This window comes from Oncorhynchus clarkii, chromosome 6, assembly GCF_045791955.1.
Source record: "Oncorhynchus clarkii lewisi isolate Uvic-CL-2024 chromosome 6, UVic_Ocla_1.0, whole genome shotgun sequence".
Classification (NCBI taxonomy): Eukaryota; Metazoa; Chordata; class Actinopteri; order Salmoniformes; family Salmonidae; genus Oncorhynchus; species Oncorhynchus clarkii.
Window position 1 is genome coordinate 24,183,841 of NC_092152.1, and position 72,089 is coordinate 24,255,929.

The following is a 72,089-nucleotide window of genomic DNA, read 5'->3' on the forward strand; positions in this document are numbered from 1 at the left end:
GACAGCTCCACAAGCTGTTCCTCCAGGTCTGGCGGGGAAGCAGGAGGACTGGGGTGTATCTGTTTTAGTATTCACCCCAGTGCCTGCATGCATGCATACCCAACCCCCATCTTTCTCACACATCACCAATATTTATCAGCCAGTGACAGAAAATGACCATAAAGCAAAATTTACTGCATAACGATGCTCAGAGCACAGGGCAGCCCGGAGAAGAGGGGAACAGAAGAGCGAAAGGACGAGGACATGGTGGTAACGATAGACAGTAAAGAACGAGAGGAGAGAGAAGGTCAAACAAACTACCCCGTTGAGGGCACATTTATTTTCCACATGAAACAAACAAACATGCAACAAAATCATCCCAATCCAATAGAGACTGGTTCAGATTCAGAGCCCTTTAATCAATGTCTCTAATCTTGCCTTTATTTTTTGTCATTCATTTAATTTTACACTTCAAATCTCCATTTCTCTTTGTGTTTAATTGAATGTTTTATATGTAATATGTTGCTTCTGATGAGAAATTAAATGTGAATGTTAAACCATAACCACATTGTTCTCTGACATTTTATCTGTAAAAAAATAGGCATTGAAAATGCAGATGATGACCTGGTGACCTTTTATGTGAAACAGAGAGAGAGGAGTAGCAAAGTGCTATTTCATGCTCTCTCCATCATCAAACCCTCTTCAGAGATCAAAACACACAGATAAACAGTGGAGTATGGAGCAATCCACCATGCCAGTCCACACAGGACACAGCTCGATGACATCTCTAATGACTTCATAACATTTTTCACCGAGAACATTTTTGCCTTGTCAGCAGACTTGTTGACGTCTTGAGTAACATGCACTTCTATGACATGTTTTTTTTTATTTCAGCCCCCAAATGTCTACTGTTTGAATATTTTAGAAGCTTAAACCAAGCATTTTCACACACCACACACACACACACACACACACACACACACACACACACACACACACACACAAACACACACCAATTTGTTGCAGGCATATCTGTGTACACAGATAAGTGCAATATGATGTTGGATGTTTTCAATATGATTGTGACACCTCATGAGAAAGGATCCCACACCTAATCAATATATGCTATGGAGAATGGAATGGAATGTTTCTTTAATTACTGTAATATAACAATGTTGCACACTATGAATGCTCAATTTAAACCAATCAATCTTTTAAAAAATACATCAAAAATATATGTGTTCTCCGATATGGAGCATTTGAGCTATACCTTTGGATCACTGTCTCCTTTGGTCACAAATGGACACGCCTTACAGAATGTTGAACATCCATTCTTCTGTCCCCAACACCTCCTGATCCCTCCTGCTACACATAAGGTACAAATTGGTCGCATATATAATTGCATAAACTCTATTCCTCTGTCCAAAACTAGACCATTAAATGTCTGCTCACAATAAAGCTCCCCATGTACAGACCACTGAAAGTATACGGACTGTATGTGCACACCTGAAAAGCTGAGGAGGCCTAGACAATGAAATATTTGATTAATATTACAGGTACATATGTAAGCATTTGGAGACTGGAAATCTGAGCATGATCTGGTCTTGAAATATTAACTGAAAACATTTTCCCTGTACAACTCAATGAGTCTCACTTAAAATGGAAAATTCCCTGATAAGACTGAAATCATTTCTTTCATGTTTTTCCCTATTACGAGGGTGACAAAAACCTTAACATGTGTCAACTTGCAAAAGGATAAAGAAGAAATGAAAAGACCAAATGGCTCTTGTTTTTCATTCTCACCCGTTTGAGGTACTGACAGTATCCTCCTAGTGGTTCTCTTAGGTTATACAAGGTAAATAACAGAATTAGAATTAGAATTCTATGGTCAATGACCCATCTGGGGTATAGGGTCGACGTCATGCTGCTAAACTCCCCCCAGCCAATAATAAAGAGGAACTGCTGTACTTACTGAATCCCTCAGGGGCTCCACTTCACAGAATCTACATTAACAACAGCAGCAAACGCTAAGACTACTGCTAATACAGTATAAGACGCTCATAACCTAGCATACACATTTCAACAGTCCCTGACCTACTGGCAAATCACATATGCCAGATGTGATCTACTCATTTGACATGTTTCTGTGTGTATATAGATGTGTGGGCGGGTAGATGTGAATGTTTATTTTCTTGTAAGAGTATAAAAATAAATTAAACTTATTCCATATGACTCAAATTGAGCATACATGTACATTTAAAAGGTAGATCACATTTGCAAATGTATAGATATATACTGTATATATATTTGAAGCAATACAAGACACGTTTATAAACATGAAAATAAAAAACAGCAGCTATAGTAGCCAATACATTTAAAGACATCTTCCAAAAACGAAAGGATTAATTAAAGAAAACTGCTGCCTCAAAGTGCTACGGAAGACTATGATTCGTCCAAGATATTCAAAAGCATTTTAAAGGATCAAACCCTGTGAAATGGGTGGCGCACCATAAAAACCTCAACAAGAATCTCTTCTGGATTATACCAACATCTCCACTCATTAATATGGATCAGTTAATATCAACAAGGAGCATACCATTTTAACAAACATCTACCTGGTCGGTTAGATGCTTATGTATGAACCTATATCAGGTTTCACTTCCAAAGGCATCCTCTCTGGTTGGCACACCATTAGAATAGACATTTACTGTGAGACGGCTGGGTCCTCAGATCCTCTGACTGGCTCTCTGTCAGGTGGTGCATTTGAACAATCAATAGACTCATTGGCCAATGGCGCAAAGCCCTGTGAAACAGCCCTGTGTAGCCAATCAGACATGTCCTCTCTCCCTTTCTGAGAATCACATAGCCATGACCGTCCACTCAGATCTACAGACAGCTTTGGTGTGGAAAACCACCAAGCTAAAACTAGCAATAGGCCTCACTTTTAAAAGACTCTCACTAGCAACCACATCTGCATGTCATAAGTTCAACTGTGTAGATTTGGTGTGAATTAGACTAATGCAATTCTGATCTGGAATTGCAACCATGCTTTTCAAATTATATAAGTAAATTCTGCATATTAAAATTCTCCTGAAGATTTCCACACAAACACCAACTACAACTTGATAAATCACTTCCCTATTCTTTCAAAAATGCACATCTGAAAAAAGTTGAATAAATGTGGCCAGACATGTAGAGCCTTTGGAGCCCTAGCCAACTGTTTAGCAAAAGTTGCAGTTATGCGGTCAACATTCAATGCAAACTCTGGGCCATATGTTTCGGTGGTGAACATTAACAGACATCTCCTCCAATGCCATGATGTTAGTAAGGAAGAGGAGGTTCAATATCCTGTCTCAGAGGAATCAATGACTGTTGATGTGCATCAATGTCTAAACCCCACAATAGCCAGTACACAATGAGATCAGTTTTAAATCCTGTCTTTACATTCCTTTAACCTATCAGGTTGAAATTTTGGCAAAAACACACCTGCTCAAGGCATGGACAAAGAGACATCAGTCGGAAAAGTTTTACACTTATGTTTAGGTAAATGCAAATAACAGTATAACACAATCATAATGTTATCGTGTCATTATTATGTCATTTGCTATATATTAGTTTGCCCACATACAGAACATGAGGGTCTGTAGGTCTGTTCTGGGTGTGGGGAGCAAAAGACTGCTATCTGGTCTGCATGTTGCCTCCTCATTCAGAGGCCCTGTCAGATATGGATATGGGAGGTGGTCCTCTGGGGCCTCTCTGTCCCCCCCTCTCAGTCCTTCAGGTTGTCCTGTCCCACCCCTTGGGCTGACAGCTCTGTCAGAACGTTGTCCAGGTAGTTGGGGTCTGGGTAGCCGTGCCCCGTCAGGTTGGAGCCAAACTCTGTCTTGTGGTGGATCTCATTCCACACCACTGTGTCTGACTCTCCCGTGGTGCTGGACATGCCGATGGTGAAGATGAGGCGGCGGTCCCACGCCATGATCAGGAGCTTCAGGACCTGGGGACAGACAGATGAGAGCCCAGGTAGATGACATACAGCAGCTCAGAGTGCACTGTAATCACCATCTCTCTTTCTAGTTCATTCAAGGGGGGTATGGAAGGGAATTGGGATACAGTATCTAGTCAGTTCCACAACTAAATGCATTCATCCGAAATGTGTCTTCCGCATTTAACCCAATCCCTCTGAATCAGAGAGGTGCCGGGGGCTGCATTAATGGACGTCCACATCATCGGCGGTCGGGGAGTAGTTGTTGTTGCCTCATTCAACAACGCAGATTTTTACACCTTGTCGGCTCTGGGATTCAAACCAGCGACCTTTCGGTTACTGGCCCAATGCTCTTAACCGCTAGGCTACCTGCCTACTACATCATGTATTTTGAAGAACTGTTCTTCCCATATACAGATAGATAATACTGTAAGTCTTACCCTCCTGCCTTTGTTATTGTCTGGGAGGTAGCAGTGCCGGGGGAACCCCCTAGCGCTGAACTTCTTCCCTGGGTTGGGATGCTCTGTGGTCTGGTGAAAAGGACAGAAACAGTCACAACCCCTCTCTTTCTCTTTTAATTAACATTCAGTCCAGAGGGAAATGTCAAATGTGCCCCCGGGACGAGCTTGTATATTCGTAGTCTGACTACTCTGGTGGCTTTATTTGCACTCTTTTAAAGCATTCATTTTGGGGGAAATGGCTGCCCCTCCCAAATGAACCCTTTCCCCCTTTCATCAAGAAACATGTTCTTTATAAAAGCTGTAAAACAACCAATTAACTGTCATGCTGTGTGATGCAGGTCTTATGTGTTGACATGCCACACCATACTCATTGTACTCCACTCTACTTCAGAATGTACTGTATCATTACTATATCATGACTTTCTTAGACAGAATACAGCTGTCAGTGTAGATGTGTTAAAAGGGGGGAGTGAGGAGTGTGAGTGGTGTGCAGGGGCACTGTGAGTGGGCCGTGGCATGTTGTTCTGATGCAGTGTGGATGACAGGGGACAGACAGCCCCAGCCTCTCTCTCCCCTGCACAGGGATGCTCAGCCTGCTCTTCTGGTAGAAAGGTCACTTTATTGACTCTATTAAAGCTCAGCTCTGCAGAAAGGATGAAATATGCAGCCCTCTCCTCTCCCTGCAAAGAGAGGAGGTGAATCGTTCTCTCTTTCTCTTCATGAGGATGCAGTCACACGGCTTAGGGACACTTCAACCCCCTGAGCAACACGAAACACGTTATCAAACACCCTCTGAAGCCTCCTCATGTCAGCCACAGCAGTGTTATAGCACCGTAGATGGAAGAGAATAGACTTAAGAAGGAAAGCCAGTGGATGAGTGGACTGTGTGAGTGTGGAGGATATGAGGGCGGTGACCTGTAGGCCAGCAGGAATGTCATAGACGATGCGGATGGTCTTGGCCTCTGGGTAGCCGGGCAGGCAGTGGGGGATGACATGGTACTCCATCTTCCCAGGGGGCTGTGTGCCTGTCTTCTCCCCATAGATAGCCTTACAAGTGGGGCACTGCAGACTGCCATCCTGGATAGGGACAGATTCAATGTTCAATATTCATAACTAATCTAATCAAACAAATGTAATCTAATCTAGAGTTGGTTTCATGACAGCGATCCTTCTTCTGTCCTTAATTGACTTTTAAAATGACCATGCACTGTGTTTAGCAGAGTAAGACCTGCTTCCGATTAGTTTGATATCAATCTAATCTAATTGTTATCATAGCATACCCCATCACATCAAATGGGGGGTGTAATTTCACCCACTACTTTACAATTTCACCCACTACTATACAATATAATATTATGATACCATAACAAGCGCTGGCACGTATGCGCCTTCTCACCTTGTTGCCATTGTTGTACATGGCAACCAGGCACAGCAGATGGTACATGTGCCCACATTTGCCAAGTTTGCCCACCACCTCTGGCTTTATGCCCTTGACACCCTCGTAGCCTGATGACATCACCAGCCTCTCTCTGCAGATGGTGCAGTCCTGGGAAGGGAAGGTGAGTGGGCACCAGTTAGATCATAAGAGCTACTGCATGTTACTGTAGGGTTGGGATGCATAGCAATAATACACTGTATAATGATTACAAACTGTATTAAAACTGTGTAAGTGTGTGTCATCCAGGACTCTCCTTACCTCATCAGGGGCTACTTTCACTTTCTCTGTGTATCGCCGCACCACATCCTCTGGGTTTTTCCCTTGCAATCAAACACAACATTGAAGGCATGTGGTTGAAAGGAACAAAAAACACTTACTCACACACAATCATTACTCGCAGACAGATGTCCTTTGTCCTTTGAAGACCCAAAGATGACTAGATGGATCTGCATAAGGAGACCTCTATTTGACCAATAGGTAAACCCAGTGACTGGTCTGGGTCTAAAGTACCATAGCCCTGCTTGATTGTGATGAGACCAGTCCAAGAAGAGAGTGTGGGTGAATAAATACAGTGTGTGATGTTGAAGAGGAGGTCACCTTCAAAGTGACACAGAACAATGAGCCATCACCCACACACTAGGCTAATCTCAGAGTGAAACCAAGCTAGCATAGCTGACAGGAAGAGAGAGAAAGAGACAGAAAAACGAGAGCGACAATGTGAGAAATCGATGGAGAGGGTGAGAGAGAGAGAGAGAGAGAGAGAGAGATTGGAGAAGGTTTGAGTTAGGGGAGAGTGGGGTAAGTTGAGACATCTTTTACATTCAGTATCACTACGTCAAGGAAAATATAGTATTCTTTCAGGATGTTGTGTATCTCTGGAAGTAATCACAATTCATGTAAACAACAGTTTTGCAAACATAGCTTGGCACAATTTACCCTAAGTATGGAGTAAGTTGAGCATAGGTTGGGTAAGTGGGTGATGATGTCCTGTTACAGTGGGTGATGGTGCTGGTAGGTCAAAGTTGAATTCATGGAATGGGGGTGTGGTATATTGTATATCTTAAATGTATACCCACATTATTTTCAGATATAGATCAATCTGTTCAATATCACTTCCCCTTCCATTTCTTGACCAGTTGTTGTTTCAATGTGACCATCCGTAGGCAAGTTCTCTGCATTTGAGGCTACTATAAGCCTATGAAACGGTCTGTGAAATGATTGATATGTTTAGCATCTCAGACTCAATGTGATCAGATGAGACCTTGTGTTCCTCTGCTACTCTATCATAGCCTCACTTTCACACAGGTACATTCTCATTTTCTTTTTTTCCTTCAGTGTCATTCAGTCTATTTTATCATCCCTTGCTGCAGCTCGAATTGGACTTCTTCCCTTCTCTCACTTCCTTGGCTGCTCTCTCAAGAACCTCAAGGGGGGCCATACTCCTGCTTTATGTTTGTATACACGGGGAATGATGATGTCAGCTTTGTAACAATAATAATGCACTATCTTGAGTTCATATGCATGACACATATCAAAAATACTATGCATATTATGCATAGAATTGACTAAATGTGATCATTATTTGTATGGGGTATCATAGCCATTGGCTCAACTTACCCCAAGGCAGTGGTGGAAAAAGTACCCAATAGTCATACTTGACTAAAAGTAAAAGATACCTTAATATAAAATGACTCAAGTAAAGGTGAAATCACCCAGTAAAATCCTATTTGAGTAAAAGTCTAAAAGTATATCGTTTTAAATATACTTAAGTATCAAAAGTAAATGTAATTGCTAAAATATATAAAATATAAAATATATATAAAATTCCTTATATTAAGCAAACCAGATGGCACAATTTTCTTATTTAAAAAAAAAAAGTTACAGGTAGGCAGGGGCATGCTCCAACACCGCGACATAATTTACAAAGGAAGCATGTGTTTAGTGAGTCCACCAGATCAGAGGCAGTAGGGATGGCCAGGAATGTTCTCTTGATAAGTGTGTGAATTAGACCATTTTCCTGTCCTGCTGAGCATTCAAAATGTAACGAGTACTTTTGGGTGTCAGGGTAAAAGTATGGAGTAGAAAGTACATAATTTTCGACTCTGTCAATCACCGTATTCTTATTGGCAGACTCAATAGCCTTGGTTTTTCTAATGACTGCCTCGCCTGGTTCACCAACTACTTTGCAGACAGAGTTCAGTGTGTCAAATCGGAGGGCATGTTGTCTGGACCTTTGGCAGTCTCTATGGGGGTACCACAGGGTTCAATTCTTGGGCCGACTCTTTTCTCTGTATATATCAATGATGTCGCTCTTGCTGCGGGCGATTCCCTGATCCACCTCTACGCAGACGACATCATTCTGTATACTTCTGGCCCTTCCTTGGACACTGTGCTATCTAACCTCCAAACGAGCTTCAATGCCATACAACACTCCTTCCGTGGCCTCCAACTGCTCTTAAACGCTACTAAAACCAAATGCATGCTTTTCAACTGTTCGCTGCCTGCACCCGCACGCACGACTAGCATCACCAACCTGGATGGTTCCGACCTAGAATATGTGGACATCTAAAAGTACCCAGGTGTCTGGCTAGACTGTAAACTCTCCTTCCAGACTCATATCAAACATCTCCAATCTAAAATCAAATCTAGTCGGCTTTCTATTCCGCAACAAAGCCTCTCACGCCGCCAAACTTACCCTAGTAAAACTGACTATCCTACCGATCCTCAACTTCGGCGATGTCATCTACAAAATAGCTTCCAATACTTTACTCAGCAAACTGGATGCAGTCTATCACAGTGCCATCCGTTTTGTTACCAAATCACCTTATACCACCCACCACTGCGACCTGTATGCTCTAGTCGGCTGGCCCTCGCTACATATTCGTCGCCAGACCCACTGGCTCCAGGTCATCTATAAGTCTGTGCTAGGTAAAGCTCCACCTTATCTCAGTTCACTGGTCACTGTAACAACACCCACCTGTAGTACACATTCCAGCAGGTATATCTCACTGATCATCCCCAAAGCCAACACCTAATTTGGCCGCCTTTCCTTCCAGTTATCTGCTGCCAGTGACTGGAACGAATTGCAAAAATCACTGAAGTTGGAGACTTTGATTTCCCTCACCAACTTTAAACATCAGCTATATGAGCAGCTAACCGATCGCTGCAGCTGTACATAGTCCATCTGTAAATAGCCCACCCAATCTACCTACCTCATCCCCATACTGTTTTTATTTACTTTGCTGCTCTTTTGCACACCAGTATCTCTACTTGTACATAATCATCTGCTCATGTATCACTCCAGTGTTAATCTGCTAAATTGTAATTATTCGCTCCTATGGCCTATTTATTGCCTACCTCCTCATGCCTCTTGCACACACTGTATATAGACTTAATTTTTTCTACTGTGTCATTGACTTGTTTATTGTGTTATTGGCTTGTTTATTGTTTATTCCATGTGTAAATCTGTGTTGTTGCATGTGTCACACTGCTTGGCTTTATCTTGGCCAGGTCGCAGTTGTAAATGAGAACTTGTTCTCAACTAGCCTACCTGGTTAAATAAAGGTGAAATAAAAAATAAAGGTCACCATTATGAAAACTTAGGACAATAAAGAGGCCTTTCTACTGACTGAAAAACACCAAAAGAAAGATGCCCAGGGTCCCTGCTCATCTGCGTGAACGTGCCTTAGGCATGCTGCAAGGAGGCATGAGGACTGCAGATGTGGCCAGGGCAATATATTGCAATGTCCTTACTAAGACAATGCTACAGGGAGACAGGACGGACAGCTGATCGTCCTCGCAGTGACAGAAAATGTGTAACAACACTTGCACAGGATCGGTACGTCCAAACATCACATCTGTGGGACAGGTACAGGATGGCAAGAACAGCTGCCTGAGTTACACCAGGAACGCACAATCCCTCCATCAGTGCTCAGACTGTCCGAAATAGGCTGAGAGAGGCTGGACTGAGGGCTTGTAGGCCTGTTGTAAGGCAGGTCCTCACCAGACATCACCGGCAACAACGTCGCCTATTGGCACAAACCCACTGTAGCTGGACAAGACAGGACTGGCAAAAAGTTATCTTCACTGACGAGTCGCTGTTTTGTCTCACATGGGGTGATGGTTGGATAAGCGTTCATCGCCGAAGGAATGAGTGTTACACCGAGGCCTGTACTCTGGAGCGGGATCGATTTGGAGATGGAGGGTCCGTCATGGTCTGGGGCAGTGTGTCACTGCATCATCGGACTGAGCTTGTTGTCATTGCAGGCAATCTCAACACTGTGCGTTACAGGGAAGTCCTCCTCCTCCCTCATGTGGTACCCTTCCTGCAGGCTCATCCTGACATGACCCACCAGCATGACAATGCCACCAGACATACTGCTCGTTCTGTGTGTGATTTCCTGCAAGACAGGAATGTCAGTGTTCTGCCATGGCCAGCGAAGAGCCCGGATCTGAATCCCATTGAGCACATCTAGGACCTGTTGGATCGGAGGGTGAGGGCTAGAGCCATTCCCCCCAGAAATGTCTGGGAACTTGCAGGTGCCTTGGTGGAAGAGTGGGGTAACATCTCACAGCAAGAACTGGCAAATCTGGTGCAGTCCATGAGGAGGAGATGCACTGCAGTACTTAATGCAGCTGGTACTGACTGTTACACCAGATACTGACTGTTACTTTTGATTTTGACCCCCTTTGTTCAGGGACACATTATTCCATTTCTGTTAGTCACATGTCTGTGGAACATGTTCAGTTTATGTCTCAGTTGTTGAATCTTGTTATGTTCATACAAATGTTTACACATGTTAAGTTTGCTGAAAATAAACGCAGTTGACAGTGAGAGGAAGTTCCTCCCTGAGTTTAGTACTTTCAATTATTTTTACTTAAGTACTTTACACCACTGCCCCAAGGTAAACATTTTGACTATATTAGCCCACACAGCTACAAGGATGCCTTGCTCCATGTGGGCTATGCTGCACCAACGCAGGAACAATTGGCTGCGACCCATTAATCAATCTTTGTTGTCATCCCATCCCAATTCCACCGCCTGGGTCTAAGGCCGGGAACGGAAGGATAGAGGGAAGAGAGGAATGGAATAGAGGTGGGGTCTGGGTAAACAGAGTCATGCAGGGCTGGAAAACCCACAGCCTCACTGACCAATTAGGACAAAAACTTGCCCGGGGTCGCCTGGAATTTCCACAGCGTCAAATAGACTTTGGCCTAGCGCCAAAGCTAAAGCCACACATCTCACCACTAGATCATCATCAACCCATCTCACTACAATCGCTTCCTCCTAATTATAGTTGTGGACAAAGCTCTGTTCATTTCAATGTGGTGGGTGTGACTGTTAGCCCTCCCTTTCCCTTCTTATCCACAGAAGATATTTACTTTACATCTCAATGTCTCAATAGCATCTGTCTCACGCTCCATGACAGACCCTTCTCCCCTCCAGTGGTCCTAAGAGTCCTCCCTGTCATACATACAGACCTCTCCTGAGGTGCTTCTTCTTGGTCTTCCGGCGGATGCCGTTGACCCCAGGCACAGGCTTCATGTCACTCTTGCTTATGGGCGGCGGGTGCAGAATGGGTTTAGGGGCCCTGGTCAGACACACAGGCAGGCCAGCCGCACACATCAGGATACCGGTAATACCTGGCATAGACACACATGCATACAATAAAGAAAAGAGTCATGTTGGTTTACTATTATGAGTAAGAATGGATGCGAAAGTTAAAGCACTCAATTAAATGCAGCCTCCGGAAAAAAATAGTTATTTCTAATTGCAAAAGAGGAGAACAATTACCTGCAATTGCTGGGTGAACTGGTCCAGAGACAGTAAGGTTCTTAACAGGGAGGGGAGGGACCCTACAGAGAGAAAAACATCCAATATGAAATCAAGTTTTCAAAAGAGTAAAAATAATGACACTACAGTTAGTTCACACTTTTTAAGAACCGCACATTCTCAGTTAGAACGGCCACACTTACACAGATGTGGAATATGATGCCATTGTGTGAATAGTCCATGGTCACGTGTACTACACTAGCTATACCACAAACACAGTCGGAACAGCTTGACTTATCTACTGACTGTTGAACCAGGGCATGATTCAGAACACACACTCCACACAGAGGACGAAGACGGTTGTTTACTCTCAGAGACATCTAAAATAGAAAGCGATAGAAAGCTGTGCACAAAGCATGTGGGTCATGAGGAGCCTGTGTGAGTGTGTGTTGGTAAGTCCCTTTTGAGAAAACATGACCTCAGCTCCAGTCTGGTAATAGAGGGCACTCCCACACAGGGCAGACCAGGCTGCAGAGAAAGGTCACCTGTCAGAGGAGATAGGGTAAGAGACCGCAGACTGAGCTTCTGTTGCTGTTGCTGCTGCTGCTTCTGCTACTCTATGTGAAGAAAAAGAACAACTGATCTGCAGTGATGGAGAGGACCACATAGAAGAAAAGGCAGCCATTTTGATGTCAACACAGCCAAAACAGTTGAGTGCTTAGACAACGGTAGCAAAGAAAAGACAGCAACTTTGTATGACTGAATTATTACACTGTATTCATTTACATAGTATTTCAATACATGCAAGAAGCATGTCACTTAATTACAGTAGAAAGATTTCCCAAAGGTGTTACATTATACATGTAACATTAATACCATTGATCTAGGAGATCCCTTCCCCCATCTCTCTCTCTGTCTCTTTCTCCTCTCTCTCTCTCCAGCACCTCCCTTATAAAATCCCTAACGAGATGCTGCTTTGATATGAGTAGAGTCCTGTGATCCTTTGCAAGGGGATCCTTTCAATGAACTCTGGAGAAATAAAAGGCCCACGTGACCTGGACACTCTGGGTCTGACCTGCCTTATCTCCACTCACTCTCAGGGGAACTATTGTAGTGCTACGCAGGGCCAAGCCACAGAGTAGTAGAGTAGAGATTTGAAGCGTGAAGGCCAGGGTAATGACCTAAACTAAAGCATTGATGTATACTACCATTCAAAAGTTTGGGGTCACGTAGAAATGTCCTTGTTTTTGAAAGAAAAGCAATTTTTTTGTCAAATGTGATCAGAAATACAGTGTAGCCATTGTTAATGTTGTAAATGACAATTGTAGCTAGAAAATGACCCATTATCAGCAACCATCACTCATGTGTTCCAATGGCACGTTGTGTTAGATAATCCAAGTTTATCATTTTAAAGGCTAATTGATCATTAGAAAACCCTTTTGCAATTATGTTAGCACAGCTGAAAACTGTTGTTCTGATTAAAGAAGCAATGCAGCTGGCCTTCTTTAGACTAGTTGAGTATCAGGAGCATGAGCATTTGTGGGTTCGATTACAGGCTCAAAATGGCCAGAAACAAAGCACTTTCTTCTGAAACCTGTCAGTCTATTCTTGTTCAGAGAAATTAAGGCTTTTCCACGCGAGAAATTGCCAAGAAACTGAAGATCTTGTACAATGCTGTGTACTACTCCCTTCACAGAACAGCGCAAACTGACTCTAACCAGAATAGGAAAAGGAGTGGGAGGCCCCGGTGCACAACTGACCAAGAGGAAAAGTATGTTAGAGTGTCTAGTTTGAGAAACAGACGCCTCACAAGTCTTCAACTGGCAGCTTCATTAAATAGTACACGCAAAACACCAGTCTCAACGTCAACAGTGAAGAGGCGACTCCGGGATGCTGGCCTTCTAGGCAGAGTTCCTCTGTTCAGTGTCTGTGTTCTTTTGCCTATCTTAATCTTTTATTTTTATTGGCCAGGCTGAGATATGGCTTTTTCTTTGCAACTCTGCCTAGAAGACCAGCATCCCGGAGTCACCTCTTCATTGGTGACATTGAGACTGGTGTTTTGCGGGTGCTATTTAAGGAAGCTGCCAGTTGAGGACTTTTGAGGCGTCTGTTTCTCAAAGTAGACACTCTAATGTACTTGTCCTCTTGCTCAGTTGCGCACCGGGGCCTCCCACTCCACTTTCTATTCTGATTAGAGCCTGTTTGCACTGTTCTGTGAAGGGAGTAGTACACAGCATTGTACAATATCTTCAGTTTCTTGGCAATTTCTCTCATGGAATAGCCTTCATTTCTCTGAACAAGAATAGACAGACAAGTTTCAGAAGAAAGTGCTTTGTTTCTGGCCATTTTGAGCCTGTAGTCGAACCCACAAATGCTGATGCTCCAGATACTCAACTAGTCTAAAGAATGCCAGTTGCATTGCTTCTTTAATCAAACAACAGTTTTCAGCTGTGCTAACATAATTGCAAAAGGGTTTTCTGATGAAAAATTAGCCTTTAAAATGATACACTTGGATTAGCTAACACAACGTGCCATTGGAACACAGGAGTGATGGTTGCTGATAATGGGTCTCTGTACGCCTATGTAGATATTCCATTAAAAATCTGCTGTTTCCAGCTACAATAGTCATTTAAAACATTAACAATGGCTACACTGTATTTCTGATCAATTTGATGTTATTTTAACGGACAATAAATGAGCTTTTCTTTCAAAAACAAGGATATTTCTAAATAACCCCAAACTTTTGAACAGTAGTGTATGTCAGACAGCTGTGTGCATGTGTGTTCCATGTATGCTTGAAAGACATATATAATTCAGGCGTTTCATGGAGGGTGTTGTTTGTGATTAAACAACTCATTCCCACCAGAAGAGAGCAACATCCAACAAGAGCCCTTAGCGCTCTCACACGCACGTGGAAGTGCTACAGCATTTGTAAACATTACATGTTAACACCATGAGATCATTCAACCATATAACCTCTTGCTGAGCAAAAACACCCAACAGCATTCCTTTCTACATTTTATTTCAAAATATGGGAAGCTAGTAACTCCAACTTTAATCTTTTAACAAGACCCTTGAGTTCTTCTGGGGCCAGTGACCTGGTCCTTCCTGCAGCTGCAGCTGGGGCTCATGCGTTTGGGCCACTGCTGACCTACATCCTCCCTCCACCCCTTCACCAGGGCCATGGTCACGAGTCTACAGCTGCTAACCTAAAGGCCTCACACCTGCTCCTAAGATCTACTGAACATTTAGTTGTATTTACATCTATTACTAAGGCTGCTGGTCAGATTTCACCAGGAGGAAGTACCTTACAAATGTACAGTAAAGGTACACATGTTCACTGAACACGTATGCGTGTAGGCTACAGTATTGTAGGAGTGTTGTCGTATTCCATGAGTTAGTAAGGACCCATTAACCTTTTTATCGCCTTGGTTCCATCAACCCTTGGCACTCTCTTCATTCTCTGCTCTCTCTTGTCCTCACCTCTCTCCCAGACTGACTTTCCAGCCTGACTTGAGCAGGACTTAATTAAACTGAGAGCAATGTGATTTCCTCCCGATAGAGAACAAATTAGGCCCCATTAGAAAAATGCTGACGGAGCCCTTATATCTCCTCATCTGTTTATCATGCACCAGGAAGACGGGGAGAAGAGGAGAAAACTACAAAAATGCTTCATTTTATATTGATGTGATGGAGGACTGGGAGAGGCAGGCAGGCCCTGCCCAGGGAAAGAGAACAGCAGGAGTAATGCACCTCACAAAGCACCCAAAACAGACAAATAAGCAATAATGACACAGAGCATCTATACAATATCATCGGTTTGGTCTGGATGGGCCTTCATTTATTCCGTTATTTATCCTTTAATTCTATCTAATGGAGACAGGGCTGAGGGCTCCAGTGGAGAGCAAAGCAGTGCAGTGGTAGGGCTGTGTAATCCCTGCTGCTTCCCCTGCCCTGTTCTCACCAGATAGCTAGCTCTCCAGTCTGAACAGTCCAACACCGTTAATCAATTAACAGAAGGAGACATGAGCACCAAAACAAATCCTACTCACGCAAACTCTTCAAGTGTCTCTGCAACTCTGTGCTCTGTACACTGCAGATAGACAGAGAACCAGAGGCCTTGTTCATTAGGAACTATCCCTCAAACACTTAATAAGGTGATATGCTCCTTATTATACTAACCACTAGGCTACCAGGGGTGGCAGATAGCCTAGCGGTTAGAGCGCCTACATAGGCGTAGAGGCCCAGATCAAATCCCGGAGCCGACAAGGTAAAAATCTGTTGATCTGCCTCTAAACAAGGCAGTTAACCCACTGTTCCTAGGCTGTCATTGAAAATAATAATTTGTTCTTAACTGACTTGCCTAGTTAAATAAAGGTAAAATTGTAAAAATTCCACTCTAGTTTCTTCCTATTTGGAAGAATAAGTTACTAGTTGTAGGGTTGTTTTTATACGTTGCTTTTATACATGTTATGACATTTCTTATTTAGGTGCAGAAGATCAAGCGTAAAGGCCAATTGGAAAGCGAATTGCAGGTGGCAACCACTGGAAACTCAATATGAAAAGCAAATGTCAGATGTCAAGACAGACCAGTAGGGGGTGCTCTTTACTCCCCCTCTGATATTCACGATGAAGTCACAACAACCACAATGTTCGAGGAGAGTGAAACTAAGCCTGAAATTATCTGGTAGTAAACGAGTTAATTAGACTACCTTATGATCATTTACATGTTATCACAATGTTACTATTTCAACTGCATTCTTTGTCATTGGTGACAGAGGTATTGTGTCCAATATGCGTGGGTTTTACTGTTATCTGTCCATAAATGCACTAGCTGAAATGTGTGAGGGTATTCACGAGTCTGTCTGTGACGGTATTCACGTGTCTGTGTGTGAGGGCATTCAAGTGTCTGTGTGTGAGGGTATTCACGTGTCTGTGTGTGACAGTATTCACATGTCTGTGTGTGAGGGTATTCACGTGTCTGTGTGTGAGGGTCTTCAAGTGTCTGTGTGTGAGGTTATTCATGTGTCTGTGTGTGAGGGTCTTCAAGTGTCTGTGTGTGAGGTTATTCATGTGTCTGTGTGTGAGGGTATTCACGTGTCTGTGTGTGAGGGTATTCACGTGTCTGTGTGTGAGGGTCTTCAAGTGTCTGTGTGTGAGGTTATTCATGTGTCTGTGTGTGAGGGTATTCACGTGTCTGTGTGTGAGGGTATTCACGTGTCTGTGTGTGAGGGTCTTCACGTGTCTGTGTGTGTTGTTGTTAACCACACTCTTCCTTTGTGTGTAGAGCTACTTGCCTGGGAAACGTTGTTCTCCACCTCACCCCTTTCTCTCTATCTGTCTTTCTCACAGTCTTCCACCACAGCCTCTCACAGTTCCCTCCTGCCCACTGCACAGAGAGGTGAGAAACAAGCACTCCATCCACTCCAGGCCTCTGATTTGATAGGGCCCTTATAAATCACCACAGGACTTCTCAGCTGTTACACACACACACACACACACACACACACACACACACACACACACACACATACACACACACACACACACACTCCAGCCTGTTTCACACACTCAGGTGAGCTAAGGGAAATATCAATCTGCCACCTGTCCCCTCAGTGATGTGCTTCCATGAGCTGCTAACACCACACATTCCCTTACACAGAACTAGGCCTTGTGAAGTCAGTGTGTCTGCCCGAAAGACAGTATAATTTCAACGTATACTGTCTAACTTTTTCTCTCCCCATCAGCCGTGAGAGGGAAATGGAATGAAATGAGTTAACCAGCGGGTATATTTTAGTAAAGAAAACAGGATAGGGACTGAGGTATCGGTTACAGCTCTAGATACTACTTTCCTTCAGTACTCTTCACTGAATCGCTCTCGGGTCAGACCGCTCTGCTCAAGCTCCCATTTTTCCCTGATCTATTATTCATCTCTCCCCAGTGTATCTCTGCCTCCATGGCAAATGGGTTTCCACAGCTACACGGGAGAACAGCTTTACACATGGACACACACAGGCGTACACTTCCACAAGAACACACACACACACACACACACACACACACACACACACACACACACACACACACACACACACACACACACACACACACACACACACACACACACACACACACACACACACACACACACACACACACACACACACACACACACACACACACAGAACAGAACAACCACCCAGTGCTTATCATTGAATAACACCACTGTGTGGTAGAAATGAACTGGGTAAATTAGAGGCACAGAGCAGATAAAAGCTATTCCGAGTCTATTGAGGCAAGCGTAAGCTTATTATTCAGGACAACCATGCTAAGATTCAAATGTGGAGCAGAAGGAAACAGTTCCCCACACTCCCCAGTGCAGGAAGAGATGAGAGACGAGGAAGTACAGAGAGGAGAGGACAGAGAAGATATGGGATAAAGAGGAGAGATGAGAGAGAGGCAGCTGAGGCAGTATAGCTGTCAATGACCTGGAGCTCCCTCTGCAGAGCCATTGATCCCCCAGTTAACAAGAGGTGCAGTAAATCAGTAGACACACAACAGAGAGATGGGGGGGAGAGAGAGAAAGAGTGACACAACACAATGCACCAGACACATACACTATATGCCAGCAGAGTTATTGTAAAGCTGTACAGCAGACAGGTAGACAGACAGAGCAAGATGGTGTTATTTTTCCTTTTATACCTTTAATTGCTTTCATCTATTGTCATCGAATTTAAAATGCATTCCTAGCGGATTTGTGTTTTGTTTTGCAAATCTGTAGTGGAATATAATCCAAATTAATGTCATGGTTACCCTGGTGGGATGGCTCCTCTGGCAGTGCCCATGGAAATGCGCTGGGTGCCCGGCCGGTTCAAGTTGTTCTGCCCATTGATGATGGCATGGTGACCGTGGGAGTGTGTGTGGGCGTGGGAGTGGCCATGTGCAGGCGGAAGGGACGGCAGCGCCGGAGAACATGGAAAGTTGGCACTAGACAGGAGAGACTGCACCTGTTCAGCTTTGGCTTGGCCTCCTCCTGCGCTTATGTTGTTATGTTGTATATTATTGGTCCCAGCACTAGAGGTGGGGGACCAGAGGGTGGTTCCAGCGAAGGTGTTACTCTGCCGTACAACGGTGAGCGTGCCTGTAGCCCCCGAAGGCCCGGTAGCCCCCCCATACAGCTTACGGTGCTGAGAGGCCAGGATGGCGTTTGAGGCAGCCCGCGTGCTGTTGACCAGGATGCACTGCTGACAGGAGCAGGGCTGGCCGGAGCTGGCTCCCACGGGCCAAGACTGGGACTTGGGGATGGAGCCCATGATGAGAGGGTAGGCTAGGTCCATGCGTCGGCGCAGGCGGCGTTTCCTCTGGCTCTGCCGGTTGGTCTGGACCATGCTGTTGAAGTCAATGAGGTAGCAGAAGCCCAGAGAGGTCAGGTCCAGCCAGGGGTGCTGCTTCTCATAGGCGTTCTGGATGGTCACACAGATCTCCATGTCGTAGGGCGTCCAGGAGCCGCTGTCGTTCTCCCACTCCCACACCACACCCTTCCCCGGGGCCGACGACGGCTCATAGAAGTTCCTGTGGACCGGCCTCATGGTGCCTGGAGGAAGAGAGGGAGGATAGGAGGTCAGAGGAAAGGGAATAACTATACGCATCCATCATAGATTATTCACATACCAAGATATCAAACCACTTTTCGTTTAAATCATCATGCATTTAAATGTATAATTCATTGAATAAATTGGCCACGGAAGCTTCAAAATGAAAAAGCAACCCAGATACTAATATGTGAAAATGACAGACTGTCATGATTTTCTACAGGTCTCTTTGTTGAGGAAGGGGAAGGGGAGGGAGAGACGGAGGTGTACCTCTGCCCCTCTGCTGATGGGCCCTCAGCCCCCACCTCCATTATAACACAATTATTGTGGTCACATGGGAAATCAGGACACCTCTCCCCATCCATCTCCTGGCTCTCCGGCGAGGAACAACAGAACCCTTCCCCCATTTCATTTAACGGCTAAATGCACACTCCCCTGCAGGGTAGCACCGGGGTGATAATGGAAGGATGAAGGTGTGTGTAGTGGGGCTGGTGGGGATGGGTGGGGGTCAGTGTTGGTAACCCCCCAGTCATACAGTCCAGCACCACTGGCTCCAGAGAATAAAACGCATCAGCAGAATCAGCAGCGCTGACCTTGAATTCCTGCCGCAAACTGTGGTAAAGGACTTGGCTTGGTGGCTGATTTCATTTGGAAGGCTGCTGAAAACCTCTGCACACAGACATCAACACACACACACACACAAAAACACACGAGAAATAAAAATATGAAAAGCACGAACATGAGCCTAAGAGGGATACATTAACATGCAGATTTATATTCTCTAAAAAGAGTGTGTTCTCAGGTCTCTGACCCAATAACTGGACGTGCAGCAGCTTCACACTCTCTTGTTAAATGGTAAGTTAACACTAGCCTTAGAAATATTGGATTATGTGAAGACTTTATTAGCTGGGCATCACTTTAGCTTCACCAACTAATGGTGAGTAAAAACAAACAGTCCCTCCCTTTAAGAGACATGTCACGCCCTGACCATAGAGAGCCCTTTGTTCTCTAATTGGGGATCATACTTAAGAGTTCCCTGGTCCCACCTGCTTTGTGGGATATTGTTTTGTGCACCATGTAGTCACGGTTCGGTTATTTATTTATTGTGTTTTGCTTAAAGTTTCACTTTGAAATAAGTATGTGGAACTCAACATCCGCTGCGCCTTGGTCGCGTTCTTACGACAACCGTGACAAGATCATTAGCTATCCATAGGCTGTAACAGAAGCTAATGTAAAGACAAAGCTGCAAAGAAATATACTTAACAAAAATATAAATTCAACATGCAACAACTTCAAGTTGAAGCTACAGTTCATATAAGGAAATCAGTCAATTGAAAAAATAATAATTAGGCCTTAAGCCCTAATCTATGAATTTCACATGACCAGGAAGATATGCATTTGTTGGTCACAGATACCTTAAAAAAAGGTAGGGGCGTGGATCAGAAAACTAGTCAGTATCTGGTGTGGCCATCATTTGCCTCGTGCAGTGCAACATATCTCTTTCGCATAGAGTCGATCAGGCTGTTGATTGTGGCATGTGGAATGTTGTCCCACTCCTCTTCAATGTCTCTGAGAAATTGTTGGATATTAGCGGGAACTGGAACATGCTGTCGTACATGTCGATCCAGAGCATCCCAAACATACTCAATAGGTGACATGTCTGGTGAGTATGCAGGCCATGGAAGAACTGGGCCACTTTTATCTTCCAGGAATTGTGTACAGATCCTTTCGACATGGGGCTGTGCATTATCATGCTGAAACATGAGGAGATGGCGGCGGATGAATGGCACAACAATGGGCCTCAGGATCTCGTTACGGTATCTCTAGCCATTCAAATAAAATACAGTTGACATCAATAAAATACAACTGTATTCCTTGTCCGTAGCTTATGTCTGCCCATAGTGTAACAGTATAACTTTAGACCGTCCCCTCGCCCATACCCAGGCGCAAACCAGGGACTCTCTGCACACATCAACAACAGTCACCCACGAAGCATCGTTACCCATCGCTCCACAAAAGCCACGGCCCTTGCAGAGCAAGGGGAACTACTACTTCAAGGTCTCAGAGCAAGTGACGTCACTGATTGAAACGCTATTTAGCGCGCACCGCTAACTAAACTAGCCGTTTCACATCCGTTACAATAGCATAACCCCACCGCCACCATGGGGCACTCTGTTCACAACGTTGACATCAGCAAACCGCTTGCCCACACAACGCCATACAAGTGCTCTGCGTTTGTGAGGCCGGTTGGACGTAATGCCAAATTCTCTCTAAAACAATGTTGGAGGCGACTTATGGTAGAGAAATTAACAGTAAATTATCTGGCAACAGCTCTGGTGGACATTCCTGCAGTCAGCATGCCAATTGGGCACACCCTCAAAACTTGTGCTGGGGACAATAAAAGGCCACTCTAAAATGTGCCGTTTTGCCACAACACAATCCTACAGATGTCACAAGGTGCACCTGTGGAATGACCATGCTGTTTGATCAGCTTCTTGATACGCCACACCAGTCAGATGGATGGATTATATTGGCAAAAGAGAAATGCTCACTACCAAGGATGTGCACAAGTTTGTTCACAACATTTTTGAGAAATGTGTGTTTTTGTGCATATGGACAATTTCTGGGATCTTTTATTTCAGCTCTTGAAACATGGGACCAACATTTTACATGTTGTGTTTATATTTTTGTTCAGCGTATATAAATAGTGACATGCCCAAATGGAGGGTTGATTGTAAATCATGTTTCCTTGGTTATTAAAGCTAAATACCATCAGAATATGTTGAAGGTAGGGTCATGACACTCCCATGAGAAATAACCCCTCACTAGGGTCAACTTGTGAATACATTACCCCATCCTATTACAGACTATAAATCATTACATCACATGTAAACCCCAGGATTTAACCTGTCAAAAGAAGAAACATGGGAATGTCGAACAGCCAAGAGCCAACCCTCTAATTAAATGACTGATTCTGGTCTAGTGTTTGTTTTTCTATGCTGTGGTATTGACTGGGGTTAGCTAGGGCCTTAAGGAGAAAGTGAAGGTCACATGAAACCAAAACAGGAAGCTCCACTCACAAACAGCACCAACAACCTCCTCACAGTACCTCATATGGCTACCTGACCAATGTACTAATTTACTGTTGTATATATAATGGCTCGAGCCCAAAGCTGAGGCAGAGTTGTTGATCCTCTCCGTGCGACCCAGCCAACCCTGCATGCTCTTCCTGACAGGAAACGGAGAGAGAGTGGTCACTTCCTGTCTGACTCTATGTGCTTTTGGCAGCAGTATCTCCCTTCCTCTCCCCTGCCCTGTCTCCCCTCTCCTCCTCCCCCTCCTCGTGACATCCTCCAGCTGTCCTTGCCCAACACGACAGCGGTCCCATTGGGTGAGGAGCAGTGGCTGTGTGATGTATCACTGTGTCAAGCCTCACTGTGGGACTCTAACCCTAGCTCAAACATGGGGTGAGTTGATGGTGAACTAAACTGTTAAGACTCATTCCACAAGTTCTGGAAAACTTAGTGGCTTCCTGATGATCTGTTCCCTCCCTGACAGAGTCTATCATTCATCTCTCTGTTTAATGGGGTTGTTTTTGCCTTGAGTTGAAGACAGGTCAGTCTGATTCCCTCCCTTTGTCTTTCCTCAGGTAGGACATGTAACAAGACTGTCACTACATCCTTCATTAGATAGCCCCCCAGATAATACAACAGGCCTCCTAAAGGAAGTAAAAGCAGATGCAATGTCACTGGTTCTGATATTATGTGAGCTCGTGTCTTACCGCAGACTGGCTGTCATACGTGTTTGCTGATTCCACAAAAAAGAGGACCAGTTACATCATCTGCAGGGCAGTTAAATCATCATAAAAGCTTAACTCTTGGGATACACAGCAGCCATACTTTACAAACACTGAACAGAATCAATTGCATCAAAAAATATTTATACAGTGCTGTGAAAAATCATTTTCCCCCTTTCTGATTTTCTCTATTTTGGATACTGAACGTTATCAGATCTTCAACCAAAGCCTAATATTATATAAAGGGAACCTGAGTTTACAAATAACCCAAAAAATGTATACTTAGTTTATTTATTTTATTCACAAAGTTATGCAACACCCAATTCCCCTGTGTGAAAAAGTAATTTCCCCCTTACACTGGGGTGTAGCCTAGTGGTTAGAGCTGTTGGACTAGTAACTGAAAGGTTGTAAGATCAAATCCCCAAGCTGACAAGGTACAAATCTGTCATTCTACCCCTCAACAAGGCAGTTAACCCACTGTTCCTAGGCCATCATTGAAAATAAGAGTTTGTTCTTAACTGCCCTTGCCTGGTTAAATAAAGATTTTTTAAAATGAAACACTCAATAACTGTTTGTGCCACTTATGACTGCAACCAAATGCTTCCTGTAGTTGTTGATCAGTCTCTCACATCGCTGGTGCATGCAGAACTGCTTTAACTCAAAGACATTTGTGGGTTTTCAAGCATTAACTGCATCTCAATTAGATAGAGATTGGGTCTGGACCTCAAATTAGTTTATTTTTATCCATCTTCATGTAGACTTGATTGTGTTTTGGATCATTGTCTTGCTGCATGACCCAGCTGCTCTTCAGCTTCAGCTCACAGATGGATAGCCTGACATTCTCCTGTAGAATTATCTGCTGCTGAACAATTCATAAAAATCGCCACCGGACAATTTACATTGATCCCCCCCCCCCCCCCCTATGCATAATCACTTTGCCCCCACCTACATGTACACACCTAGCCTTTACCCCTGCACACTGACTCGGTACCGGTGCCCCCTGTATATGGCCTCGCTATTGTTATTCTTTTTCTGTTACTTTTTATTATTTATTTTATTTTAGCCTACTTGGTAAATATTTTCTTCTTCTTGAACTGCACTGTTGGTTAAGGGCTTAAAAAAGTAACAGACTCGGGCAGGGAGAGGTTAAAAATGTCAGTGAAGACACTTGACAGTTGGTCCGCGCATGCTTTGTGTACATGTCCTGGTAATCCGTCTGGCCCAGTGGATTTGTGAATGTTGACCTGTTTAAAGGTTTTGTTCACATCGGCTACCGAGAATGTTATCACACAGTCATCCAGAACAGCTGGTGCTCTCATGCATGCTTTAGTGTTGCTTGCCTCAAAGTGAGCATAAAATGATTTTTGGCTTGTCTGGTAGGCTCGCGTCACTGGGCAGCTCGCTTCTGGGTTTCCCTTTCTAGTCCTTACTAGTTTTCAAGCCCTGCCACATCCGACGAGCGTCAGAGCCAGTGTAGTAGAATTCAATCTTAATCCTGTATTGATGCTTTGCTTGTTTGATGTATACTGGTAAGATTTTCAGATATTACACGTTTCTAATTTAGACAGAAAGTGGTTTCATTTCAAGTGTACTGTTAGCTAGCTAATGTTGCTAGCTAACATTATGTGTATGATCTTATTCTTCTCAGACACATTTGCTTGACTGGTGAAACCACAGATACGGCAAGTAATGTTCAGTGAGCTGTTCTCTCTCTCTTCGATGTCTGGAAGTAGCTGGCAAGTTAGTACAGAATGGTTGGATCAACCGTTAAAGAGTTGGGTGGGGCTAAGGCTTAAGAGTAGTGGTTGCCAACCGGTCGATCTGGTCGATCTTCAAGGCATTCTTAGTCGATAACCAAATATTTCTTTAGAAAAGCCAACAAGCTATAAAGGCTTGCGCCTGTTTTTTAAAATCGTGTTGAGCTGTTGCCGGTAGGTACACTTGATTCAAAAGTCCTACGCACCTGGTAAGCAAAGCCAAATCTGTGACTAAATCTAGAGCACCTACTGTGCTGCCCAATCGGATAGCTCAACTCACTATGGTTACAGAGCTTCCATGACCCTGGCCACAGCCACGTTTAATAGGCTACTAGCCTACGCAAGATTTAATAACTTTTAAAACCATGACCACAGAGAGACTGTCAACGGATACAGCAAAGAGCTGCTGTTTTTAGGAGTGAGTAATTACTATTAACACTATTACAAAACACACTTCTCCGTACAATGTGAATTTGTGCATGAGGCAGATGCGGTGCGACTCGAGTTGCGCCATCAGGTGGACGACGCTGTCCCCTCTCTCTGGTCAGTCTCACTGGAGGAAAGGAAGGAGAGAGCAGGTGGAAGACGGTGTCCCCTCTCTCTGATCAGTCTCACTGGAGGAAAGGAAGGAGAGAGCAGGGACTGTGAGAGGCGGCTGGGAAAAATAGTTTTGAACTGATATCCAACTCAGTATTCCAAGTAGGAAACTCGGGCATCTTTCTAGAGCTCCGACATTTTGATCTGGAGATCACTGACGTGGTGATTTGACCTCGTTGACCATCAGATGCAGGTACCATCAGTCCAGTAAAATAAAAAAACGAATGATTTCAATTCATGCTCAACAAGTGCTAAACCAACTGATCTATTTTGTTATCAAAGCTCGAGTTTTGAAATATAATATGGTCTGATTAACAATATTGGCAGGCCAATCATATAGCCAATATGCTGTGATAATGTATTAGGCCTAGTGCCCAGACCTCATTCCTATTAAACTGTCTGTGTGAGGTTAATGTAACATAAAAAATCTGAGCAGTAGATCTCAGCTTGCTTTTTGACTGCGAAAGTGATCTTGACTCAGAAAAGTTTGGTGACCACTGCTTAAGAGGGTGTGAACAATGCTGAATGGGTGTAGACAAAGAAGGGCTCTCCAATAGTAGTACCAAAACATTGAAAGACGGTTTTCTCAAAAGTGAGTTTACAAGTTGATTAACTTTCAAAGGAGAATTACTTTCCCATTGTTTCCTCAAATTTTGTGTATGATTTACCATCTTGTAGCTCTGAGTCTCTGCTTTCATCCAATGTAAAAAAACAGAAATTCAAATGCTGCTACATAAGACCGAATCCCGGTGGTGAGTCACATATACACAACAGATAGGTGCAGTGAAATGTGTTGTTTTACAGGGGCAGCCGTGGTAGTATGGCGCCCCTGAAGCAGATTAGGGTTAAGTGCCTTGCTCAAGGGCACAGACAGATTTTCACCATGTCGGCTCAGGTATTCGAACCAGCAAACTTTTGTTTACTGGCCCAAGGCTCTAACCGCTATACAACCTGCTGCATTAGCACACTGCACACCTTGCACACAGGCAAAATCCCAAGCTAAGGATTACCTTAAGGTAGTTTCAAGACTGACTAACCCCTTTATACTCATATGGTCATAGTAAATCCTATCCAAATCTGTCCATTTGGCTTATTGATGTGTCCCTCCTGACTCTGTGATGTTTCAGTGGCCTCCCAGGGGGATCCTACAACACCCTGAATGGAATTTTCACAAATCATTTAATAGCACAAGTAAAACCTGACTTCATCAAAAACCCGCTGAAAAATTCATGAGATTCAGGCTTTGTTGTCAGAGAAACGCGGAGGTAGGATTTGTTGTCATAGTCATGGAAGCCTCCAAGGGTTTGTCCACAGCTGTGTGCTCCCAGTAACCGTCTCCTCTCCTCACGGAACAAAGTACCAGTGGGGTGGACAGCCCCCTGTCCTCTCTTCCACTCTCTCATCTCTTCTCCTGCTGACGCCAGCCTTCTCTTTCCCCTCCTGTCACTCCTGGCTAGTCACCAACACTCACTGACCCATTGTTCACATTTTCCAACCTGTCACTCATTGGCCACCATCCTGATCTTAGACAACACTCTTGTTGTCCACCTAGGCGATGGACAGATCTAGAGCTGGGAGAATCTGTTATAGTCAATTAAGGTCCACATTACCCAGCACTCATGGACACTCTTACTGACACTTGTTGGCTGCTTGGCGTGATGTATTGTTGTCTCTACCTTTTTGCCCTTTGTGCTGTTGTCTGTGTCTAACCATGTTTCCACCATGTCTGTGCTGCTACCATGTTGTGTTGCTACCATGTTGTGTTGCTACCGTGTTGTGTTGTTGTCATGTTGTGTTGCTACCATGTTGTGTTGTTGTCTTAGGTCTCACTTTCTGTAGTGTCGTCACTCTTGTCGTGATTTGTATTTTGTCCTACATTTTTATTTTAATCCCTCGTCACCGCAGGAGGCCTTCTGCCTCTTGGTAGGCCGTCATTGTAAATAAGGATTTGTTCTTAATTGACTTGCCTTGTTAAATAAAGGCTCAATAAAAACATAATGTGGTGCGATAAGCAGGCTGATGAGAAACCCCCTCGTGCCTCCAGCTACAGGCCTATTATGTATCCTAATAATTGACAAGCTTCTCCAATTCCCCATGGGCCACGCTGAGCTTATTAAAAATAGCTCCATGATTTCCTGTAACGACAGAGGGAGAGAGACCAGTAACAGGTAGCCCACACTGTGAGGCTGCTGAATGCTGGCTGAGGGGTATTTAACAGGAAGAGGGAAATATTTTTTTTTATTACAGCAGCCAAACTGACTCGCCAGCAGCGTACACTGTGGCGCTTGGTCAGGGGCAGTCTTTATCTCACTAATATATCAGAACATAACATGCATTATATCTGTACCTTTATTAAATCAGGGTTTTGCATATACAAGCTTTTATACTTCACTTCTGTAGGATATACAGCAATAGTATTTCGTACAGTTCATCAACCTAATTTCTTACAAAAAGTTAATTGAGCTGTACATTACTTTGCACTTAGAAGCATTCATTATGTTGTTTATTATCTTGAACATATTCTCTGTGACAATATTGTATATCAGTGAACGCAGTTAATAAACAATAAGTATTCCATTACGTGCAACTGTATACAGGCAATAAAGTAATTGAGGTATGTTTGATGTTTTCCATAAACCCCACTAGTGTAGCCTGGAATGAAATTTCACTTTCATCTCCTCAAAACGACCTTCACAAACAATTAACTGATACAGTTCTTAGAGAACACACAGAACCAGTTCTTAGAGAACACACAGAACCAGTTCTTAGAGAACACACAGAACCAGTTCTTAGTGAAAACACAGAACCAGCTCTTAGTGAACACAAAGAACCAGTGGAGAACACACAGAACCAGCTCTTAGAGAACACACAGAACCAGTTGAAAGAACACACAGAACCAGTTAGGGAACACACAGAACCAGTTAGGGAACACACAGAACCAGATTTTAGAGAACACACATAACCAGTTGAGAGAACACACAGTAGCAGCTCTTAGAGAACAAACAGAACCAGCTCTTAGAGAATACACAGAACCAGTGGAAAACACACAGAACCAGCTCTTAGTGACACACAGAACCAGCTCTTAGAGAACACACAGAACCAATTGAAAGAACACACAGAACCAGTTAGGGAACACACAGAACCAGTTGAGAGAACACACAGAACCAGCTCTTAGTGACACACAGAACCAGCTCTTAGAGAACACACAGAACCAGTTGAAAACACACAGAACCAGCTCTTAGTGACACACAGAACCAGCTCTTAGAGAACACACAGAACCAATTGAAAGAACACACAGAACCAGTTAGGGAACACACAGAACCAGTTGAGAGAACACACAGAACCAGCTCTTAGTGACACACAGAACCAGCTCTTAGAGAACACACAGAACCAGTTGAAAGAACACACAGAACCAGTTAGGGAATACACAGAACCAGCTTTTAGAAAACACACAGAACCAGTTGAGAGAACACACAGTAGCAGCTCTTAGAGAACACACAGAACCAGCTCTTAGAGAACACACAGAACCAGTGGAAAACACACAGAACCAACTCTTAGAGAACACACAGAACCAGTTGAAAGAATACACAGAACCAGTTAAGGAACACACAGTAGCAGCTCTTAGAGAACACACAGTAGCAGCTCTTAGAGAACACACAGTAGCAGCTCTTAGAGAGCACACAGTAGCAGCTCTTAGAAAAAACACACAGTAGCAGCTCCTAGAGAACACACAGTAGCAGCTCCTAGAGAACACACAGTAGCAGCTCTTACAGAACACACAGTAGCAGTTCTTAGAGAACACACAGAACCAGTTCTTAGTGAAAACACAGAACCAGTTGAGAGAACACACAGTAGCAGCTCTTAGAGAACACACAGAACCAGCTCTTAGAGAACACACAGAACCAGTTGAAAGAATACACAGAACCAGTTAGGGAACACACAGTAGCAGCTCTTAGAGAACACACAGTAGCAGCTCTTAGAGAACACACAGTAGCAGCTCCTAGAGAACACACAGTAGCAGCTCCTAGTGAACACACAGTAGCAGCTCCTAGAGAACACACAGTAGCAGCTCCTAGAAAACACACAGTAGCAGCTCTTACAGAACACACAGTAGCAGCTCTTAGAGAACACACAGAACCAGTTGAGAACACACAGAACCAGCTCGTAGAGAACACACAGAACCAGCTCTTAGAGAACACACAGAACCAGTTAGGGAACACACAGAACCAGCTCTTAGAGAACACACAGAACCAGTTAGGGAACACACAGAACCAGCTCTGAGAGAACACACAGTAGAAGCTCTGAGAGAACACACCATGAGGGTGTGGAGGATAACAGATGAAACTGCATTATCATTATGAGATAAAACATCTAGGTCAAAGATCTCTTGAATGTGATAAATAGTAGGGAAAATGCAATCTCTAGGTGGGTGCTTCTCATGAAACCAGTTTTAATTAAACATGTCTGTAGCAAATTGAGTTACAAAAGCATGATGCATCTGTAAAAATAAACTATCATTCTGAGGACTAAGATGTCTAGGTTTGTCCTTTTTTTTGTCAAATTATAATTTCGCCAGAATGTTTTACATTTTCACTCCAAATTCTCATTATCGAAAGCATCCGAATTAAATTCTCAGGTCACTTTATACAATTTCACTTTGGAAAAACCTAACTAATTTGTATGAAACACAACATATGTTGCTGTAGTTTTGTCAATAAATCATAGAAATTGCATACTAGTTTAAGTTTACATTAAACTATAATATTTATTATGTACAAACACAGTGTCTGTGGACATGTCTCATTACCGTAACACTTTTTCAAGTTCTTGTAAAAACTTTGGAGCACCCGAGTGGCGCAGTGGTCTAAGGCACTGCATCGCAGAAGTGTCACTACAGACCCTGGTTTAATCTTAGGCTGTATCACAACTGGCTGTGATTAGGAGTCCCCTAGGGAAGGGGAGGGTTTGGCCGGGGGGGATTTACTTGGCTCACAGCGCTCTAGCAACTCCTTGTGCGGGCCGGGCACCTGCAGGCTGACCTCGGTCGTCAGGTGAATGGTGTTTCCTCCGACACATTGGTGCGGCTGGCTTCCGGGTTAAGCGGGTCCGCAATTTGGCGGATCATGTTTTGGAGGACGCATGACTCAACCTTCGCCTCTTGAGCCCGTTGGGAAGTTAAGGTTGCTGCCCCTATTACCCCTATTATCTCCAAACTTTTTAACCTCTCTCTCCTTTCTGGGGAGGTTCCTAGTGCTTGGAAGGCAGCCACGGTTTGTCCTATATTTTTAAAGGGGGAGATCAAGCTGATCCTAACTGTTATAGGCCTATTTCGATTTGCCCTGTTTATCAAAAGTGTTGGAAAAACTTGTCAATAATCAACTGACTGGCTTTCTTGACGTCTATATTATTCTCTCTGGTATGCAATCTGGTTTCCGCTCAGGTTATGGATGTGTCACTGCAACCTTAAAGGTCCTCAATGATGTCGCCATTGCCCTTTATTCTAAGCAATGTTGTGCTGCTATTTTTATTGACTTGGCCAAAGCTTTTGATACGGTACACCATTCCATTCTTGTGGGCTGGCTAAGGAGTATTGGGGTCTCTGAGGGGTCTTTGGCCTGGTTTGCTAACTACCTCTCTCAAAGAGTGAAGTGTATAAAGTCAGAAAATCTGCTGTCTCAGCCACTGCCTGTCACCAAGGGAGTACCCCAAGGCTCAATCCTAGGTCCCACGCTCTTCTCAATTTACATCAACAATATAGATCAGGCAGTAGGAAGCTCTCTCATTTATATGCAGATGATACAGTCTTATACTCAGCTGGCCCCTCCCCGGATTTTGTGTTAAATGCTCTACAACAAAGCTTTCGTAGTATCCGACAAGCTTTCTCTAATGTTAACCTTGTTCTAAACACCTCCAATAAAAAGGTCAAGTGGTTTGGTAAGAAGAATGCCCCTCTCCCCACAGGTGTGATTACAACCTCTGAGGGTTTAGAGCTTGAGGTAGTCACCTCATACAAGTACTTGGGAGTATGGCTAGACGGTACACTGTACTTCTCTCGGCACATATCAAAGCTGCAGGCTAAAGTTAAATCTAGACTTGGTTTCCTCTATCATAATCGTTCCTCTTTCACCCCAGCAGCCAAACTAACCTTGATTCAGAAGACCATCCTACCCATGCTAGATTACAGAGACATAATTTATAGATTGGCAGGTAAGGGTGCTCTCAAGCGGCTAGATGCTCTTTACCATTCGGCCATCAGATTTGCCACCAATGCTCCTTACAGGACACATCACTTTACTCTATACTCCTCTGTAAACTAGTCATCTCTGTATATCCGTCGCAAGACCCACTGGTTGATGCTTATTTATAAAGCATTCTTAGGCTTCACTCCCCCCTATCTGAAATATCTACTGCAACCCTCATCCTCCACATACAAGACCCATTCTGCCAGTCACATTCTGTTGAAGGTCTCCAAAGCACACACATCCCTGGGTCGCTCCTCTTTTCAGATCACTGCAGCTAGCAACTGGAACGAGCTGCAACAAACTCTCAAACTTGACAGTTTTATCTCAATCTCTTCATTCAAAGACTTTGCGTGATGTATTGTTGTCTCTACCTTCTTGCCCTTTGTGCTGTTGTCTGTGCCCAATAATGTTTGTACCATGTTTTGTGCTACTACCATGTTGTGTTGCTAACATGTTGTCATGTTGTGTTGCTACCCTGCTGTGTTGTCATGTGTTGCTACCTTGCTATGTTGTCTTAGGTCTCTCCTTATGTAGTGTGGTCTCTCTCTTGCCGTGATGTGTGTTTTGTCCTATATTTATATATTTTATTTTTTTATCCCAGACCCCATCCCCGCAGGAGGCCTTTTGGTAGACCGTCATTGTAAATAAGAATTTGTTCTTAACTGACTTGCCTAGTTAAATAAAGATTAAATAAAACAAAGTGCCAGCGATGAGACAAGATCAAAAGAGTGCAAAATACAGAGGAGTAGTCCTTAAAAGTTGAGTTATTTGCTTATATGATACAGAATGAGGTTCTTATTCTCAAACACCTTTACCCCACTTGGCCTTCTCATGACCGAAACGGCTAAAAAGCTGAAATTGGGAAAATGTTTTTAAAATACTTTTATTTTCAGTGTTATGTTTAACTCAGGCCTTTTCATTAGGGAAACAGTGTTAAAAATGTTAAATGAACATTTTGTGGAAATTGCGGTCAAATGCATAATATCTCATGAAAAACCATAATAAAAAGAATAATTATGAAAGAGATAAGTACAGATCCTAATCTCAGTGACCCAAGAACAAAATTGTGAATGACCCAGGTATGTTCCAGTTAGCATTAGGACTCCTGAAACACATGGATGGCATGGAAACCGTATCAGCATACATGTTCACAATGTAATAAAATATACATCATAGGTATTGTGAGATACTGTACGAGCGCTATACCAGCACGTCCCGAACTCATCTGATTTCACAGCGCTATAGTATGTAATGATAACCGTGTGGTATCAGTAACTGACTTGAGAATGTTACTGGCTAGTGGCTACAACATACTGGTTGTCACTGGTTGCCACAGCCGCAAGTCAGAAGGTCTGCCTACTCGACCAATCAGATGAGGGAGTGTGATGACGAGCATTGCGACCGGCTTGCAGGAGCAGACAAAAGACATGCATTTATTTTATCAAAAATAAAAAAGGAATGTAGACATACACTATTTCACAAAACAATTCTAATAACTGTATATTATTCATACACTTGACATACATGGTACTTTTATACACAGTATTACATGATAGGAATACAGTTTGCTATACACAAGCGGTGAAAACAGGACAAATTTAAGCACCCTCCACGGGATCTTTAGTGACCACAGAGTTGGGACACCTGTTTAAAGTCCCATCTTCTTCAATTTTATTGAGGAACATTCCATTGTTAGTTAGTACAACATTATTAAAATTCAATTAATGTTGTTAAAGTGTATGGTATAAATTACAGTGACCCATCTTTGAACTTACTGCCTTCCTGTTCATTTCAGCAGCATATTTCTCTTTGGCTTTTGTTTGTGTGTCATTCCCCTGGTGTCATTCATACGTCTTTGTGCCCACAACTTGAAACAGAACACCATGGAATGGGAGACTTTTACTCTCCCAACTGAGTTTTTTTCCTGCCAAAGGCTGTGTATCTGTTGAAAGTCAAGAATATGATATATTACTATTAGAATGAAAGGTTGTAGGGAAACTAACAATGTTGCTCTGTCAAATAGAACATCTCCTCAGTGATTGTAATGGAATCCCTTATGCTAGCTAACTCAATTTAGATGAGAGTAGCTAAAGTTATCTAGTAGTTACGTAAAAAAGAGACGACAACTGGCCCTTTTGCCCAAAACAATGGTATGAATTTTAGTGACGTTGCCAATTCTTGTTCCCGAATGTATTTAGTTATTTGGTACTCAAACTGGAGATATGCTATTTCGAAAATGAGGCTATTCCAGCGAAAGGAATTTATATCACACTCCCTCATCTGACTGGTTGAGTTGGCGAGTCTTCTGACTTTGTGGCTGTGGTAACTACTCCCCAACCTAGAATCCCTACAGAAGCAGCAGCAAGCTCCTCTCTCTAGCCGACGTGATGGATGAACAAAGGATGAAAAGGTACAGGTGGTTGGGATGAGAGGAAGAGGCTTGCGGGAGAGGGTTGGTGATGTGCAGAGAGCTACTCTGCCACAGAGGAATAAAATAATGTCTCCCTCTCTCTCAACCAGGCAAGCTTACAATGTGAATACTGCAGCAGAGCAGATCAGCCCCCTCTGACTCAGTCCTCCTCAGTCAGGCTGCCAAACAAGAAAATCTAGGGGGGGGGGGGGGGGGGGGGGGGGTGTAGCAGATCCCCACCCTCCTGCCCTGGGGAGCTAGCCAGTTACAAAGCACTTGTGCAGAGTATGGTTGTAACAAATAGAGACAAACCCCCCCAAAAAAATTCTAAAATTGAGTTTGGCTTACCACATGAAGACTGATATTGTACTGCAGCAATGCAACAGACCCTTAAACAACCCTCCTCACTTTGCCCTAGATGAAGGCGTCTTAATGACAATAAAAAAATAAAAAATAAGAGACACTGTCCAGGCCTGCCACAGAGGATACAGTAAGCAGCCTTCTTGTTGGCAGAGCAGGCACTATGCAGTGCTGTAATGTGTTGGGGCGGGAGGTGGGTGGTGGCAGGCGGGGGGCCTGTGCGGTGAGTGCAGGTGTCTATCTGTCTGAGCCATCTGGAGACAGTGCAGTGCTGGAGCTCAGAGGCCTCTCCATCTCTGACAGGTGACCTTGCATGTGGGTAAACAGCATCTCTCTCTAACTCCACTCACTACAAGAGAGAGTGACAAGCACACGCAATCCCACCATCAACCCACGCCTGCTCTAAGCAGTCTTTATCTACTTGACAGGACGATAATTCATGTTAGCCATCAGCCAGTAAAAAAGCGTGCAGTGCAGTGCAGTGCACTCCTCCTGACCCTGGACACTCATTATGTGAATTTAATCAAGCCCCAGGAAGGTGATTTTGCTATGTACTGCATAACAAATAATACAACTAATGGGGTATCATTCTCACACTCTACTCTTGGCAAATGTAGAGAGAAAAGCGTAGCTGGTGTGGACACACTAAAAACAAATGGTTCTATATGGTGCCAAATAAGGGTTATTTGGCTTGTAACCATAGTGGAACCCTTTTTGGTGCTATAAAGAACCATGCTCTTAAGGTTCTAAATGGAACCTGTATGGTGTTTTATAAAAAACTATTTCCTAAGCTTCTATAAAAAATATAATATATAAAACAAATTTAAAAAGTTTCAATATACAGTAGCACCCAAAGAGGGTTCCGCTATGGTTACAACCCTTTTTGGGGATATATAGAACCCTTTTGTTTGGTTCTTTATGGCGAATGACAAAGGTTCTTTATAGAACCAATCTCAAAGGTTATTTGTAGGACAATACAGGTTTTTTAAATTCTGGTTTAAAAGCAATATTATATTGTTACACTTCTTTGTTTTATTATTGTGTTAATTAAGAAGTTGAATCAGGTGTGCTAACTCTGGAACAGCTGGGGTTCCCTGAGGAGGGAATTAAGAACTGACTTAGTCAATCGTTCTCAAATGACATAAGGCCATACGTCAGTCTTTCACAAAACACTGTCACTAGCCACAGTCATGTAATTTCATAACACAACCGATTAGATCAACTGGATTGACACTCTCACTCCAGGTTGCACAAAAAGAGCTGTGAACAAACCACGCACCCAAATATTCTAATGGGTCGTCGCCCCTACATTTTAGCTATCACTAAAAGAGGAAATAACCTTTTTTTTTTTTAACTGCAAAGAACCATTGAAGGGCTCAAGGGGTTCTTGGGGTCAATATGGTTCCACAAAGAACCATCACCCTTCCCAAAGAACCCTTGAGGAACCCTAATTTTTTTGTGTGTATTGTACCCTATAGCCTCTGCTTCCTGTAGGATGCTGTAGTTGAGTGGACAGGCTATTATTCGCTGTGCTGTTGATACAGGGCTTAACCCATACAGATCCTATTCAATTATTAATATTGTTTTATCTGGTGTATTTTACAATTATTTCATGTTGTTCCAAAAGTATTGGGACAAATGTACTTATATTCGTATTAAAGTAGTAACAAGTTTAGTATTTGGTCCCATATTCCTAGCACACGATGATTACATCAAGCATGTGATTCTACAAACTTGTTTGTTTTGGTTGTGTTTCAGATTTTTTTGTGCCCATGTACACCATGTATAGTGTAATTTTGGAATCACTTTAATTGGAAATTACAATAGAATATGTTTCTAAACACTTCTATACTGAACAAAAATATAAACGCAACATGTAAAGCGTTGGTCCCATGTTTCATGAGCTGAAATAAAAAAGATCCCAGAAATGTTCCATATGCGCCAAAATATTATTTCTCAAATATGTTTACATCCCTGTTAGTGAGCATTTTATCCTTTGTCAAGATAATCCATCCATCTGACACGTGTGGCATATCAAGAAGCTGATTAAACGGCATTATCATTACACAGATGCACCTTGTGCTGGGGACAATAAAAGGACACTTTAAAAATGTGCAGCTGTGTCACAACACAATGCCACAAATGCCTCAAGTTTTGAGGGAGCATGCAATTGGCACCATAGCGTTCTACTGGCAGCCGCAAAACCCAGATTCGTTTGTTGGACTGCCAGATGATGAAGTGTGATTCATCACTCCAGAGAAAGCGTTTCCACTGCTCCAGAGTCCAATGGCGGCGAGCTTTACACCACTCCAGCCAACGCTTGGCATTGCGCATGGGGATGTTAGGCTTGTGTGCAGCTGCTCGGCCATGGAAACCAATTTCATGAAGATTCTGATGAACAGTTCTTGTGCTGATGTTGTTTCCAGAGGTAGTTTGGAACTCGGTAGTGAGTGTTTACACGCTTTAGCACCCGGTTGTCCCATTCTGTGAGCTTGTGTGGCCTACCACTTCACGAATGAGCCGTTGTTGCTCCTAGATGTTTCCACTTCACAATAATAGCACTTTCATTTGACTGGGGCATATAGTATATAAGTGAATTTGTCCCAATACTTTTGGTCCCCTTAAACAGAGGAATTATGTACAAAAAGTGCTGTAATTTCTAAACTCAAATTAAAGCTGACAGTCTACAATTTAACCTCATAGTCATTGTATCATTTCAAATCCAAAGTGCTGGAGTACAGAACCTAAACAACAAAAATGTTGTCACTGTCCCAATAGTTTTGGAGCTCACTGTATGATGAAATATGAATGACTAGTGCTTTGGGAGACTCCTGAATTCGGGATAACTGTCTTCTATTGGAGTTATAGTCTTTAGCCTACACTGGTGCACACTGAGTATTGTATTTTCAGTACAGTACAATTATAATTACATGTAGCTAGTATACTATGAATAGATGGAGGGTGCTTATTATTCCTAAAATAAAGTAAACAAATCAACTTTAGATGCATAACTGTTCCAAGTGCAAAGAAATATATCAACTATTGAGGGGAAAAAAGTCTCTAGGGCATTCTCAAGCAGATTATTGGAAGTTCTAGAGGCTATATTGATTTATATGTATTGACATTCTAGACAAAGTTCCCCAAGGGGTCACAATGCAGTAAAACTACATTAATGCATTTCTATTCAAATATTTCAATCATTTTATTATTCATCAGATTAAAATCAACGTGGTAATATTCCATCTAACAGATTGCGCTGCAATGTGTGATCTTTGCTTCAGATCTATCGTCTGTTAGGCATCCATATTAACTGGGAAACCATCTGCAGTGAAAACCCACGCACACATTTTCAACCAGAGAAAAGACATCTCTGGTGTGACTCCTACTCCCTTTCACATTGACTAATGTCTCTCAGACGGATAGACAAAACAGTATGTGAGAGTCAGAAAGGTATTGAGGGCTATTCCATTTCTTAGCCAGTTAAATTCACCTTGAGACAGTAGTAACAAACCCCGACGGTGTGTTTGCCTTCATTATTAATGAGACGTCTGGAAAGTGAAGCCGCTCGGTGCTCCCTTCAGGATGGACAGCTCAGAGTCAGGGGCAGGGCCGGCTGAGTCTGGGGGACCGCAATTCTGCCCATTTTGCCAAGGGGTGGAGATAAATTGTTTCAGTTTTAAAGCAAATATCCTGCAATTCTACACATTTTGCCATGTTAATGATGTCTGAGAGTGACAAACAAAATCAATGAGGGCCCCCTGGAGGTCAGGCCCCCAGGGCACCTGCCCTGCGTGCCTGGTCGCTACTCAGTCATGATTACTACAAGTTTTGATAGCTGGCTGGACTAACTTACCAATCTAAAAAAATGTTAGCTGACATGGCTAATTGAGTGACTGTCAGTGACTAACATAATAAAAATTGCTGATGCACTACCAAATTTCGAACTTGCACCTTGTGTATTCTACAATTCTAACTCTAATCAGTACTTTGAGACCCTGACTGAGATCCTAAAAATACAGACATACATACATAGTACCAGTCAAAAGTTGAGACACCTACTCATTCAAGGGTTTTTCTTTATTTTTTCTAGATTGCATTAAATATATTTTGATTTGTTTAACACTTTTTTGCTTACTACATGATTCCATATGTGTTATTTCATAGTTTTGATGTCTAGTGGTTAGAGCATTGGGCCAGTAACCGAAAGGTTGGTGGATCGAATCCTTGAGCTGACAAGGTAAAAATCTGTTGTTCTGCCCCTGAACATGGCAGTTAACCCACTGTTCCTAGGCCGTCATTGTAAATAACAACTGGTTCTTAACTGACTTGCCTAATTAAATAAAAGGTGAATAAAAAAAATGTTTAAAAAAATCTACAATGTAGAAAATAGTAGAATAAAGAAAAACTCTGGAATGATTGGTGCCCAAACTTTTGACTGGCACTGTATTTACATACAGTACTTTTTGGGTGGGTGGGTGGGGTTTCTGGGGCCCCAGGCAACCACTTGTGTCGCTTATGCCTGGAGCCGGTCCTGGTCAGGGGGGTTCTGCCAAGAACACCTGGTCAATATTATTCACCTCACAGGCTGCGGCAGGATGTTTCTCCTGCTGAACACTCACAGAACTTGGAGTGGGACCAAGAACAGCTTACAGGTGAAAGTGAGAAAGATGGAGAGAGAAAAGAAAAGCAGAGAGTGCAAGACAGACAGAAAGAGAGAGAGCGAGAGAGAGATTCACATTGATATTCTGCAGAGTGGTCATGCGGCAAACAATCAAAATAAGTGATTGTAGTACCGTGGGAGAAGTCCGTGTGTGTGTCGGACTGTGAACCCCCGGGTTGTCTTCCAGACGTGTCTTGTATCGTCCCTCCCCTGGCTTGTTGCAGTCATCCCCCTCTCATTTTCATTAGTACTTGGGAAAGCCTATAAGGGTTTGAGTAAAGTCTTCACAGTTCACATACCAAAGACCTGGGGACAGACAGTCTGCACAAGACTGCACAAATATTCTAACCTCTGGAGCTAGGACAGAAAACATGCAGAAATAAAAACCCCAAACACTCTCCTAAACTAGTTAATATCAAATTGCCAAACAACAATTTCTGTTTGTCTTTAGTTGAGAGCTGATGTAAACGTCTGGCAGCATCATCCACTTATTTCCACAATGATTCAAAACAGCACCAATGTAAACTTGAAGCCAGTATGTTCTTACATCTATTTAATCATTAAAGCCTCAAACTGAGCTCTACTTGTTCACTTCAATTGTTTTGAGGGCACACCGAGAATCAACCCAGGTGGTCACAGCTTCTGACACCCAGAAGATGGTGATAGATTAAACCAGGCAGCAGAGTGGGAGACCCTAATGGAGTTGTTTAGAGAGAGAGAGAGGAGACCGAGAGTCTGATCTGAGTGACCTCCCAGAGGGATTCACCGGCAGAGAGCAGTTTTAAAAGCTGTAGCCTCGATGAATGAGAAAGATATCCGCCTCAGAAGTTAAAAGTAGTGACTCATTGAATTAGAGGTTGAGAGGAGGGAGAGATGCCCTGGGTGTCTGACTGCGCTGTTGCGAGTGCCAGGTTGCCAGCCCAGAGCAGCTGGCTTACCATAATCAGGGAGGGAGAGGCCACATCTCAGACTCTGTCTCCTCCTCACAGGACCAAGTCCAGAACTACACACACTACAGCCCCATGGTCCAGGAAATAACAGAGACAAAGGGTCACTTTCACCCCAGGAGCTGGAGCAGGACCTCGTCTGGACAACGAGCAGTTGGCTACTACCCCTCCAAGCTGCTAGAGAGTGGAACAGTACCACAGAGCTACATTCCCATTCCAGAACCATGAAATGGTGATGAAGTCCAGTGAGGGGAATGGAGATCAGGAGTGTATGACTGTGTGTACTTGGTTGATACTGAAATAATCATATGCACAATAATCCATATGCATAAATGCTGTATAGCCCCCTCAAGTTAGAATGTGATCCTGCAAACCAATGATTCTCAAACAGTCGGTCGCTGCCCATATTTGGGTCGCATGAGGTTTCGAGTGGGTCACAGGCATCTGAGTATATTTTTACAACTTTCATAATTGAAAATTACTCCAGTCTGAACTTAGATGACTTCAAATCAAAGTCACGTGCGCCGTATACAACAGGTGTAGACCTTACAGTGAAATGCTTACTTACAGGCTCTAACCAATGGTGCGAAAAGGTATATGTGTATATGTGTGTGTAGGTAAGTAAAGAAATAAAACAGTAAAAGGACATAAAAAAAGAGTAGCAAGGCTGTATACAGACACCTGTTAGTGAGGCTTATTGAGGTAGTATGTACATATAGATATCGTTAAAGTGACTATGCATATATGATGAACAGAGTAGCAGAAGCGTAAAAAGAGGGGTTGGCGGATGGCGGGACACAATGCAGATAGCCCGGTTAGCCAATGTGCGGGAGCACTGGTTGGTCGGGCCAATTTAGGTAGTATGTACATGAATGTATAGTTAAAGTGACTATGCATATAAGATAAACAGAGAGTAGAAGCAGCATAAAAGGGTGGGGGGGCACATAATGCAAATAGTCCAGGTAACCATTTGGTTACCTGTTCAGGAGTCTTATGGCTTGGAGGTAAAAACTGTTGAGAAGCCTTTTTGTCCTAGACTTGGCACTACGGTACCGCTTGCCATGTGGTAGTAGAGAGAACAGTCTATGACTGGGGTGACTGGAGTCTGACCATTTTTAGGACCTTCCTGATAGAGATCATGGATGGCAGGAAGCTTGGCCCCAGTGATGTACTGGGCCGTACGCACTACCCTCTGTTGTGCCTTGTGGTCGGAGGCCGAGTAGATGCCATACCAGGCAGTGTTGCAACGGTACAGCTGTAGAACCTTTTGAGGATTTGAGGACCCATGTCAAATCTCCTGATGGGGAATAGGCTTTGTTGTGCCCTCCTCACAACTGTCTTAGTGTGTTTGGACCATTCTAGTTTGTTGGTGATGTGGACACCAAGGAACTTGAAGCTCTCAATCTGCTCCACTACAGCCCTGTCGATGAGAATGGGTGTGTGCTCGGTCCTCCTTTTCCTGTAGTCCAATCTTCTCCTTTGTCTTGATCACCTTGAGGGAGAGGTTGTTGTCCTGGCAACACATGGCCAACTCTCTGACCTCCTCCATATAGGCTGTTTCATCGTTGTCGGTGATCAGGCCTACCACTGTTGTGTCATCGGCAAATTTGATGGTGTTGTGGTCATGCAGTCATGAGTGAAGAGAGAGTACAGGAGGGGATTGAGCACACATCCCTGAGGGGGCCCCGTGTTAAGGGTCAGCGTGGCGGATGTGTTGTTACCTACACTTACCACCTGGGGGACGGCCCGTCAGGAAGTCCAGGATCCAGTTGCAGAGGGAGGTGTTTAGTCCCAGGGTCCTTAGCTTAGTGATGAGCTTTGAGGGCACTATGGTGTTGAACGCTGAGCTGTAGTCAATGAACAGCATTCTCTCATAGGTGTTCCTTTTGTCCAGGTGGAAAAGGGCAGTGTTGAGTGCCCACACACACCCACACGCAGATTGTATTTTGGCAATGCCTTTTCACGATGCGAATATTGGATCGTGACCGAGACAACGTGGTTCAATATGGGTCCTGAGGCAAAACCAGTTGAGAGCCACAGCTGTAAATTGTATTAGAACTGGCAGTACTTTCCATTGATGTGATCTACACAAGGCAATGTCAAAAGAACAAACTAAAGTTCTGAAGGAACTTTAGCTGACTTCTAGTCAGAGTGAACAGGGGAGGGTGGAAAAGGAAAAAAGAGAATAGGGATAAAGAGAGAAACAGAGAGCGAGAGAGGGCAGGTCTGAGCTGTGCACTTGCACCTTTACTCTCAGGCTCTCCCTATGAGTCCTCAGCTCCTCCAAGCACCCTTCTTATAGCCTTTTGCTTTGTATGCTAAAAGATAATGGGTGTGCCTTAACTAAAACTGCTTTCAAATACGAGTAAAAGTGCTTTCGTGAGTTCATTTGGGAGCATACTGTAGCTTGTGATTCATTAAATCTACTCATCTCTGGATGTAATGACTGTAAATCATGACACCAGTGTTAAAATGAAGGTAGGAACATTCTCTCTCTCACTCAACAATCTTAACGCTGACATGGTCTTATCTAACCAGTGCATAGAATATCTGCTCAAAATAACCCCACTGTGTCAATCAACAACACGCCTGCCTTGACAGAGAGGGCATCACACACACCAACCCCAGTAACGTTTTCATTTCACATAGTGACGCCTGACGGCCAACTCATACCTGGCCTGTAGCACGTACATAGCAGGAATCCTTCACAGAACTCCCGCCCACACATCACTGAAACGACCCCCCACACACACACACACACACACACACACACACACACACGTTAAAAAAAACACACATTGCCCCCCCCCCCCCCAACACACCTGCAGTACACACACTCAGCAAGATGCTGTCGACAGCAATAGAACCAAGACCGCAGTTACTGCCGGTTGTCATCTACACATGAAAATGGAAAGTGATGGCTTTCATTTTCTGTCTCTCTTTTTCCACCACAGGCAGTGTGGTAATCACCAACACGGTTTTAATTAGTCAACGAGGAGCGTGAGCACAGAGAAAGCAGGTCAGAGGAGAGCAGGTTCTCACGCCTACAATACCGAAACAAACAGGGAGTAGAAACAATGCACGACACTGGCCATAGCAATGGAATGAAGCCGCTCTGATTGACTACACGCTAGAATGTCAGACCAGCAACCCACAATGAAACCTACTGTAAATCTCACTCAGTAGCAGAAAAGTTATTAACTAAAGGCTACAGTGTTTCTGAAGAATATTGTGTTAATAAACAATTTATCTAAAAGGGTACATATACTCAGTGTACAAAATGTCACGCTGGTATAAAGGATTTGGAGACAGGCGCAGGAATACCCCCAAAACAAACATGTATACAAAACACTGGGATGTACCCAAACAAAAGAGCAAGGGTAAACCTCGTAGAACGACACGTAAAACACAATGCACAAAACATGCAGTACATGCTGCGACAACACATAAGTACTCACACGACCAACGGACATGTGAACAATAATCAACAGCCCAACGGGGAAACAAAGGGCACATTTATACCCACACAATCAGTGAGGAATTGGAACCAGGTGTGCGTAATGACACAGTTCAGTGCAGCCTAGAAGCCCGGTGACTTTAACCTCCGGAACTGGTAAAGAGAATGAGCAGCAGTACCAGGGGGATCCGTGACACAAAACATTAGGAATAGCTCTCTAATATTGAATTAAACCCCCTTTTGCTCTCAGAACAACCTCAAATCTACGGGGCATGAATTCCACAATGTGACTAAAGAGTTCCACAGGAATGCTGGCCCATGTTGACTCCACCGCTTTCCACAGTTATGTCAAGTTGGCTGGATGTTTTTTTGGTGGTGGACCATTCTTGATACACATCGGAAAATGTTGAGCGTGAAAAACCCACCAGTGTTGCTGTTCTTGACACACTCAAACCGGTGCGCATGGCACTTACCACCATACCCCCGTTCAAAGGCACTTAAATCGTCACTCTCTGAACGGCACACATACACAATCCATGTCTCAATTGTCTCAAGGCTTAAAAATCCTTCTTTAACCTGTCTCCTCCCCTTCATCTACACTGATTGAAGTGGATTTAACAAGTGACATCAATAAGGGATCATTGCTTTCACCTGGTCAGTCTATGTCATGGAAAGAGCAGGTGTTCCTAATGTTCCATACACTCAGTGGTACAGTATGCACATTCTATAATGTCTTTATAGTCATAGCATAACATGAAGTAGTCACAGGTTCAACATGTTGATTAGTCATAAGCTGCTGTGGAGTTTCAAGCGTGTTGATTTCCATGCTATAATAGCATAGCACATTCATGTCTCATGGGATGAAATTACAAACAACAGTGTTTGTGTGTCTAATGTCATGTTCTGCATATGTAACACTAATGTAGTGTTCCGTGACAGTGTGTGATGCATAGAGGGGGTTACTGGCTTCTCTACATTGGCTTTCCATCATCAGGAGAAATAGAGAAATGGTGGAGATGCAGCACTGAGGTTATGCATGGCAGTGTGAACCCTTTCAGACTGGCAAGTGTCAGGGAGAGTGTTAGGGTATGCTAGCGTTGGCTGATAAGCTCCTGTGTTGTACTATGGGAGTTGGTGGAGTGAAAGGGGATCAGTCCACAGCAGTGTTTAGGGTTTCAAACACCCCTCTGGGAAGGTAAATGGATCGATCCACGTTGGATATGAACTAACCCATTTCCAGCCTCCAGACAGGTATTCTTCCACACACACACACACACACACACACACACACACACACACACACACACACACACACACACACACACACACACACACACACACACACACACACACACACACGTACGGATGCACTTATGCAGGCACAAGTTGGTAAATATTTTTTTTACACTTCATCACAGACTGGTATCTTCTCTTCACAAGCCAGCACGGAACTGAGATCTGTGTAACCCCTGTGTTTTAAATGGCAGTAGCATGTAGATGTGCCTGGCAGGCTTATAGAGAGAGGGGCCCTGCTGCACAGGCTGTGGTGTGTGCTGCTGCCGCCATGCTTCACTGATTACAGGGAGAAGAAGAGTTCAAATAGAGCTGCTGCTGTCTCATTAGGGTAGTATGGGCTATGGGTTTGGTGTGTGTAGGTCTATGGTCTGGATCCTACCCATTGGCGGTCTGGGTTTGCCCAAAGCCACAGGAGACTGTCCAGATCCCGCACAGCGTGAAGAGAGAGATCACACACCACCCAAATGACAGAGCACTCACACTCAACCTGGTACACCATGGACACACAAGCATAACACAACACTGCTGTTTCCAGCCTCTAGCTCCATCCACAGCTGCAGTAGACAGAATCCCCACTGGCATATAAACCATGGTCTTCCCAAGGAAGAATATGAGGCCCTACAGCAGTCTGATTGATTGTGGTTTTGCACCTGTCCTTCACATAGCAAACATCCACTGTAAACAAACGTATTGAAAGCCATAAACAGAGCTGAGGCTACGGTTTCATGTAAATGGTGGCAGTGCATCAATATGGCATTGCCTCCCACCAGGGCCCTATATGAAGACAGATCAATAGGACAGCCATAGCTTGAGGAGCCTATCACAGTTTTTAGGAGGAGGAGAGGGTGTCCAGGATATCGTCCGTCTGCACCTTTTGTGACAGTTTTATCCCAGCCGAGGGGGAAGGTAACACGGAGAATGCCACAATGAGGAGCGATAAACGTCAGGCCCAGCGCCATGGTAATGGCTGACAAACGGTTGGCTGGCTCCTCTCTCTATCTCAGCCACCCAGTCCTAGACACGTGCAGCTCTCTGTTATACTCTATAAGAGGGCACAATGACAGGAAGAGCAAAAAAAAAAAAAAACGCCCACAGCACTTCTTTAGGCAGGTTTGACAGGCAGCCATGCTAAGTTACTGCCTCTGTCACATTCACACCAGCTAATATGATTTCAATCCACATAGCAAAACATTATTGTTAGCCAATCCCGTGTAACCTAAGTGAGATGATATTTTATGAAAAAGGAATAGACTGCACTAGCTGGTATGGGACACAGTCTTTTCACACCATTTCAACTGGTGGGCGGTGCTATACGTCACAGTGGGCGGTGCTATACGTCATAGTGGGCGGTGCTATACGTCACAGTGGGCGGTGCTATACGTCACAGTGGGCGGTGCTATACGTCACAGTGGGCGGTGCTATACGTCACAGTGGCCGGTGCTATACGTCACAGTGGGCGGTGCTATACGTCACAGTGGGCGGTGCTATACGTCACAGTGGGCGGTGCTATACGTCACAGTGGGTGTGGGTTTCAAAGTGCAACTTAAGGATTGTCTGATACGCGTCCACGTTCAACCGAGAACCCTCCTTCTAGGACCTCATTCAGAAATTAATGCTTTATACTTTACAATTGCACTTTCATTTTAATACAATTTTGCTTTATTTGAACTAACGATAGCTAGCTACTAAGTGACCAAAAGGCTTCTCAACAGCTTTTACCCCCAAGCCATAAGACTCCTGAACAGGTAATGAAATGGCTACCCAGACATTTGCATTGTGTGTGTGTGTGTCCCGCCAACCCCTCTTTTACGCTGCTGCTACTCTCTGTTTATCATCTATGCATAGTCCCTTTAACTATACATTCATGTACATATTACCTCAATTAGATCGGTGCCCCCGCACATTGACTCTGTACCGGTACCACCTGTATATAGCCTCGCTACTGTTATTTTCACTGTCATTTTAATGTTTATTTTTTCTTTACTTACTGTATCTATTGTTTACCTAATACCTTTGTTTTACTTAAAAATTGCACTGTTGGTTAGGGCTTGCAAGTAAGCATTTCACTGTAAGGTCTACCTACACCTGTTGTATTCAGCATACGTGACAACTACACTTTGACTTGATTTAAAGTGGCTGGACCAGTTTTCCCAAAAGTGAACGATGTGTAACGTCATGTTTTGCTTGCTAGCCAACCAACAACGTCAATGCCGCTACCAAGACAATCTACTAAGATTACCTGAATAGAATATATGAAACTGATCATGACTAGACTTCATCTATACTGAACAATAATAGAAATGCAACATGTAAAGTGTTGGTCCCATGTTTCATGAGTTGAAATAAAATATCTCAGAAATGTTCAAAATGAACAAAAAGCTTTTTTCTCTCAAATCCCTGTTGGTGAGCATTTCTCATTTGCCAAGATAATCTATCCACATGACAGGTGGGGCATATCAAGAAGCTGATTAAACAGCATGATCATTACACAGGTGCACCTTGTGTTGGGGACAATAAAAGGCCACTCTAAAAAACACAATGCCACTGACGTCTCAAGTTGAGGGAGCATGCAATTGGCATGCTGACTGCAGGAATGTTCACCAGAGCTGTTGCCAGAGAACTGAATGTTAATTTCGCTACCAACGTTGTTTTATAGAATTTGGCAATACTTGCAACCGGCCTCACAACCGCAGACCACGTGTAACCACGCCAGCCCAGGACCTCCAAATGTGGCTTCTTCACCTGCGGGGTCGTCTGAGACCAGCAACCCGGACAGCTGATGAAACTGTGGGTTTGCACAACCAAAGAACTTTGCTATCAGAAACCGTCTCAGGGAAGCTCATCTGCATGCTCACTGTCCTCACCAGGGTCTTGACCTGACTGCAGTTTGGCATCGCAACAGACTTCAGTGGGTAAATGCGCTCCTTCGATGGCCAATGGCATGCAGATGAATCCCTGTTTCAACTGTCCCGGTCAGATAGCAGACAGCGTATATGGCGTCGTGTGGGCAAGCGGTTTGCTGATGTCAACGTTGCAGTACCCCATGGTGGTGGTGGGATTACTGTATGGGCAGGCATCAGCTACGGACAACGACCACAATTGCATTTTATCGATGGCACTTTGAATGCCCAGAGATACTGTGATGAGATCCTGAGTCCCATTGTCATGCAATTAATCCGCTGCCATCACCTCATTTTTAAGCATGATACTGCACGGCCCCATGTTGCAAGGCTCTGTGAACAATTCCTAGAAGCTGAAAATGTCCCAGTTCTTCCATGGCCTGAAGACTCACCAGACGTCACCCACTGAGCATGTTTGCGATGCTCTGGATCGACGTGTACGACAGTGTGTTCCAGTTCCCGCCAATATCCAGCAACTTCGTACAGCCACTGAAGAGGAGTGGGACAACATTCCACAATCAACAGCCTGATAAACTCTATGCGAAGGAGATGTCGAGCTGTATGAGGCAAATGGTGGTCACACCAGATACTGACTGGTTTTCTGATCTAAGCCCCTACCTTTTTTTTAAAGGGATCTGTGACCAACAGATCTGTATTCCCAGTCATGTGAAATCCATTGATTAGGGCCTAATGAATGTATTTAAATTGACTGATTTTATTATATGAACTGTAACTCAGTAAAATCTTTGAAATTGTTGCATGTTGCATTTATACTTTTGTTCAGTGCAATTCACTGCGATTGGTTAGTCAACATGCCTGTATACTGTCACTCACTTGAGTTATTTGCATTGCTGGCTTCATTAAAAACTGTTAATCTAATGGATTTTGGATGTTCTTGGTTTTATTGATTTTTTCAAGGGCCTATACGTGAGGCCAACTTTACCATATTATCCTGGAGGCATACTTATACACCCAGTCTAATTACTTTGCGTGCATGATATCTCTTAACTTTAAACAATGCGAAATTTGGAAACAATATAATTTGTTTCAATTCTGTGGCTGAATGAAATAGCAAACGTAATGTGAATTCAGTGATTACATTTGTTCACTTCATCTTTGTGGCTTCCTGATGAAACAGTAACACCCATTAGCCTGCTGTAGATCGGCTTAGCCAACCTGTACTCTATGGGTAGAATAGATTCCAAGATCCGGACAACAGCTCGTTCTCGGCACTGTGACATCGCCCGCATGCATGCATACTCTCCCTCAACACACTGCGACGGCAGATACATCTAAAACTCAGATAAGAACGCTTTGATAATCTTAGGCAAACACACTCATAACTCAGACGCAAACGTGTCCAATAAACAGAAGCAGCAGAGGTAGGCGGATGAACACCTCAGTGGAATACATTTGGAAGCTCAATGGCCAAACAACCTAAAGGATGAATGAAAAGCCTAGTACGATACGGTTGATTTTTGCTGGGATTGTAACCTTAGGTTGGTGTACTGAATATCTCTATCCTCTATTTCTAAGAATATCTCTATCCTCTATTTCTAAGAATATCTCTATCTACTAACTAGGTGGAGTGAAATGTCGCTTTGCTCATCATAAATGATTGATAGGTTTGTCACCACTGTGAGTACAATAAGATGAACCATGAAAATACCACATCAAAACCAAACATGAAAATGATTTATTGTTGACAATTTTTTTTTTTTTTTACAGAAAATATAATTTGTCCTTTTTTTATGGCGATGGAGAGTGGCGATTACAGCAGTTGCTCACTTGACAAATGCTCCGCTGTCTCAGCAAGGTCATGACATTAAAACTGTAGCATAGAAGAGGAGGAAATAGAAGTGGAACTGACAGCGTTTTCGAAACATGAAATCGTATTAAAATCCATTCATATACACCCCCAGGAAGAACATGACACTTTTTAAAAACATTTTCTGACAAGCGAGCCCTTTTTCACAAACTCCTAGAATGTTTGGGAATAATGTAGATTAAGGCATTTGTGAAAATTCTATAGGGATATAGAGTTGGAAAATGGCTGTGTGTTTGGACAATTTATAGACCCAGCAACAAATAAAACCTAAACATGTCTTGTCCAGGCCCGGAGTCTACACAGACCGGTGCGCCATAGCCAATCAGAGCTCAACAGACCTTTATGCAAAATAACTATTTGCCACACGGGCCTGCCATCATTCACTTTAAACTGGATTTTGTGTTTACAGGCAGTAACAAAAGCGCGACTTTAGATCACTAGAACAAACGCATTCGCCGTGAATGGATTTCTGCAAATATGTAAATACCATGGGAGTCCTCTTAGATTTGGGAACTTCAAAATTGCACTGTTAAACGATGGGGAATAAAATGCTTGTCCCAACCCACATTTTGACAATTGACTGGGAACTTGCCTGCCCGCCCATTTGATCGATGGGTTGATCCGAGCGTTCCTCTCAAAGGTAGTCAAGCACCCAAGCTAACTAGCTAAAGTTGGCTAGCTTGCTAACTACTTCCAGACACTAATGAGATAACACCTAACTCTGACCATTTTACTCACCCTAGCAGAGCTGGTTCGGCTATTTACATGTTATCTAGAACATTAGTGACTAACACTGCTGCTGGCAACAATTTAAAATCCGTCATATTCAGCGGGTGTTGCGCGTCTGTAAATTATTCAGTTATTATGCGCTCTCTGGCACACAGACAAGAGTGATCTGAAAACGGAGTAGATCGGCAGAGTGAATTTACGAACACAAGCGATATGCTGACTGGATAACAGTTGTTCATGTTCAGTATAGCTAGTTAGCTAGGAAAGCGATTCACATTTCTTGCTAGCTAACCAAATTACACCTGCATCTCTAGCTGTAGCCACAGAAACAAGATATAAGGGGGAAAAGTCGGTCACTCAACCACTCCTCCAATGACATATTTAATTAATGGGACCCCATGAGTCAATACATGTTAGAATCACCTATGACAGTGATTATAGCTGTGAGTCTTTCTGGGTAAATCAAACCTGGATTGTACAATATTTGCCCGTTTTTTTTATTTTTTTATTCTTCAAGCTCTGTCATGTTGGTTGTTGATCATTGCTAGACAGCCATTTAAGTGTTGCCAGAGATTTTCAAGACGATTTAAATCAAAACTGTAACAAGGCCACTCAGGAAGATTCAATGTCGTCTTGGTACGTAACTCCAGTGGATATCTGGCCTTGTGTTTAGGTTATTGTCCTGCTGAAAGGTGGATTTGTCTCCCAGTGTATGTTGGAAAGCAGATTGAACCAGGTTTTCCTCTAGGACTTTGCATGTGCTTAGCTCTATTCCTTTTCTTCCTAAAAAACTTCCTAGTCCTTGCTGATGACAAGCATACCCATAACATGATGCATCCACCACCATGCTTCAAAATATGAAGAGTGGTACTCAGTGATGTGTTATATTTGCCCAAAACATAATGCTTTGTATTCAGGACAAAAAGTTAAGTTCTTTGCCACATTCTTAGCAATATTACTTTAGTGCCTTATTGCAAACAGGATGCATGTTTTGGAATATTTTTATTCTGTACATGCTTCCTTCTTTTCACTCTGTCATTTAGGTTAGTATTGTGGAGGAACAACAATGTTGTTCATCCATCCTCGCAGCAATTTAACTCTTAACTGGTTTCATATCACCATTGGTCACCTGAGCAGTTTCTTTTCTCTCCATTAACTAAGTTAGAAAATATGTAAGATTTTATGTATGATAAAAGTAATTACAATGCAAAACATCCACAAACATCCACAACATCACCCATGCCCAGACCCACCATCTCCAGCGCCCGTATCACTCTCCGCCACATGGCCATAAACTGCACCATTTTGTCTCTCTCCGTCGCTCACATAATTTCAACATTTAGATAATAAAGCATTTGACCTTTCCATTGTGTTAACGATGGAGGATTGGTTGATTTACAGTTAAGTATATAGGTTTTCTCAAGATGACAAGAAAAGTATTTGTCAAACCCATTGGGTATCTCACTGCACCCTCATATGCCATGTCTTGAAATATGCAGACAGACGGATCAAAATTATATTTACATTGTACTACTTCTGACAGCCAACTTTCTAACTTCTGGATTTTATAGCATTCCCAGAAGGCATGGATTATTGCGTCATTATTAGTTTTATACTTCCGTTGTGCAGTAGAATTTGTGAATGTTGTGTAAATTCTATACATTAGTTTATACTGGATTAAACGTACATGAAATTACATAACTGTGATTTCATTAGTTATGTTCCAACATTCCCTCCAATATCAGTTATTTTAAAGTTTTGGTTCCAGTAGCTTATATTTTTCTCAAAGAGTTTCAGTTGGAAAGGCTCTCTGCAATGTTTTATATATAAATATATATCTTACCTACCATATGAATATCTTTTCTGAATCAAATAGGGTTCCCTCAAGATTACTCTGATGTCCAAAAGATTCAAATTGAAATGTCTTAATATGAAACTTAAGTTGCATGTATTTGAAAATATCTACAATGGTCAGTCAAATTGCTTTTTAAATCTGTCATGGGAATACATTAATTTCCTTTTACCAAAGGAATGTTCAATGTCTTCTTTAAAAAAAATGTTACCCATCTACCAGTAGGTGTCCTTCTTTGCAAGGCATTGGAAAACCTCCCTGGTCTTTTGTCGTTTAATCTGTGCGTGAAAGTCACTGCTCGACTGAGGGACCTTTACAGATAATTGTGTGTGGGGGGGTCCAGAGATGGGGTAGTCATTCAAAAATCTTGTTTGTTAGAGTTAGTCCATGCAAATTATTGTCTGACTTGTTAAGCACATTTTTACTCCTGAAGTTATTTAGGCTTGCCATAACAAAGTGGTTGAATAGTTATTGGCTCAAGACTTTTCAGCTTTTCATTTTTTATTAATTTGTACAAATTTCTAAAAACATAATTCCACTGACTTCATAGAGTTTTGTGTGTAGATCAGTAACACAACACCTAAATGTAATCCATTTTAAATTCAGGCTGTAACACAACAAAATGTGGAAAAAGTCAAGGGGTGTGAATACTTTCTGAAGGCACTGTAAATAATATGTACCGCATGCTGTGGCATGGACTGCACCTTTTACATTGTTCATCTATTCAACCATTGAAATTCATAACTAATAGGAAATAGTTATATCATTGTCTGTGACCCCTGTATGTATCACATGATGATGAACTACACAGTGGTTCTTGAATGGTTCTTACCTGTGTCCTGTCTGAACTGGTGCATGGACTGCAGGTCTATGACGTAAGGGGCAAGCTGGGCATCCACCTGTCCAAGGACCACAGTCCCCCGCGCATCCCCCTTCAGTACGTTCTCTATGTGGTGGCAAGTTGTCACATTGTAGGGCCGCCAGCGCCCATGTTCATTCAGCCACTCCCACACCACCACCCGGGCCAGGTTCTGAGGGGGGTACCCCAGCCCGTTGACTGACACCAGCACCCCAGAGCCTGGCCGTGCCATTGTCCCACTATGGTAATCGTGGTTCAGCCACTCCTACTACAGCACAAGAAGACCACTGCTACCCAGCAGGTCACCAGAGATGCCCACACATTTCTTCTTTTTTAAAACAACAATTACAACTGTGAGGTCAGCAGTCACTCTGATAGTTCTCAGTCAAATGGTGTTGTTTCCAGGGCACAGGTCCGGTGGAGTCTTCTGGTTCACTCAAGAAACCCACTGTCTTACTGAAGGTGTTTTCTTCACTGCAGTTTTGACTTCTTCTTTGATCAGCGTATTTTTAAAATGCCAAAAGCAGCTAGGCTCCCTCCTCTTGTTGCGTGATGTGTTTGAAGTGGCTGAAGATGTTGATGCTGATGAGCTTTGCAAAAGTATACAGCCGGAGCAGTCTCAGAAAACCCCAGCAGAATGAACATGGGATATACACTCTAAATCAGACAGGAGACAGGAAAGTACATGTGATACCAACCAGATTGAAAATGCACAATGGTAGAATTGGTCCTGGGTTTATTTAAAAAAATAATCTCACCATGTCTTTTAACTAAAGGGGGAAAATGGCAACAATAACCATATTAAACAGATTACCATTTAAATACATTCATAGGATACCATCAACCCTTGCAATGTTATTACCCCATAATAAGCATGCTGCTGCAGGAGCATAAATTCTTTTAGCGTAGTGATTTCTAGGTAGTATGGTGACACAATTTCTCTTGTGAGCATATGTATCACCTGCAGGGTTTCACAAACTCGGTCCTGGGGCCTCATGGGTGGACGTTTTGGTTTTTGCCCTAGCACACATGTCAAACTCATTCCACGGAGGGTCGAGTGTCTGCGGGTTTTCGCTCCTCTCCTGTACTTGATTGATGAATAAGGAACTCCCCTCACCTGGTTGTCTAGGTCTTAATTCAAGGCAAAACCAAAAGACACAAGGCCCTTCATGGAATGAGTTTGACACCCCTCCTCTTGCACTACACAGCTGCTTTAAATAATCAACTCACTATCAATTTTTTTCTCTAGCACTACACAACTGTTTTAAATAATCAACTCACTATCCAATTTTTCTCTAGCACTACACAGCTGCTTTAAATAATCAACTCACTATCTAATTTCTCTAGCACTACACAGCTGCTTTAAATAATCAACTCATGTTCAATTGTTTCTCTAGTTCTACACAGCTGATTCAAATAACCAACTCATCATTAAAATTAGATGATCTGAATCAGCTGTGTAGTGCTAGGGCAAAAACCAAAACGTTCACCCCTGGGAGGCCCCAGGACCAAGTTTGGGAAACCCTGATCAAAGGCAAGGTAAGGATGATTGGAGTCAATCATGCCATGGATGTAGCCTACACAAAGCAAAACATAGGCCTGGGGATGAATATTGTAATACCATGTCTTGGCAATACTGAACAATCATGATCCACACACTGCCCATCGCGTAGAAGGGGTGGGGGTGGTTTGGGATTTAATTACTACAGTTTATTTATTCATAATTTACAATTATGTGCACGATATTCCTCAAAGGTATACAATATGACCGAGATCTCTACACCGACATTTTGCATTCCTGTTCACCTTTCAAGCGTCTGTGTTGAATATAATTATAGCCTAATCCAAAACATAGCACTGAGATCTTAATTCTAAGTAAAAAATATATTGGCTATAGACGTTAAAGCACAATTTTCGCCGGACTCGATAAACCATTGTAATAATCGATGTTAATTGTTCTAATCCAGTGGAGTTTGCATTGACATATTCATGCAACATAAACACAGGTGAAAAATCAAATCATAGGTTGTGATCTAGGCTATAACGCAGGCATACTTACAAATGTTGTCTTCAATTATGCAGGACAGACGCGTTATTCAAGCCTGTAATATTTCCTTCCTTAAAATTACAAATAAAAATGCATTTCAGATTATAGATACCCTCATAATCAAGCAGTGCCTCGTGTTATTTCCAATTATTTGCTATGTTTTGTTTTTTGCATCTAGGTTTATCGAAACTCCGACAGTCCGCTATGGATAAACAATAAAACGCATGCCCCAATTACAATCATCCGAACGTTAGAGGTGCAGAACCATTCTTGCTGTAGGACTGTTCTGGTGTTTTCCCCTTTGATGTATTAAATTAATTCGCTTACACACTGAACATGCAAAGTGGTCCAAAATTACGCACAAAGGTCCACGAGCACCTGTAATGCAAATCTCTACCGTCCTCTTGGCTACGCGCGTAATCGAGTAGAGTTGTGGAAAATTCAGAGGATGTTGCGTCGCTGAAGTGAAAATGAGACGACGGTGAACAGTCTATTCTAAAAACAGCAACATATTGGTAACATGGAAATGAATTAAATAAACGATATAAGCCTATTTATTCAACACATTTTAAAATCATTGCATGAAATGGGTCATCTTCAACGCTTTGATCTGAGGGCTTCCCGTGAATTTCATTAGGCTATATTCGGTAGACCCAAGCCGACAATGGGAGAAAAGCCTACGCGGTGTGCACATAACAGTTGCTCCACAACCCTCAGTAGCATCGTTGTGGGAAGCGACAAAAGAGACAAGATAGGATATAGGCTATAGAGAGATAGGCCTAACAGAAAGACCAGTCTATCGGCAGCGGATACTTCTACGTATGACTTGAGTTATGAATTTGACATTATTATAGTGTAGTGAACCGTGTCTAGGTAAGCCTGTTACGACCTCCCCTCAATGCTTATTGAAGCAGCCGTTTGCAAAGATTGCTACATTGGTGGGATGGGGCCATCAGAGAGGTGTGCACACGTGAGTGAATTTGTATAGTGCAGTGTGAGGGACTTGGTCTAGGCCAAATCCCAAATTGAGCCTTATGTACTTGTAGAGATTTGACTGTGTCCCAGAGTGCTGAAATAGGATCAGTTTTGCCTTTAAGGTCATAATTAATAAGGTTAGGCAATATGGACAGGAGGGGACCTGATCCTGGATCAGCACTTGTGGTAAGGTTGCCTTCTGTCTCTCTCTCTCTCTTATTTATATTTATATATATATATATATTACTGCTCAAAAAAAATAAAGGGAACACTAAAATAACACATCCTAGATCTGAATGAATGAAATATTCTTATTAAATACTTTTTTCTTTACATAGTTGAATCACACAAATTATCAATGGAAATCAAATGTATCAACCCATGGAGGTCTGGATTTGGAGTCACACTCAAAATTAAAGTGGAAAACCACACTACAGGCTGATCCAACTTTGATGTAATGTCCTTAAAACAAGTCAAAATGGGGCTCAGTGGTGTGGGTGGCCTCCACGTGCCTGTTTGACCTCCCTACAACGCCTGGGCATGCTCCTGATGAGGTGGCGGATGGTCTCCTGAGGGATCTCCTCCCAGACCTGGACTAAAGTATCCGCCAACTCCTGGACAGTCTGTGGTGCAACGTGGCATTGGTGGATGGAGCGAGACATGATGTCCTAGATGTGCTCAATTGGATTCAGGTCTGGGGAACGGGCGGGCCAGTCCATAGCATCAATGCCTTCCTCTTGCAGGAACTGCTGACACATTCCAGCCACATGAGGTCTCACATTGTCTTGCATTAGGAGGAACCCAGGGCCAACCGCACCAGCATATGGTCTCACTACCTAATGGCAGTCAGGCTACCTCTGGCGAGCACATGGAGGGCTCTGCGGCCCCCCAAAGAAATGCCACCCCACACCATGACTGACTCACCGCCAAACCGGTCATGCTGGAGGATGTTTCAGGCAGCAGAACGTTCTCCACGGCGTCTCCAGACTCTGTCACATCTGTCACATGTGCTCAGTGTGAACCTGCTTTCATCTGTGAAGAGCACAGGGCGCCAGTGGCGAATTTGCCAATCTTGGTGTTCTCTGGCAAATGCCAAACGTTACATTGTGTTGTTTAAGTGTTCCTTTTATTTTTTTGAGCATATATATATATAGTGTAACCTACTACAGTCTCCACTAAGAGGTCTGGACCTCTATGTCAGGAGGTAGTCCTGTACTTGTTCTGTAACTCCATAGTTACATGGTTCAAGCCCTGCTCTGCCTGTATCTCCTCAGTCACTACGCCTATTTGTTCTTTTCCTGTATGCTGTATTTAGTCTTTTGATATAAATATTTGGCGTTGACAGTCTGTACTGATAGTATAGTGCCATCTTGTGTCTAGATATGGAAATGTAGGCTATAGGTAAGTAATGCAATTATGCCCACAATTTTATTCATCCCATAAGCTGTCTCTCCGCATCTTTCAACCTATGATACAATATGAGTCCCTTCTCTGCCTATAAATAATACATAGAAAATGCAGTAGATCTACTAGATGAGCCAGCCCTTTTCTTTTGTAACATAAATAATGCAAACAGTAAACATGTCGTCATCCTCCACTAATGATATTTTAGGTAATTACTATAAGCTCCCACCTTGGCCCAATCAGTGTAATTTTGCAAATGCCAGATCACTATAACAAGACACGTAATTCACCCAGGTTTCATCAAATATCGGGCCAGTACTGTCTGAGATATTGCGTGTGACGAACGTACTGACAGATTCACAGTCCCTTCCCAATTTCATCGTGGGGGACAATAAAATACATGAGAATTGAGGTATTTGAGGTACAGTTGAAGTTGGAAGTTTACATACACTTAGGTTGGAGTCATTAAAACTCGTTTTTCAACCACTCCACACATTTCTTGTTAACAAACTATAGTTTTGGCAAGTCGGTTAATAATTAATAATTTTTTTCAACAATTGTTTACCGACAGATTATATCACTTATAATTCACTGTATCACAATTCCAGTTTACATACACTAAGTTGACTGTGCCTTTAAACAGCTTGGAAAATTCCAGAAAATTATGTCATGGCTTTAGAAGCTTCTGATAGGCTAATTGACATAATTTGAGTCAATTGGAGGTGTACCTGTGGATGTATTTCAAGGCCTACCTTCAAACTCAGTGCCTCTTTGCTTATCATGGGAAAATCAAAAGAAATCAGCCAAGACCTCAGAAAAACAATTGTAGACCTCCAAAAGTCTGGTTTATCATTGGGAACAATTTCCAAATGCCTGAAGGTACCACGTTCATCTGTACAAACAATAGTACGCAAGTATAAACAACATGGGATTACGCAGCCATCATACTGCTCAGGAAGGAGACACGTTCTGTCTCCTAGAGATGAACATACTTTGGTGCGAAAAGCGCAAATCAATCCCAGAACAACAGCAAAGAACCTTGTGAAGATGCTGGAGGAAACGGGTACAAAAGTATCTATATCCACAGTAAAACGAGTCCTATATCGACATAACCTGAAAGGCCCCTCAGCAAGGAAGAAGCCACTGCTCCAAAACCACTATTAAAAAGCCAGACTACAGTTTGCAACTGTGTACATGGGGACAAATATCGTACTTTTTGGAGAAATATCCTCTAGTCTGATGAAACAAAAATAGAACTGTTTGGCCATAATGACCATCGTTATGTTTGGAGGAAAGAGGGGGAGGCTTGCAAGCCGAAGAACACAACCCCAACCCTGAAGCATGGGGGTGGCAGCATCATGTTGTGGGGGTGCTTTGCTGCACGAGGGACTGGTGCACTTCACAAAATAGATGGCATCATGAGGATGGAAAATTATGTGGATATATTGAAGCAACATCAGTCAGGAAGTTAAAGCTTGGTCGCAAATGGGTCTTCCAAATGGACAATGACCCCAAGCATACTTCCAAAGTTGTGGAAAAATTGCTTATAAGAACAACAAATTCAATGTATTGGAGTGGCCATCACAAAGCCCTGACCTCAATCATACAGAAAAGTTGTGGGCAGAACTGAAAAAGCGTGTGCGAGCAAGGAGGCCTACATACCTGACTCAGTTACACCAGCTCTGTCAGGAGGAATGGGCCAAAATTCACTCAACTTATTGTGGGAAGCTTGTGGAAGGCTACTCGAAACGTTTAACCCAAGTTTAGCAATTTAAAGGCAATGCTACCAAATACTAATTGAGTGTATGTAAACTTCTGACCCACTGGGATTGTGATGAAAGAAATAAAAGCTGAAATAAATCATTCTCTCAACTATTATTCTGACATTTCACATTCTTAAAATGAAGTGTTGATCCTAACTGACCTAAAACAGGGAATCTTTACTAGGATTAAATGTCAGGAATTGAGTTTTTGGCTAAGATGTATGTAAACTTCCGACTTCAACTGTAGATATGTACATGAAGGCAGGGTAAAGTGACTGGGCATCAGGATAGATAATAATACGAGGAAAAAAAGGCAACAGTAAACATGTAGTCCCCCACAAATGATGCAGCACCCCTCTTGGGTCAATCAGTGTCATTTTGTAAAATTGCTAAATCTGTCATTCACCGAAGAAAACCAGTGGTGCCTGAGATATTGTGTGACTAATGTACGTACAGTTGATTACTATACAGCACCCCTTGGGCCAATCAGTGTCATTTTGTATATAGTGGATCCCTATGGCAGGATGCATAATTCACCCAAATTTAGTCTAGATTGTGGCGTCTGAGATATCGCATGGTTAGCTCGTCTCATATCCCTGAGCATGTGTGCCCAAATTTCAGCACTCACGTCAAACAGATCAAGATATAAATTTGTGCCTGTTATAGCGCCACTGTGTGGTTGATATGAATGTTCTTTCAAATTGATGGATTCGTTGACAATGTCACTCACTAAAACGATGTGCGCTTCCATGTGTCAGAAGTTAGTTAGCCTGTTGTGATTCTGGATGGCCAGATTGCTAGCGAGAATGAAAAGAAACCGCCATGTGTGGAAACGTAAGTAGTTCGTTTCATCTTGTTATTGATACCATGTCTTGTTTTAAGGTGTTTTGACTGATTTCATGTCAATGCTAATAAACATTGGAGACTAAATATAGTTTCCATGCTGTCAACAATCTAAGCCAACCCTGTCCGTTTTGCCCCTTAGTTCCACACGCCTCGGTTTTGTTGCTAAACAACCAACCTGTCTATGTTGAGTCTTGTAACCAAATTGTGTTACAATACGAATATCCTTGATTGATTTATATGCATTTATGTGGCAGACCACACCTATGTGAAGGGTTTTTGGTCGATATGTTGCTTTAGGTACTAGTCTGGAAAATATTGATTTGAGAGACCTTTGGCCCTAGAACCACATATGGAGCGATTTCAGTGCCAACAGAGATTGTATTTGGTATTTATAATTTGTATTAGGATATTGAATTTTCAATGTAAAATTATAGAATGTTTAATTCCCAAATTTTAACATTGAATTCATAAATTGAACTTTCATGATTTGAAACTGAATTGAATGCAAATCAAATTTACAGTTGATTGAATATTCAAATTCAATATTCATATATTCAGTTTCAATATGGTAGATATTGCATTGTCTGTGTATCAAGTTTACAAACCATAATTTAAAGTTAATCAAAGTTTAATTTAATCAACTTCTCAGATGCATTCCAATTCAGTTTCCAAATTCAGTGCTCTTTATTCAGATTCAAAACCAAAGACAACATCCTGGTACTTTGCCAGACAGAAAAGGTAGAGGAGAACATATAGAATAAAACGCTCTCTGTGGTAAATAGACGATTCTGGTCGTTTCTGATGCCAATGTGGCATGCTCAATTTATTTTCTTTCTATGAATTTGTCTCCAGCGTTTGAGCCGCTTTGGCTATAAGCCATTATGACCCCATTCCTGAAAGCTAAGACTCTCTGGAGCATGGATGTGCCTTCTGTTCCCCTTTTTAATATTGCTCTTGTTACTGACTGGGTTCGATCCAGGTCTCCTGCCTGTCACAAGACCGTGTTAGCCCACTTAGATAAAGCCCATAGGAATTAGTTCAAGAAGCTAACACAAGTCTTCAAGTCTCCAGCAAGGTTCATTTCCCCCCCCCCCCCCCCCCTTTGACTTCATACTCAGAGATCATGGCACCAATATAACTGACTGGGTTTTGAAATCAGACCTAATGCACAACAACAATACACAAGCATAAGGATCTGTGCAGCTCATTTAATGAGAGCGCAATATAGCTGGTTTGGTGATCCATCCATGTGATGAGTAACCTCGTAATTACCAGACTGATTATCACGTGTAGCGAACCATTCATGTAAGCTCGTGGGATCAGGACGCTTGCGAGGCTATATGATGAGCAACCTTGGCTGAGACATGAAGACGTGTTAGCTTGACTGACGGTGTTCTAACCCAGGTCTCCTATGAACCAGACAATGCTATTTTTAAAGTCTCAGACAAGACACACTTCACACGAGCGTGGTCACCGAACCACCTGTGGTACACTTCACCCCCCTTTGACCTCGTCCTTGAAGAGACCCATCCAAGTCACAGGACCAATGCCTAGGCTTTAGCTCAACAGTCTAACACAGTCTTAATGCAGTCCGTCACATATGACACTTCTTGCCGGAGACTTGAAACCAGGGGTGGACTGAGACCAAAAATCGGCGATGGCATTTCTAACGCATTGGCCCATTATTTTCCTTAAGGCCCCCATTTATTATTAGCCAGATAATTATAATTTTGCATCAAACATAGTTAGACAGTGTAACGAGTTTCGTCTTCATACGAAGGAGAGTCGGACCAAAATGCAGCGTGTAGATTGCGATCCATGTTTTAATGAACAAACGTAAAACACGAATCAATGCAAACACTACAAAATAAAGAACGTGATGAACGTAACGAAAACCTAAAACAGCCTATCTGGTGAAAAACACATAGACAGGAACAATCACCCACAAACACACAGTGAAACCCAGGCTACCTAAATATGGTTCCCAATCAGAGACAATGACGAACACCTGCCTCTGACTGAGAACCATATCAGGCTGAACATAGAAATAGACAAACAAGACATGAAACATAGAATACCCACTCAGATCACACCCTGACCAATCAAAACATAGAAAATACAAAGTAAACTATGGTCAGGGCGTGACAGTACCCCCCCCCCAAGGTGCGGACTCCGGCCGCAAAACCCGAACCTATAGGGGAGGGTCTGGGTGGGCATCTGTCCGCGGTGGCGGCTCTGGCGCTGGACGTGGACCCCACTCCATGACAGTTTTAATCCCCCTCCTAAACGTCCCTAAATAGGTTACCCACCACAATGATAACATGGGACAGAGGGACAGCTCGGGACAGAGGTAACTCGGGACAGATAGGTAGCTCAGCACTGAGAGGAAGCTCAGCACTGAGAAGAAGCTCAGCACTGAGAGGAAGCCCAGGCAGGTAGTAGAAACTACCAGAACCTGGCTGGCTGGCGGTTTCAGCAGATCCTGGTCGACTAGCAGATCTGGGAGAATCTGGTCGACTGGCGGATCTGGGAGAATCTGGTCGACTGGCGGATCTGGGAGAATCTGGTCGACTGGCGGATCTGGGAGAATCTGGTCGACTGGCGGATCTGGGAGAATCTGGTCGACTGGCGGATCTGGGAGAATCTGGTCGACTGGCGGATCTGGGAGAATCTGGTCGACTGGCGGATCTGGGAGAATCTGGTCGACTGGCGGATCTGGGAGAATCTGGTCGACTGGCGGATCTGGGAGAATCTGGTCGACTGGCGGATCTGGGAGAATCTGGTCGACTGGCGGATCTGGGAGAATCTGGTCGACTGGCGGATCTGGGAGAATCTGGTCGACTGGCGGATCTGGGAGAATCTGGACGACTGGCAGATCTGAGAGAGTCTGGACGACTGGCAGATCTGGAAGAGTCTGGACGCCTGGCAGATCTGGAAGAGTCTGGTCGACTGGCAGATCTGGAAGAGTCTGGACGACTGGCAGCTCTGGAAGAGTCTGGACGACTGGCAGCTCTGGAAGAGTCTGGACGACTGGCAGCTCTGTCTGCTCCATGCTGACTGGCTGCTCCATGCTGACTGGCAGCTCTGGCTGCTCCATGCTGACTGGCTGCTCCATGCTGACTGGCAGCTCTGGCTGCTCCATGCTGACTGGCTGCTCTGGCTGCTCCATGCTGACTGGCTGCTCTGGCTGCTCCATGCTGACTGGCTGCTCCATGCTGACTGGCTGCTCCATGCTGACTGGCGGCCCTGGCTGCTCCATGCTGACTGGCGGCCCTGGCTGCTCCATGCTGACTGGCGGCCCTGGCTGCTCCATGCTGACTGGCGGCCCTGGCTGCTCCATGCAGACTGGCAGCTCTGGCGGCTCCTTGCAGACTGGCAGCTCTGGCGGCTCCTTGCAGACTGGCAGCTTTGGCGGCATCCTGCAGAAAGGCAGCTCTGGCGGCTCCTTGCAGACTGGCAGCTCCTTGCAGACTGGCAGCTCTATGCAGACTGGCAGCTCCTTGCAGACTGGCAGCTCCATGCAGACCGGCAGCTCTATGCAGACTGGCAGCTCCTTGCTAACTGGCAGCTCCTTGCTAACTGGCAGCTCCTTGCTAACTGGCAGCTCTATGCTAACTGGCAGCTCTATGCTAACTGGCAGCTCTATGCTAACTGGCAGTTCTGAACAGGCGGGAGACTCCGGCAGCGCTGTAGAGGCGGAAAGCTCTGACAGCGCTAAACAGGCGGGAGACTCCGACAGCGCTGGAGAGGAGGAAGGCTCTGGCAGCGCTGGACAGGCGAGGCGCACTGTAGGCCTGATGCGTGGTGCTGGCACTGGTGGTACTGGGCCAAGGACACGCACAGGAAGCCTGGTGCGGGGAGCTGCTACCGGAGGGCTGGGGTGTGGAGGTGGTACTGGAAAAACCGGACCGTGCAGGCGCACTGGAGCTCTTGAGCACCGAGCCTGCCCAACCTTACCTGGTTGAATGCTCACGGTCGCCCTGCCAGTGCGGCGAGGTGGAATAGCCCGCACTGGGCTATGCAGGCGAACCGGAGACACCGAGCGCAAGGCTGGTGCCATGTAAGCCGGCCCAAGGAGACGCACTGGGGACCAGCTGCGTAGAGCCGGCTTCATGGCATTAGGCTCGACGCTCAATCTAGCCCGACAGACACGCGGAGCTGGAATATACCGCACCGGGCTATGCACCCGCACTGGAGACACCGTGCGCACCACTGCATAACACGGTGCCTGTCCGGTCTCTCTAGCCCCCCGGTAAGCACAGGGAGTCTGCCCAGGTCTCCTACCTGGCGTAGCCATACTCCCTGTTAGCCCCCCCCCAAGAAATTTTTGGGGCTGCCTCTCAGGCTTCCATCCGCTACGTCGTGCTGCCTCCTCATATCTGCGCCTCTCAGCTTTCGCCGCCTCCAGTTCTTCTTTGGGGCGGCGATATTCTCCTGGCTGAGCCCAGGGTCCTCTTCCTTCTAATTCGTCCTCCCATGTCCATACCTCCTCTTTGGGCTGCTCCTGTTGCCTCTTCTCCTGCTGCACCTTTGGGCGGCTACACTCCCCTGGTTTAGCCCAGGGTCCTCTCCCGTCGAGGATTTCCTCCCATGTCCAGAAATCCTTATTGCGCGTCTCCTCGCGCTGCTCCTGCCTGTTGACACGCTGCTTGGTCCTTTTGTGGTGGGTGATTCTGTAACGAGTTTCGTCTTCATACGAAGGAGAGTCGGACCAAAATGCAGCGTGTAGATTGCGATCCATGTTTTAATGAACAAACGTAAAACACGAATCAATGCAAACACTACAAAATAAAGAACGTGATGAACGTAACGAAAACCTAAAACAGCCTATCTGGTGAAAAACACATAGACAGGAACAATCACCCACAAACACACAGTGAAACCCAGGCTACCTAAATATGGTTCCCAATCAGAGACAATGACGAACACCTGCCTCTGACTGAGAACCATATCAGGCTGAACATAGAAATAGACAAACAAGACATGAAACATAGAATACCCACTCAGATCACACCCTGACCAATCAAAACATAGAAAATACAAAGTAAACTATGGTCAGGGCGTGACAGACAGGCCCACTGGGCTAAAAATGGACCACCCATCTGGCATTTGCCCAAAAGGCCAGACAGCAAGTCCGCCCCAGCTTGAAACTAGACTGTCTAACACATCTCCAGGTCTCAGACAAGGTTCTCATCACATAAGCATGGATCACCAAATCATGCAAGTAGACTTGTATCTGCACAGCAATTGTATTTGAATTGCATATATATATATATACTTAGAGCTTGTTGTTTACTTATTACATCTCTTGCCACTAGAGGACACTCGTTCTCTGCTTCACACATACACCAGGTTACTTGTGTTTCTGAGAGGAGGACCTCTGCTGGATGTAGAGCAGACTCCTGGGGAGAGGGAATGAGAATGAGAAGTAACTGAGAATGCATGCAGATGTCAAAGGTGGGATCTGAACCCAGGTCCCCCACGGTAGAAACCGTGAGTCTTAACCGTTAGCGCAATAGGAAATTCCCACTGGGTGACACTGATTTTGAAGTTGCAAGCAGGGCTATATCACGAGGTCATGAGCCCGTCTCAACATCTGCTACATTCACCTCCCTTTGACCCGACCTCCACCCCCCAAGAGAACGTTCCACAGTTGGGCGCCATAGTCACGGTCGGGATCTGAATCTAGGTCTCCCATGGGATAAACCAACGTCTTAATGGTTAGCCAATAATCATAACTGAACATTATGAGTTTGTGGAAACTAGTTGTTTTCATGTATACACAGAAAGAAGCTGTCCCACACTTTATTACCAATAAAAGATGCCGTCTTGCCATTTTGCCTTTGACCAAACCTACATGTATTGTAAAATATCTACTTTAAAACATAGTACTTGTGTTGTAACAGTATCATGGCAGTGTGATAGTGTCTAATTTTACACACCCGGTGTTACAATAGTTGCAAAAACACACTGCGTAATGAATGACCTGTTTCCAGTGGCAACACATCATTCAGAGCCCCACCTGTTTTGAGCCCCACCTGTTTAGCTAAAATAAAAAATATAAAAAAATAAACATTATTATTTTTTCCTGTTTTGCATGTTATTTTGACATTAATATGTGTCACATATCAGTTTGCAAACAATGTAAGAAAAAAAAGTTAATAAAGTCGCATACAAACAAGGTCTCGTTTTTGCTTTCTCGAATAAGGCAACTCCAAAATGCAGGTGTTTCAGCCTAGCTCAGTGCTTTCTGTGGTGGTGGAGCAGTCAGCGGAAAATACTGAGCATAGGGGTTGGTAATGTTCTCCATTACCAACATGTTGCCCCATGTTTGAAAATCGCCATGATCTCTAGTTGCGCAGTGACACTACGTCACTGCGGGGACACTACGTCACGCAAAATCAAAAATTATTTATTTCAGCTTTTATTTCTTTCATCACATTCCCAGTGGGTCAGAAGTTTACAAACACTCAATTCGTATTTGGTAGCATTGCCTTTAAATTTTTAAAGTTTGGTCAAACGTTTCGGGTAGCGTTCCACATGCTTCCCACAATAAGTTGGGTGAATTTTGGCCCATTCCTCCTGACAGAGCTGGTGTAACTGAGTCAGGTTTGTAGGCTACCTTGCTCGCACACGCTTTTTCAGTTCTGCCCACAACTTTTCTATATGATTGAGGTCAGGGCTTTGTGATGACCACTCCAATACTTTGAAGTTGTTGTCCTTAAGCCATTTTGCCACAACTTTGGAAGTATGCTTGGGGTCATTGTCCATTTGGAAGACCCATTTGCGACCAAGCTTTAACTTCCTGACTGATGTCGCTTCAATATATCCACATAATTTTCCATCCGCATGATGCCATCTTTTTTGTGCACCAGCCCCTCGTGCAGCAAAGCACCCACACAACATGATGCCGCCACCCCCGTGCTTCATGGCTGGGATTGTGTTCTTCGGCTTGCAAGCCTCCCCCTCTTTCCTCCAAACATAACGATGGTCATTATGGCCAAACAGTTCTATTTTTGTTTCATCAGACTAGAGGACATTTAGCCATTACCTTGTACGCTAGGAACCTTTGTCCACCTTGGCCATTTAATCTCAATGGATCCACACTCCTTAAATTATTTCGCTGCATCTGAACTTTTACCTGTTGTGCTATTGGATAATCCACCTCCCTATGCTGCTTCCATCCCCCTAGTGACCAACATCAGAATAGTATAATTGCTGTTTCTTTGTCGAACCCTGGTAATGTTCCTTTGCATAAAATCATTCTTTCCAGTTGGTACTGCCTGGGTTCCCCAAGGAAAGGCTTTTGAGGTGGGTTTATGGAAAATCATTACCCGTGTGCCAGATGTGTTCCCCTTTCCCTGTAATCCTACGTATGTCACTGCCTTCACCCATTCATTATTCTCCACATCCCCATCCAGAAAGGGAACGAGTAGGATTTGGAGAGCAATAAATCCCCTGCATGTGTGTTTCCATGGTTGCAATTTTCTTGATTACCATAGTGTGTACGTATGATGGTGTCCTCGACATCTGATGACTCTTCAGGTTCTGTGGCAGAACCCTCTGTTAGTTCTTCTGGCCTTTGGTCTCGGCCCTCTGGCTGTGGTCTCCCCCGTTTCTCCTCTGGCCCCTCCTCATCGGTGGATCTCAGCCTCTTTCCTCCTCTGTGTTCTAAAGCAGGATGGTTGCCAACCTGGGAGAAGCCTGGGATGGGAGAGAGGGTGCCATCCGGATCTCTTGGATTGGTTCTGCTGCTTTCCTAGCGTGAGCGTGGAGAAAACTTACAACAGAAGTTAGTTCCTTCATGTACTCAAAATGGTCACACCATGTCTTAGTTATGTCTATCTGTCGGTCAGTCATAGGTCTCACCCCTGGGGTGTTCATTTGTCGTCTTGTTAACATTTCATAAGGTGTACACCGAATACCTTTGTTGAGGCTGCTGCACATTTACACGAGGACAAGGGTCAAGCATTCCACCCAGTGCATTTTTGTGGAATGGCAGGCTTTTGCCCCCCTTTGATAATTTAATTAGCCCTCTCTGTAATCCCGTTACTCCACGGGTGATAGATGGACACAAACTTCTGGTCAACACCCATCATTTTGGACACTTGGGCAACTGCATAATTTCCCTAACTAGCCTGAGTATAATTTCCCTAACTAGCCTGAGTATAATTTCCCTAACTAGCCTGAGTATAATTTCCCTAACTAGCCTGAGTATAATTTCCCTAACTAGCCTGAGTATAATTTCCCTAACTAGCCTGAGTATAATTTCCCTAACTAGCCTGAGTATAATTTCCCTAACTAGCCTGAGTATAATTTCCCTAACTAGCCTGAGTATAATTTCCCTAACTAGCCATTTTCCAATTGTTCGCTCAACACAGTTGGTGGTGGAAAATGTTTCCACCCACCTGGTGAACCTGTCAATTATCACCAGGCAGTTTCTCTTTCTGTCACGTTCTGACCTTTATTTCTTTTGTTTTGTCTTTGTTTAGTATGGTCAGGGCGTGAGTTGGGGTGGGCAGTCTGTTTGTTTTTCTATGTTGGTTTTTGTGTTCGGCCTAGTATGGTTCTCAATCAGAGGCAGGTGTCGTTAGTTGTCTCTGATTGAGAATCATACTTAGGTAGCCTGGGTTTCACTTTTGAGTTGTGGGTGTTTGTTTCCACACGGTACTGTTTCGGTTTTCGTTGATGCACGTTATTTTGTTCTAGTGTTCTGTTGTTTTTCGTATTAAACATAATGGACACTTACCACGCTGCACATTGGTCCTCCAATCCTTCTCGCTACTCCTCCTCAGAAGAGGAGGAGGAATGCCGTTACACTTTCTTTCTTTTTGCTCTACCATTTTGGAGTGGGGAACTTCCCTGTTTGCAGTGGAGTTCCCTTGTCTATTTTATATAACAAACATGTCTCGCAACAATAAATTAATAGTTTTTTAAAATGTAAAATTTATATTTTTAACGTGCTTCAAATTTTGTCAAAACCATTGGGCCGAAATATTCTCCTCCTAATATCCCCCCTTTGATGAATGGCTCAATCCATGAGCCAATCGGCAAATATTAAAGATCATGGTTGAGCCAGACCTAGGACAGAGAGCACACCCTCTCTCTCTCCACACTTGGTGATTGAGAATATCAGCCTGCTGCTGTTTCTCAAGATCAATAGTTTCAGTTGACACAAACAACAACAAATAAAATGCATGTGTGTGACAACGGGAAACAGCCATCTTGGCCACCTCATCAGCTATGCTGTTATCAATTCTAGCACAATTTTATTTTATTTAACTAGGCAAGTCAGTTAAGAACAAATTCTTATTTTCAATGACAGCCTAGGAACAGTGGGTTAACTGCCTGTTCAGGGGCAGAACAACATATTTGTGCCTTGTCAGCTCAGGGATTTGAACTTGCAACCTTTCGGCTGCTAGCCCAATGCTCTAACCACTAGGCTACCCTGCAACCTGTGTGTGCCTCAACCTTAACAATAGCCAATGTGTTAGGTTTTCACATAGCTTCAATCAACTGTTCAACATAAGGTCTGTTTTTAAATAGGTGTGCCTGTGGAATTAGTAAACCCTTTTGCTCTCTAAACCCCACTAGCAAGTAAGGGCCTTCCCTTCCCCAATTCACAAGATGTTGTCAGAGCTAATAAATATGCCTGTTGCGTGGATAAATGATCTGGTAGGGGCCGTATAATATCACCTTCCACATCTACTACAGCTAATCCTACATGTTTCTTCCCTGTGCTTTGATCTATATAAGCAGAGCCATCAACAAACAGCACCATGTCAAGCAGAGGTTCATCAAACAATTATTTGTCCAGTACACATTCCTAGGCTGTCCCGATGTCCCTGTTATTATTACTGATGATTTGCTCAGAGAAGCCCAAACAACTTGTCCAGGTTTGTCTTAACAGGAACAGTGAACTCTAGTGTCTTATTAGAAATGGTAGGTCATGTCCTTAACATTAAGATTAACCATTGGCTCTTCTCTTCCATCATTGAATTCATACTGAAGCAGGGGAGTCGGGTGCCTTGATTGTTGATTCTGAGGGCAATAATAACTGTTGGTGTTATGATTTCCCGTTGGCCATGGCTGTCCTCTGTCATGAACTTGTCCTCCTTGTCCATAGGGCATAAATGGCCCCGGGGAGCATTTCCAGCTCTGGGCGAGTGTTACTGTGGCTGAGTTTCCTCTTCCTCTACCAGACCCAAAGTTTCCTCTAGCCTTGTTGTAACCTCTTCCATTTTCCCCACTGCGAACTCACATGCCCCAACTGCCCACAGGTTCAGCATTGAGGGTTGTTCCATTCACGAAGAGCTCTGGCGGGCCTAACCTCCTCTTCCAGTCCATGTTTATGGGCCACCATAATGTTGAGTGGTGAAAAGCACATACCCTGCAGGCACCAGGTTCACAGTTGTGACTGATGTGAATGTGGGGGAGCTGCAGGCTGTGGTTATGGTGAGCCTGTAGAAACAACTTGAGCAGATGTCTAGGGTCTTCCAGTCTGTCCCTTTTTGTGGAGTGAGTTGAGGTGGCAACTCCCTCCAGGAACTGTGCCTCTTTTTTCTTCCAGCACCATCATTCCCATCACCGTTTCTGATTCAAGGGCACTTCTCTTCATCCCCTTCTCCTTGTCTGAAATACCTCCTGGACTAAATCCAACCTAGTCTTGTTGAATGAACCAGCCATTGGATATCTATGTTCTCATACCATCTCTGTCCAAACATGCCATTTCTTAAAAGGAAATGTAAATTCCACAACAGGAAACTTCTTTTGCATATATTCAACAGGCGTAACAGGCTTCATTGCTCCTATCTCCTCATTCTGGTTTGACTGTGCCATGGTGCTCTGGCATTTTATTTAGATAGTCTGCGTGTAATGTGTTTTCCAATTTCTATAGGGTTATTCTAAAGTGGGTGTAAATATGTAGGAATATGCCTATATAAATTCTTCTCTATCTCCTTTCAGTGTGTGTTAAACAACAGTGGGTGATAATTAATTCTACTCTCACTTACTACAGGCTATGGTAAATAGTAAATGGTTCTACTAAACTTAAATATATTTCACACACAGGCCTCACATAGACAACCACATGCTAGACTTCAATTCCTAAGGGTAGAGTATCAGTAATATTTCATTCACCAGTTCCCCCTGGTGATACCGGCACAAAGAAATTTGCTATGAAAATCTCTACTACCACTTCCTTGTAATAATTTGACTGGTATATTAGGGGTTGTAGGGTCGTACCTCTCCTATACTATCCTATGGTAGGAAAGTGTCACTAACAAATATGTTCAACCTGTTATTCAAATAACTTCAGTCCTACTCCTAACTTTTTATTCCACCATTGGCCATTACCTAATAAAAAACCATTTACAGGCCTTTGCAGACATGGTGAGCATCTGTTTGGTTTTATTTGACAGTCAGCCGTGTAATGATAATGATGTAGGTGCCCTATGTTAGCCTTTCCTACCTATTATCTAACTTGAAATAATATAAATAGTATTGTATCAGTTTGAACTCTATTTCATCCACTCTTCTCACATGCCCATAAAACACAACCTCCTCTCTCCACCAATGCCACTTAAAAGGCTCCTTATCTCTCCTCCTACAAGTAATTATAGGTTGTATGTCAACTAATACAAAATATGTTGAGGGTATTACTAGTTCCTTGGGGTGTAGGGTAATACACATCCTATAGGTATTATCTTTATCAAACCTGCCTTTTCTTATACAATGACAGAACTCCTTCCTGCTGTCTTCACTTCCAAAAATCCCTTTCTTATACTATTCCATAATAATGCCTTTATCTATACACTGTTCCTCATCCTCCTCCTTATCAAAAATAACCAATTCTCGATTCGTTCATCTCCTCACCCACTGCACATTTCACTCACACCAAACAGATCAGGACAGACAACATAATATTCCTATCTTCCAGGTGCCCCATAGGTTGTCGCCTGTTTCAGAACTTTCACGCTAGATACAGCTTCTGATCCTAACTACTCTTGAGTACCCTTCTGGAAGTTACCCCAGCACCCCCAACACGCTAGAAGGCGTGCTACTCTTAATACATATGACATATAACACACATTGACATACAACAATTACCACACATTCATTGACTTATACAGGCACATTT

The 72,089-nt window shown here is 43.5% G+C and overlaps 1 protein-coding gene across 1 annotated transcript; it reads right to left on the bottom strand.

Moving 5' to 3' along the window:
* Positions 1-287: 287 nt before the first annotated feature.
* LOC139410849 (E3 ubiquitin-protein ligase DTX1-like) lies at positions 288-55,785 on the bottom strand. The gene is made up of 10 exons (XM_071156422.1): positions 54,975-55,785; positions 52,889-53,572; positions 18,447-19,227; positions 11,655-11,716; positions 11,342-11,503; positions 6,119-6,180; positions 5,819-5,968; positions 5,338-5,499; positions 4,402-4,491; positions 288-3,973 (listed from the first exon to the last, which is right to left on the bottom strand). Exons 2-10 carry the CDS (start codon positions 53,145-53,147, stop codon positions 3,749-3,751), a joined length of 1,953 nt encoding a protein of 650 aa, XP_071012523.1. The 5' UTR covers positions 53,148-53,572; positions 54,975-55,785; the 3' UTR covers positions 288-3,748.
* Between the last annotated feature and the right edge of the window lie 16,304 nt (positions 55,786-72,089).

Bases quoted from the DNA above. Each gene is read 5' to 3' on its own strand.
- LOC139410849 (XM_071156422.1), bottom strand. From the start codon at position 53,147: ATGGCACGGCCAGGCTCTGGGGTGCTGGTGTCAGTCAACGGGCTGGGG. The intron at 11,504-11,654 runs GTAATTGTTCTC...TGTCTATGCCAG, and splicing joins AGTTCACCCAGCAATTGCAG to GTATTACCGGTATCCTGATG. The intron at 5,969-6,118 runs GTAAGGAGAGTC...TTCCCTTCCCAG, and splicing joins TGAAAGTAGCCCCTGATGAG to GACTGCACCATCTGCAGAGA.